The sequence below is a fragment of the Mustela putorius genome, unplaced genomic scaffold (assembly GCF_011764305.1).
Source record: "Mustela putorius furo isolate JIRA1106 unplaced genomic scaffold, ASM1176430v1.1 tig00003923_pilon_pilon_pilon, whole genome shotgun sequence".
In the NCBI taxonomy this organism is placed as follows: domain Eukaryota; kingdom Metazoa; phylum Chordata; class Mammalia; order Carnivora; family Mustelidae; genus Mustela; species Mustela putorius.
The window spans coordinates 12,717,388-12,789,476 of record NW_025422068.1 but is presented as its reverse complement, the minus strand read 5'-3'; the positions used below and the strand labels follow the sequence as shown (position 1 = coordinate 12,789,476).

The 72,089-nt window shown below is 37.3% G+C and overlaps 2 protein-coding genes across 2 annotated transcripts; one reads left to right on the top strand and one right to left on the bottom strand.

Moving 5' to 3' along the window:
• Window positions 1-17,119: 17,119 nt before the first annotated feature.
• LOC123388901 (olfactory receptor 2T4-like) lies at window positions 17,120-18,084 on the top strand. The gene is given in 3 exon segments (XM_045069327.1): window positions 17,120-17,311; window positions 17,313-17,612; window positions 17,614-18,084. Coding segments are annotated over 3 exon segments (963 nt in total).
• A 27,772-nt stretch (window positions 18,085-45,856) lies between these two features.
• LOC101693577 (olfactory receptor 2T1) lies at window positions 45,857-56,633 on the bottom strand (the record flags this gene model as incomplete). Its single annotated transcript, XM_013050519.2, has 2 exons — window positions 55,702-56,633; window positions 45,857-45,881 (listed from the first exon to the last, which is right to left on the bottom strand). Coding segments are annotated over exons 1-2 (957 nt in total), but the record flags the coding sequence as incomplete, so codon positions are not given.
• Between the last annotated feature and the right edge of the window lie 15,456 nt (window positions 56,634-72,089).

The window sequence follows — 72,089 nt, the reverse complement described above, 5'->3', positions numbered from 1 at the left end:
TATTCTTCCGATTCAAAAGCATGAAATGGTCATTCATCTTCTTGTGTCTTCTTCAATTTTTTTTATAAGTGTTCTGTAGTTCCTCGAGTACAGATCCTTTACCTCTTTGGTTAGGTTTATTCACAGGTATCCTATGGTTCTTGGTGCTAGTGTAAATGGAATCAATTCTATAATTTCCCTTTCTGTATTTTCATGGTTAGTGTATAAGAAAGCAACTGATTTCTGTATATTGATTTTGTATCCTGCCACATTACTGAATTGTTGTATAAATTCTACTAGTCTGGAGGTGGAGTCTTTTGGGTTTTCCAGATAAAGTATCATGTCATCTGTGAAAAGAGAGAATTTGACTTCTCCATTGCCAGTTTGAATGCCTATTATTTATTTTTTGTTGTTGTTGTCTGATTAGTGTTGCTAGGACTTCTAGTACTATGTGCTTTTTTTAATTTATTTTTTTTATTTTCAGCATAACAGTATTCATGAATTTTGCACTACACCCAGTGCTCCATGCAGTCCGTGCCCATTATAATACCAACCACCTGGTACCCCAACTTCCCACCCCCCACCCTGTCAAAACCCTCAGATTGTTTTTCAGAGTCCATAGTCTCCCAACTCCCCCTTTCCAATTTCCCCCAAATCCCTTCTCCTCTCTAACTCCCCATGTCCTCCATGCTATTTGTTATGCTCCACAAATAAGTGAAACCATATGATAATTGACTCTCGCCGCTTGACTTATTTCATTCAGCAAAATCTCTTTCAGTCCCGTCCATGGTGCTACAAACGTCGGGTATTCGTCCTTTCTGATGGAGGCATAATACTCCATAGTGTATATGGACACATATTCCTTATCCATTCGTCCGTTGAAGGGCATCTTGGTTCCTTTCCACAGTTTGGCGACCATAGCCATTGCTGCTATAAAATTGGGGTACAAATGGCCCTTCTATTCACTACATCTGTATCTGTGGGGTAAATGCCCAGTAGTGCAATGACAGGGTCATAGGGAAGTTCCATTTTTAATTTCGTGAGGAATCTCCACACTGTTCTCCAAAGAGGCTGCACCAACTTACATTCCCATCAACAGTGGAAGAGGGTTACGCTTTCTCCACATCCTCTCCAACACATGTTGCTTCCTGTTTTGCTGATTTTGGCCATTCTATCTGGTGTAAGGTGATATCTCAATGTGGTTTTAATTTGAACCTGCCTGAGGGCTAGTGATGATGAACATTTTTTCATGTGACTGATAGCTATTTGTATGTCTTCATTGGAGAAGTGTCTGTTCATACCTTCTGCACAATTTTTTATATGATTGTCTGTTTTGTGTGATTTGGGTTTGAGGAGTTCTTGATAGATCCTGGATATCAACCTTTTGTCTGTACTGTTATTTGCAAATATGTTCTATCATTCTGTGAGTGGCCTCTTTGTTTTTTTGACTGTTTCCTTTGCTGTGCAGAAGCTTTTGATTTTGAAGTCCCCAAAATTCATTTTTGCTTTTGTTTCCTTTGCCTTTGGAGACATATCTTGAAAGAAGTTGCTGTGGCTGATATTAAAGAGATTACTCCCTATGATCTCCTCTAGGATTCTGATGTATTACTGTCTCATGGTCTTTTATCCAGTTTGAGTTTATCTTTGTGTACGGTGTAAGAGAATGGTCCAGTTTCATTCTTGTACATATAGCTGCCCAATTTACTGAACACCGTTTATTGAAGAGACTCTTTTTTCCACTGTATATTTTTTCCTGTTTTGTCGAAGATTAACTGACCATAGAGTTGAGGGTCCATATCTGGTCTCTCTAATCTGTTCCACTGAACTATGTGTCTGGTTTTAAGACAGTACTATGCTGTCTTGGTGATAACAGCATTGTAATAAAGCTTGAAATCAGGCAACGTGATGCCCCCTGCTTTATTTTTGTTTTTCAACATTTCCTTAGCGATTCGGGGTCTCTTCTGATTCCCTACAAACTTTAGGATTATTTGCTCCAGCTCTTTGAAGAATACTGCTGGAATTTTGATTGGAATGGCATTAAAAGTATAGATTGCTCTAGGCAGTATAGACATTTTAACAATGGTTATTCTTCCGATCCAAGAGCATGGAATGATCTTCCATCTTTTTGTGTCTTCTTCAATTTCTTTCATGAGTGTTCTGTAGTTTTTGAATACAGATCCTTTACCTCTTTGGTTAGGTTTATTCCCAGGTATCTTATGGTTCTTGGTGCTATAGTAAATGGAATTGATTCTCTAATTTCCCTTTCTGTATTTTCATTGTTAGTGTGTAAGAAAGCCACTTATACATTTCTGTACATTGACTTTGTATCCTGCCACGTTGCTGAATTGCTGTATGAGTTTTACTAGTTTGGGGGTGGAGACTTTTGGATTTTCCATATAAGGAATCATGTCATCTGCGAAGAGAGAGAGTTTGACTTCTTCATTGCCGATTTGTATACCTTATATTTCTCTTTGTTGTCTGAATGCTGTTGCTAGGACTTCTAATACTGTGTTGAACAAGAGTGGTGAGAGTGGGCATCCTTGTCGTGTTCCTGATCTCAATGGGAAAGCTGCAAGCTTTTGCCCATTGAGGATGATATGTGCTGTGGGGCTGTCATAGATAGATTTCATGAAGTTCAGGAATGTTTCCTCTATACCTATATTTTGAATAATTTTAATCAGGAACTGATGCTGGATAGCTTTTTCTGCATCAATTGAGAGGACCATGTGGTTCTTCTCTATTCTCTTATTAATTTTTTCTATCACATTGATTGATTTTCGACTGTTGAACCACCCTTCCATCCCATGGATGAATCCCACCTGGTCATGGTGGATAATCTTTTTAATGTGCTGTTGGATCCTGTTTGCTAGGATCTTGTTGAGAATCTTAGCATCCATATTCATCAGGGATATTGGTCTGAAATTCTCCTCTTCCTAGGGCCTTTGCCTGGTATGAGGATCAGGGTAATGCTGGCTTCATAGAAACAGTCTGGAAGTTTTCCTTCTGTTTCAATTTTTTGAAACAGCTTCAGAAGAATAGTTATTATTTCTTCTTTGAAAGTTTGGAAGAATTCCCAGGGAATCCATCAGGTCTTTTCTCTTGTTTTTTTTTTTTTTTTTTTTTTTTTTTTTTTTGGAGGTTTTTGATCACTGCTTCAATCTCATTACTAGATGTCTTTCTATTCAGGTTGTCAATTTCTTCCTGGTTCAATTTTGGGAGTTTATAGTTTTCCAGGAATGCATCCATTTCATCTAGGTTGCTTAGCTCATTGGCATATACCTGTTGATAATAACTTCTGATGATTCTTTCTACTTCCTTGGTCTTAGTTGTGATCTCTCTGTTTTCATTCATAATTTTATGAATTTGGGCTGTCTCTCTTTTCTTTTGGATTAGTGTGGCCAATGGTTTATCGGTCTTATTGATTCTTTCAGAAAACCAGCTTCTAGTTTCATTGATAGTCTCTACTCTATCTCTGGTTTCTACCTCATTGATCTCTGCTCTAATCTTGATTATTTCTCTTCTTATGTGTGGAGTTGGTTTGATTTGTTGTTGACTCTCCAGTTCTTTAAGGTGTAGAGACAGTCTGTGTGTTCTGGATTTTTCACTTTTTTTTTTTAGGGAGGCTTGGATGGCTCTGCATTTCCCCCTTAGGACCACTTTTGCTGTATCCCATAGGTTTTGGACCGAAGTGTCTTCATTCTCACTGGTTTCCATGAATTGTTTCAGTTCTTCTTTGATCTCCTGGTTGATCCAAGCGTTCTTAAGCAAGGTGGTCTTTATCTTCCAGGTGTTTGAGTTCCTTCCGAACTTCTCCTTGTGACTGAGCTCCAGTTTCAAAGCATTGTGATCTGAGAAGATGCAGGGAATAATCTCATTCTTTTGGTATCGGTTGAGTCCTGATTTGTGACCCAGTATGTGGTCTATTCTTGAGATGGTTCCATGTGCACTTGAGAAGAATGAGTATTCTGTTGTTTTAGGGTGGAATGTTCTGTATATATCTATGAGGTCCATCTGGTCCAATGTGTCATTCCATGCTCCTGTTTCTTTATTGATTTTCTGCTTCGATGACCTGTCTATTTCTGAGAGAGTCGTGTTAAGATCTCCTACTATTAATGCATTCATATCAATTATGACTCTTTATCTTGATTAATAGTTTTCTTACATAATTGGCTGCTCCCATAATGGGGGCATAGATATTTACAATCGTTAGATCATCTTGGTAGATAGTCCCTTTAAGAATTATGTAGTGTCCTTCTGTATCTCTGACTACAGTCTTTAGTTTAAAATGTAATTTATCTTATATGAGAATTGCTACCCCGGCCTTCCTTTGAGGCCCATTGGCATGAAAGATGTTTCTCTGTCCCTTAACTTTCAGTCTGGGTTTATCTTTAGGTTCAAAGTGTGTCTTTTATGGACAACAGGTAGATGGGTCTGTCTTTATATCCAATCTGCCACCCTGTGTCATTTGATGGGCGCATTCAGGCCATTAATATTGAGGGTGATTATTGATAGATACATTTTTATTGACATCGTGTTACCTTTGAAGTCTTTCTTTCTGTAGATTGTCTCTATATTTCTGTTCAATGCTATTCTTAGGACTTTTCCTCTTTTATAGAAGCCCCATTAACATTTCCTGCAGTGTCAGCTTGGTGGTTGCATAGTCCTTTTAAGTCTTGCCGGTCTTGGAAACTCTTTATCTCTCCATCCATTTTGAATGACAGTCTTGCTGTATAAAGCATTCCTGGCTGCATGTTCTTCTAATTTAGTGCCCTGAATATATCTTGCCAGTCCTTTCTGCTTGCCAGTTCTCTGTGGACAGGTCTGACATTATTCTCATGGGCTTTCTGCTGTACGTAAGGAGCTTCTTTTTCCTGGAGGCTTTCAAGAGCTTGTATCTACAATTATGATTTCTCAATTTGACTATCAGGTGCCTTGATGTTTTTTTCGAGTGTATAATCTTGAGTGGAGACTGTTCGGCCTCTAGTACATGAACGCTGGTCCCATCGCGCGAGATTGGGAAAACTTTCATAAGAACTTGTTCCACTATATCTTCTAGAGTTCTTTCTTTCCCCCCTCCCCTCCAGGGATTCCAATAATTCTGACGTTGGAAACTTTTCATAGCATCATTTATTTCCCTCATTCTGTTTCCGTGGTTTCTAAGCTGTTGGTTCCAGGCTTCCTCCTGATGCTTTCTCTCTATCTGTTTGTCCCAGATCACGAATTCTATCTTCTGTCTCAGTTACCTTAGCTTTGAGAGAATTTAGATTAGATTGGAACTCATTGAGAGCATTGTGAACCTCATCCCTGGTGGCTTTCAGTTCTGCCCTAATATTGTGAACATCATTCCTGGTGGCTTTCAGTTCTGCCCTAATCAATTCCGTTTGTTATCCATGGCTTTCTCCAACCAAGCTATTGCCTGGATAATTGTTAGTCTGAATTCTCTTTCTGACATATTGTGTATGTTGATAGCCATTAGCTCTGTTGCAGAAGGCCCATCCTCTGTAGTTTTCTTCTGTTGGGCATTTCTCCTCCTAGTCATTTTGGTTAGAGAGGACTGAATGTATGTAGCTGGATGTATTGACCATGGTGCGGTAAAGGTTCACCCTGAAACACTTCTGAGCAATCAGGATTCCCCAGCCAAACGAGAGAAAAAAAGAAAAGAAAAAGAAAAAAAGAGAGAGATTGAAGGACAGGGAAAAAAAGGGAAGATAAAAGAGAAGGTTCAGCCCAAATCGTACCCCAAGTAAGATTTATGAGGTATAAAAACAAAAACAAACCAAAAGACTGATAAAAGTATATGACAAGAGAAATAGAGAAATTATATATATATATTTATAAAAGCAAAAAAAGGAGAACCTCATCGAGAAGAAACCTAAATATAATATTTATATACTGTCAGGACAAACACAAATAAACAGAAACACTGGCGGAAAAAAAAGTTGAGAGAGTGGTTATAAATTCTCAGTGTGGGTGAGGAAGTTTATTGTGATTCTTCTTGGATGTATCTTGATATCTTTGTTAAAGGACTCAACTTTCCTAAGATAAAGGATTATTAAAAATTGGTTTACCTATAGGGGTAGCATTGATTGGGGAAAGGGATTACCTCGAAGTTTAACTCTGTATGAATATTAGAATATAAAAATAAAAAAGGAATAAACTAGACTAAAGAAACCAAAAATTTAAAAAAATATATAAAAATAGAAAAGCAAAAGAAAAAACACAGGTGTATGTGTAAAGAAGTTTAGGTTAGAAGGTTATTATTGAATTTGATGTACTGGACATCTCACTGTGATAGTAAATAGATTAATAAATTACCTATGTATATAAAAAAAAAATGCACCAGAATAGTGGGAACGAGTTAAAAATAAAAGAAGTCCTATGAAGTAGTGGTGGTTGTTTTCTTGCTGTTTTTTTTTTTCCTGGTTGGTTTACTGGGGGAGGGGCCTGCCATGTGGGTTTTCAGTCAATGATGTTCCCTGATTTAAGTCCTCCCACTCACCTCAAGGGGGTGGGCTCTGAGGAAAACGTTTTTTTCAGACTTTTGTTCTCTGGAGGTTTTTATGTTTGTTCACTTCTTTTCTCTTGCCTTGACCGCTTTTGATGGTTTTTGGAGGTTTAGAGGAAATCAAACTGCACCCCGACCTCCCTCTCAGAGAAAAGCCTCAGCCAGGTCCCCTGTGGGTGCTGCAGGTCCATATCAATTCGCCTTGGCTGCTAGCAGAGCAGGTTCTGAGTCGCGGTCCCTGGGGACGCCGGATCTTCTGCTTGTACCCAAAACCACAGCAGCGGTGGCTGTCTGGGCAGCTCCAGACCATCAGAGAGATTCCACACAGTGATCTCACACTGAGATTTTCCCACTGGCCCGGGCTGGGAGTGTCTGTTCTTTCCGGGTGTAAGAGCGCTGGGCTTGCGTGCACCTCTCTCAGGGGAGCGTGTAGGGCATGCGGGTCTCAGGCTCTGTTAGCATGGCTTGGCCTTCTGCCATCTGGCGAGCCTCCCAGCCCCTCACAGGAGCTGGACCCCACGCGTTCTCGGGCACTCTGGCGGCTCAGGGACAAAGACCTGGTTTCTCTGCCGCACTCTCTCTGGCTCAGTGCCAGGGGAGGCTGTCCTGGGTCTGGGACAAAATCTCCTGTCCCTAGCTGACCCGATTCCCACAATTTCTCCCCATGATCCTTTGCTCTTTTTGAGTGCTTTCAACCAAGACTCCAAGTTAATGCTGGTCCCCAGACGCAGGGCACTCTCGTATTAGGGGTATTACTTTCCAGTCAGTCGCCTCTGGTGGCTCCCTCCCCCTTTTGTTTATCTTTCAATATCAGTCCGACATTCCCACTCTGCTTAACCTGCCAACTGGCATTTTCTGCCCCTATAGAGATCCAGACATGTATAATTCTGATCTCAGGCTGATTTCATGGGTGATCGGAGTTCTTTGGTAGGTAATCAACTCAGTTCAGGGTACAGGTTGAAACAGTGCCTCCTCCTACTTCCCTGCCATCTTGTCTCTCCCTTGGAGCTCATTTTTGAATTGTGACTGAATGCTACCCTCACATAAGTACTGTGTTCTGGGTTGAAGTGGTTTTCTCAGAGACAAGATGTCTCATTAAAGGCACAGAATATTATTGACCAAATGCAAGCAGTAAATATTCCAGTGGAACCTCCTTTTTTTCTTTAATCTAGATACTCATTTCTTGCCATTCCTTAACTCAGAATCATATACGAAGTAATGAAGTGAAGTGATTGGACTTGTATTTTATAAATTTTAAATCAGTGCTGACCAATTGAAAAAGTACAAGCCTGAATGAAGGCAAGAAGTCCAGGTAAATTAAGAATAGTGAACAAAATAGCATTAATCCCACTGAATTGAACCATGCTTTAACATCAGAAGGCACTACTGGAAAGATATTTGGGGTAAATATAACCCTCTTGGACTTGTACCATAAAACCACAGACATGGTGGTTGTATGTCACGGACTTTTCATTTGGCTGTGTCTAAACTCTTCAAATTGAGGAGTATTAGCTTATTTAAAACATATAGATTCCAATTGCTTTGAGAGACACTCAATTATTGTATGACCTTAAAATAAGGATCTTGTCGTATTTGAGATTTTAAATTAGAAAATGGATGTCCGGGGTGCCTGGGTGGCTCAGCAGGTTAAGCCTCTGCCTTCAGCTCAGGTCATGATCTCAGGGTCCTGGGATCGAGTCCCACATTGGGCTCTCTGCTCAGCAGGGAGCCTGCTTCCCCCCTCTCTCTGCCTACTGCGCTGCCTACTTGTGATTTCTCTCTCTGTCAAATAATAAATAAAATCTTAAAAAAAAAGAAAAAACGGATTTCCAATATTCTGCTTCAAACTGAATGAATAGAGTATATGAATTCTTTAACTTTCAAAAAGATTTGAGAAGGATAATGCATTACCTCTTCATAGCCTATATCATTAGCACATTTGATGTTTCTTTTTGAAACACCCTAGAAACAGAAGACAAAAAATATAATGAAAATAAACATGATGCGAAGTAGAACAAATTTCTGTGAAACATGGCTTTATTTTTTAAAGTCTTAATGCAGAAAGATTTTTTTAAATATTCTAAAACGATGAGTTAGCTTTTTTGTTTTATTATTTTATTTATTATTATTTTATTTTTCATTAAGTTCAGTTAGCCAACATTTTGGACATCGTAAGATTTTGCCATGGTGTTCAAACGATTCATTAGTTGCCTATAAGACCAAGTGCTCATCCCAACACTTGCCCTTTTCAATACACATCACCCACCATTGCATCCCTCCACCCCTCCCTTCTGTAACCCTCAGTTTGTTTCCTGGAGTCCAGTGTCTCTCATTGTTTGTCTCCCTTTCTGATTTCTTCCTATTCGGTATTTCCCCCCCTTCCTCTGTGGTCTCTTGCTCTATTCCTTATGTTCCACATATAAGTGACACCATATGGAAATTGTCTTCTCTGCTTGGCTTATTTCACTTAGCATAATCCCCTTCAGTTCCATCCATGTCAGTGCAAATGAGAGGTATTCATCCTTTCTGATGGCTGAGTGATATTCCATTGTATATATGAACCATGTCTTTATCCATTCATCTGTTGAAGGGCATCTTGTTCCTTCCACAGTTTGGCTATCGTGGATATTGCTGCTATGAATATTGGGTTGCGTGCGTCCCTTCTTCTTACTATATCTGTATCTTTGGGGTAAATACCTAGTAGTGCAATTCCTGGATAGATAGCTCTATTTTTAACGTTTTGAGGAACCCCCATACTGTTTTCCAAAGTGGATGTACCAGCTTCCATTCCCACCAACAGTGTATGGGATTCCCCCGGCTCCACAACCTTGCCAGCACTTGTTGTTTCCTGTATTGTTAATGTTTGCATTCTGACTGGTATAAGGTGGTATCTCCTTGTGGTTTTGATTTGAATTTCCCTGATGGCTAGTGATGTTCAACATTTTCTCATGTGTGTCTGTGAAAAAGGGTCTTTTCATGTCTTCTGCCCATTTCTTGACTATATTATTTGTTTCTTGGATGTTGAGTGTAATAAGTTCTTTATAAATTTTGGATATCAGCCATTTACCAAAATATCATTTGCAAATATGTTCTCCCATTTCATGGGTCGCCTGTTAGTTTTGCTGACTGTTTCCTTTTCTGTGCATGTTTTTATCTTGATGAAGTTCCAAAAGTTCATTTTTGTTTTTGTTTCCCTTGACCTTAGAGATGTGTCTTGAAAGAAGTTGTTGTGTCCAATGTCAAACAGTTTACTACCATTGTTACCCTCTAACATTTTGATGGATTCCTATCTCACACTTAGGTCTTTCATCAAATTTGAGTTTATCTTTGTGCATGGTGTAAGAGAATGACCCAGTTTCATTCTTCTCCATGTGGTTGTCCAATTTTCCAAGCATCATATATTGAAGAGACTGACTTTTTCCCATTGAATAGTCTTTCTTTGTTGTTGAAGATTAGTTGACAGTAGAGTTCAAAGTCCATCTCTGGTTCTATATTCTGCTTCATTGATCTATGTTTCTGTTTTTTTGCCAATTGTGCCAATAATATGCTGCCTTGATGATCAAAACTTTGTAATATAGCTTGAGGTAACCCATTGTGATGCCCCCAGCTTTGTTTGTGACCTTGTGATTCAGGGTCTTTTCTTGTTCCATGCAAATTTTAGGACTGTTTGTTCCATCTTTGTGAAAAATGTCACTGATATTTTGATAGGAATTTCTTTGAAAGTGTTCATTGCTCTAGGCAGCTTAGGCATTTTAACAATGTGTATTCTTCCAATCCATGAGCATGGAATATTTTTCCAATATTTTATGTCTTGGTCCATTTTTTTTTCATCAGTGTTCTTTAGATTCTAAGGTACAGATCCTTTACCTCTTTTGGTTAGGTTTATTCCTAATTATATTATGGTTCTTGTAAATAGAATAGATTCTTTATTTTCTGTTTCTCCATTTACACTGTTGTGTACAGAAATACAACTGATTTTTGTGCATCGATTTTGTATCCTGCCACGTGGAACACTATACCAAAAATTAATGATGCCCTTATTATGTAAAAAAAAAAAAAAAAAAAAAAAAGAACACAAAGGAAAGTCTCAAAAGAACTAAGTCTAGTTGATACAAAATATTACATCAGTTTCAGGTGTACAATTTAATGATTTGAAAAGTTTATACATTATACTGTGAAAACACAAGCCTCACATACATCACAGTATAATTGACTGTGTTCCTTATGCTTTGATTTTTATTCCTGTGACACATTCTACTTATAATTTTTGTTAAAAATTTAAAAAATTAGAAAAAATTGTAATAATAAATCAATGTAATATTAAAGTAATATAGATTCCATGTGAATAACAACAGAAAGTATACAATCAACAATTTAGGAACACCCAGCAGAGGAAAATTCAGACTGTGACCTCTGCCACAGAACTATGGGATATGTACATAAACTATATGTTGGAAAAGGAACTCATGGTAACAATTATCCAGGTAATGGCTAGGTTGGAGAAGACCATTAGTGGCAACATAGACTGACAAAGGGTGGAAGTGAGAGCCAACCTGGCAGAAGTTAGAAATGCTATCAATGAGATCCAATCTAGTCTACCTACTCTGACAGCTAGGGTAACCAAGGCAGAAGATAAAATTAGTGATCTAGAAGAAAACCTGATAGAAAAGAAGGATCAGGAAGAGTCCTGGAAAAAACAGCTTAGAAGTCATGAAAACAGAATTAGGGAAATAAATGATGGCATGACACGTTCCAATGTCAGAATTATTGGGATCCTTTAGGGGGCTGGGGAAAAAGAGAAGACTAGAACATATAGTTGAACACATAGTTGAACATATAATAAACACTGGATGAAAATTTTTCTAATCTGGGTAGTGGAAGAAGTGTTCATGTCCTAGAGGCAGAAAGGTCAGCCCCCAAGATCAACGAGTGTAGAAAGACCTCCAGGCAAATAACTGTGAATTTCACCAGTCATAAATTCAGAGAGAATGTCTTAAGAGCAGCTAGGGGAAGAGATTCTCTATGTACAGAGGCAGGACCATCAGAATAACGTCAGACCTGGCCACAGAAACTTGGGAAGCCAGAGAGGCCTGGCAAGACATATTCAGGGCACTAAATGAGATGAACACGCAGCCAAGAACACTTTATCCAGCAAGGCTGACATTCAGAATGGAAGGAGAGATAAAGAGATTCCAAGACTGGCAAGATTTAAAGGAGTATGTGACCCACCAAGCCAGCACTACAAGAAATATTAAGGGGTGGTTCTCTATAAAAGAAGAAATAACCCAAGAGTGTCATAGAACAGAAACTTGGAGAGGCAATCTATAGAAACAAGGACTTCACAGGCAACAGGATGTCAATAAAAACTAATCTTTCAATAATCACTCTCAACGTGAACAGCCTAAAATTCTCCCATAAAATAGCACAGGGTTGCAGACTGGATGAAAAGACAGGACCTGTCCATATGCTGTCTACAAGAGACACATTTGGAACCTAAAGATACATTCAGACTGAAAGTGAAGGGATGGAGAAGCATCTTTCCTGCCAATGGGCCTCAAAAGAAAGCTGGGGGTAGCAATTCTCATATCAGATAAATTAGATTTTAAGCTAAAGACTGTAGTCAAAGATACAGAATAACACTAATATATTGGGATCTAAATTTTAAAAATGTGAAGATGATCTCAATTTTAGTTTCAACCATAGTACTAATTAATGATATTATCTTTGAAAAATGTAGTGAACTATGAATTTCAGATTGTACATCAGTAAAAAGGAAAAAATAAATATATATATTTCAAATATTTACCTTAAACCTAAAATGAGAAAAAAAATATATTCACATATACATGAAATATATATTTTGTAAAATGAAAAGGCTACATAAAAACTAACTCATGTCTCAGTGGGTTAAAGCCTCTGCCTTCAGCTCCAGTCATGATCCCAGGGTTCTGGGATCAAGCCCCACATCGGGCTCTCTCTGCTCAGCAGGGAGCTTGCTTCCCTTCCTCTCTCTCTGCCTGCCTCTCTGTCTACTTGTGATCCCTGTCTTTCAAACAAATAATAGATTTTTTAAATCTTAAAAAAAAAAAAAACTAACTCATATATGTCATAGCCAAAAATTCATTAGTAATGCAATGTGTGAATATTGTTAATTCAGTTACGGTTTTGATACATATTGAGATGAACAATAAAATATTTTTTAAAAGACATCAGCAAAAAGCAGGACAGTGCAATAAGGATAGCTATTAGTTTCTTCAGCTCTTATAATTGCATTCTTCTCTATCGTCTCAGAGGGGATTTATTGACAGAAAACATTCATCCACTCACTTAATGGGCATAGTAAAGCCCTCCTACTTCTCTCTGTACACTTAACCTGGTCACACTCTATTTGCCCATCTGAATGAGACTGGATTCAACCAGAGAAGCAGACAGAACTGCAAGAAAAAAAAGGGTGATTATTTTCTAACTGTCTTGACTTCTGCTTCTGATATTCTCCATTATAGTTGTTGAAAATATGTCCTTAATTTTCTTTTTACCTATTTGTAAGTGGAAAAGACAAATTTACCTTTTCTCTTGAATCTTTTTGTATAGCACATTAAAAAAATGTATTTTTGCTTTCTAATTATTTGCATACAGAAGAATATTACACATTTCCTATATAATTGGATAATGTATTTGTTTTCCTGAAATTGAAATTTTGCAGATGAGCTATTGATTTTACTTTGAGTGGAGATAATTTTTGAGGGTTAGAAATAAATATCTCAATCGTATTTATATTTTCTAATGAAACTGACAGTGGGTGACCTAATACCCAAATTATCTACTATGTAGGGAAGACCAGGTCCCCCCAAATTCTGAGGCATAGTTACAGCCTGTGGGCTCAACTCAGTGTAGTTGTGCTCGGTTAAGCAGACCATAAGAATATGAATTCCTTACTGTGTAAATTGAGAAAATAAGATGTAGAGTCTTGGGAAAGATAAAATATGATAAAGCATTAGAACAATTCCTAGGATGCTGTCAGCTTCAAATAAAGTTTAACATTAATCCACCACCACTGTCAATGAATTTACATGTTAAATATGCGTTAAGTTGTTTATATGAAGCTCAAGGAATTATATTAGAAAGGAGTAACTATGAACAGAAGGGCCAGTCACCATGCATACAACAGACAGTGTTCACTTTTGTGTCTGGTATCCCAGGTGGACCGTTCAGTGTGTCTTAATGGCAGGACCCACATTTACAAAAGCACAGCAAAGATTTCTCAGTAAACCCCAAGTACCTTTGTGGTCTCCCTTCATTCACTCAGCAAGCGGTTTCAAGGCCTTCACATTTATTGCTCACTGTGCTGATTATTAATTTATTTTGACCACAAATACAGACTTTGTCAGCAGATGTGTTTTGTAATTTATCAGGCTATGTTTTTATTTTTCACAGGTCTCAAATTTCATCTTTCAGTGAGGGTGAGATGTGATAGAAAGGGCTATTGTTGTTGATGCAATTTGTCAAAATTTGTTGAATATCTATATTAAGAACTCAAAATCATTTGCAGTGTTCTCAACTGCTTTATCAACTGAGAATATTAATAATTTGATGTTTTAATTAGTCTTAGAATTATGAAAAAAGTATAAAATATATTTTTAAAAAGCATAAAACATAGAAATTGTAAATTCTTCTCGAAATATCTAGACATGATAACTGCCTCTAAGCCCTTCCCAGAAAGAGGACTCGATATTTGCTTCCTCTTAGTAAGGACTTCTGAATTTTGAGATTTGACATGTCAGAAATTAAAAGTTTGCAAAAGTTCAAACTTCAGAACAGAAAATGTCAAAGGAGGTATTATTCTCTGAAGAAAGGTCAGATGTATTTTGTGCTAATTGTTTTTATTTATTTTGTAGCTATCTTAGAATTCTGCTTTAAATTGCATTTCTATTTTTGTCTCTGAATAGACTGACTGTGACCTCATTAACTGTAATTAGATTTAAATATTTTTGATTCATCTTTAGCATCTGATAGAGAGGCTGGCTGTGAACAGCAAGATAAAGAAGTAAATGGTAAATTGGAGTCAGAAATATCATAGTGTTGTTCAACTTTGCTCTCTGAATCTCAGTTCCATGAACAATTAATTGCTATGTGCATTAAAGCAGATAACATTTGGGGAAACAACTAAAGCCTTCTCTGATAAATAGCAATGACTGTCTAAATACTACTTCCTGTCCTCTGAAATGTAAGTAGATAGTAGAAATTCTAAGATGAATTTCAACTTGGAAAAACATGTACTGGATACAAATTAGATAGATTTCTCATAAAGTTCTGCTTAATCAGGGTTAAAAATAAGATATGTAGGTATATCTTATTTTAGCGATAAAATAAGATATATATAACTTATTACATATATAGATATGTATATCTTATTATATGTCTTATTTATATTATATTGTAATTATTATATATTTATAATTTATATTTATATATAAATTTATATTTATCTTTATCTATATCTTCATTTATCTTTATATTTATCTTTATCTTTTTATATTATATTATATTATTTATATATATTCATAATATATATTATCAATATCTTATTTATCTTATTTATAAGGGTAATAATATATATTATTATATATATCTTATTTTATCGCTAAAATACGATATACAATATATATATAATATATCTTATTTTAGCAATAAAAAAAGATATATCCATAAAATAAGATATATATATCTTATTATGTATCTTATTTTAGGGGTAAAATAATATCTTATCTTATTATATATATAATTAAATATTATGTATTTAAAATATATAGTATAGATATCTTAAAGTTTATTTTTATAGAATAATTATACATGTATATAATAAGTATATATATATATATACATATATATGTATAATACATATATACACATATACACTCGTAAGTTATTTAGGACTACAGAAATGGTCCAATCAAATCTTTAAATGCATAAATAAATATTAAACTTGTGAACTGACATAATGGATCTCATATTTTCAAATGATAATAGTAGCAGCCATCTCTTACATAGATTCTGCATAATTATTACTGTACCTATTAACTATTTTATTCATAAGTCATCTGTAACCAGTAATGGTCAAGCACTTTCCTCATTTAATCCTAAACATATGCATGATATAGCATTATTCTTTTCCTCTTTTTTATGTATGTAGAATGAATGGAGGTAGAGAGTGCATAGAGGATAAGCTGGACACACAGCCAGTCTGGCTTCAGAGTTGCAGCTCCAAAATGGTGACCCTAGGCTATCTAAGGGTTTGGTCATTGGTTAGGATCATGATCTGTTTGGGGGGATTTGTGGGTTACCCCATACAATCACAGTGCCTCACTGTGGGGTTCAAGAATTTCATATAGATTTTCCCCAAATTTTGTTGAGGTTACTTTTTATTCTGCTTTATTATATATTTTTTTCTTTTTTTAAATTTAAATTCAATTAGTGAATCATTAGTTTTTGACATAATGTTTCCTGGTTCATTAGATTGTTCTTTTTGGGGTATTACTGACATAAAATTCTACTAGTTTCAGTTTTACAAGGTAATGATTTGATATTTCTGTGCACTGTGGAATTATTTTTTCTTATACAAAATTAATAATATTTTTTTTCTTATATAGAATGCACCTTAAAGAATTTTTAAGATTTCAGTTGAAGGGACACCTGGGTGACTCAGTCAGCTGGGCATCTCCTTTTGGCTTGGGTCATGATCTGTGTTCCTGGTATTGAGTTCCGTATTGGCTCCCTGCTCAGCAGGGAATCTGCTTCTCCCTTTCACACTGCCTGCTGCTCTCCCTGCTTTTGCTCACTCTCTGTCAAATAAATGAATTTATTTATTTATTTATTTATTTATTTATTTATTTATTTATTTTAAAGATTTTATTTATTTATTTGACAGAGAGAAATCACAAGCAGATGGAGAGACAGACAGAGAGAGAGAGAGGGAAGCAGGCTCTTTGCTGAGTAGAGAGCCCAATGCGGGACCCGATCCCAGGACCCTGAGATCATGACCTGAGCAGAAGGCAGCGGCTTAAACCACTGAGCCACCCAGGCACCCCCAAATAAATGAATTTAAAATATAAAATTCAGTTGGATTATTAGACCTGAGAGATAATGATATTTTGATTATCTACAATAGGAATTCCAGAAAGGGTGATTTTATATATATATATATATATATATATATATATATATAAAATATATATATATATTTTATATATAAAATATATATATTATATATCTGTATATAAATATATACAGATATATGTATACATATGTACATATACATATATATATTTTTTACATTTTGATTCATCTTTTGTGTTTGGTTAGGGCAATAGCTAACCTAAAATAATCTATATGCTTCTTCGTAAAGGATACTATAGCAAAAGGAAAACTCATGACACAATGAACAATGCAACCACCCAAATGGTAAATTTATATAATTACAGATAATTTGTATTCTCTAAATCTATAAAACCATGGAATTTTTTTTCTGATAATGTAATTGGGTTCTCTTTCTCTCTCAACACATTTATTTCAGTGGGTGGTGTTTCGTGATTGATTCATTAATCCCAAAGCTTCCCTTGGTTGCCCAGGTGAAATCACATGGAGAACACCAACTGGCTAGCTAACCACACTGGGAGATCAGATTTCACCCTGGTGGGAATATTCAGTGAATCCAAACACCCAGCTCTCCTTTCTTTGGTCATTTTCGTGCTTTTCCTAATGGCCTTGTCTGGAAACACCATCTTGATTCTATTGATACATTCTGATGCCCACCTCCACACACCCATGTATTTTTTTCATTAGCCAGCTATCTCTCATGGACATGATGTATATTTCTGTTACTGTGCCCAAGATGCTCATAGACCAAGTCATGGGTATGAACAAGATCTCAGACATAGAATGTGGGATACAAATGTTTCTCTATGTGACACTAGCAGGTTCAGAATTTTTTCTTCTAGCCTCCATGGCCTACGACCACTATGTGGCCATCTGCGATCCTCTTCATTACCCTGTCCTCATGAACCATCAGGTGTTACACCTTCTAGCATCTGGCTGCTGGCTCCTGGGTTCAGTGGATGGTTTCTTGTTTACTCCCCATCACCATGACCTTCCCCTTCTGCAGATCTCGAGAGATACATCATTTTTTCTGTGAAGTCCCTGCTGTATTGAAACTCTCTTGTTCAGACACTTCCGTCTATGAGATTTTCATGTACCTGTGCTGTGTCCTTATGCTTCTCATTCCTGTGATAGTCATTTCAGGATCTTACTACTTTATCCTCATCACCATCCATAGGATGAACTCAGTAGAAGGACAGAAGAAGGCCTTTGTCACTTGTTCTTCCCACATGACTGTGGTCATCCTCTTCTATGGGGCTGCCATTTATACTTACATGCTCCCCAGCTCCTACCATACACCAGAGAAGGACATGATGGTATCTGTCTTTTACACCATACTCACTCCCGTGCTCAACCCTTTGGTCTATAGTCTAAGAAATAAGGATGTTATGGGAGCTCTGAAGAAAATGTTGAATGTGGGACCTGTCTTTCAAGAAACTATAAAGTAAGGGCACCTGGATGGTTCAGTAGGTTAGCATCAGCCTTTGGCTCAGGTCATGATCCCAGAGTTCTGGGATCAAACTGTACACTGGGCTCCCTGCTCAGTGAGGAGTCCACTTCTCCTTCTACCCCTCCCTCCCACTCATTCTCTCTCTCTCAAATAAGAAAAATATTTTTTTAAAAGAAACTATATAGTAGGAACCTGTTATATTGCCTCCCTGTATTAAAAAAGAAACCTCTTTTTTATATTTTTATTTTTATTTTTTAAAAAACTTTTTAATTTTCTAATTCTTATTCTTTCAAAACATATCATACAATTATATTATAGTGATGTTATATTTAGTGAAATTGATAACTTCGCTCTGACTCTGTAGAACACCCATATTCTTAGTAAATACATAATAAAATATTTAGAGAGAGAAAGATCATGTGATTCTATGTAATTGATTGAAATGAGGGAGTGAGAGAAGGGTGATGAAGAGAAAGAGGTTTAAAAAAAAGCTAACTGTTGAGTCTGGGTAAAAGGTATGTGGCTGTGGTTTATACCATTCTTACTCATACTACTTTTCTCTAAGTGTAAAACTATTCCACACAGTTAAAATATCAGTTGTCCTACATTTTTAAACTTTGTATTCTGTTTGCTGACAGTGTAAGTGGCAATCTTATAAAATATGCTCATTTCAATGTGACTAATTATTATTGTGACAATCCTGTAATCTCCATACTTTGTATCATCCCTTAGTTTGCTAGACCACAATGATATGCACTATGTGGACATGGTCCAAAACTGAAAGCACCTAGTGGTTAAAATGTAGGTTTTTGTATCTATGCTTGCATAAGAAATTGCGGGACAAATATGAACTCAGGATGAAAGGAAGATTTAGGGGAGATTCCCTGCTTGAGGTGATGTCTGAATCGAGTTTTGAAGTATGTACTTTATTGAACAAAAAAAGAGAAGCATGATATCAAATATACAAACTTTGTCATTTATTCAATAAATACTTAAACTCTTATAATCCAAAATAACAGCTAAATGAGTTTAAAGTTTGAGCACTATATGGTTGCTGTTTTCAAGGAATTTGAACCTCTATAGTTTTATATGGAAAGAGGTACCATTCAATTATGATAAGCCTAATATATATATGATGCTAATGCAGAAAGTGTATGACTCATAAGTACACATCTGTTCTAGCTGTGATACATGGATTTGGTCAAAAAAGGGGACTGAGATCAGCCTCTGTAACTCAGTACAAATGTTGACTAGATGTTCCCTCAGATAAGTACAGGAGACTGTGGCAGAAGGGACGTTCTCAGGGACAATATGCCACAGAAAAGGCACAACATGTGCAAATGTCTGAAGGTTGGCAAAGCATAAGGGATAAATGTTTCAATCGCTCATTCTTTTCCTACTTTAGTTTATATAAATCTTTCTTGCCCTTCTGTGACCCAGAGTTTTACAAGCAGCAGCAAAATGATTAGATCTGCACTTTAGAAATGTTAAATTAGTGGTCATTTGGGGAAGTGCAGCGCTGCAAGTAGAGAGACGAAGTGAGCAAAGATGGTGAAGTAGATGGTGTTGATCTAAATTGAATGGACCATGCCTTGACACCAGAATGGACTGGATGGAGGAATGGTATATTTGGAATATGTGGGGCCTTTTGAACCTGGTCCATAAAACCACAGACATGGTTATATATCTACCATTTTATAATGGGGCTGTGTCCAACTTGTGAAAAATCAGACAGTTTCAAAAGTACGGATTAATTTTCCTCTTGACACACATGATTAGTTCATGATTGTAAAACAAAGATCTTGCAGTGTTTTGGAAAACGATAGCAGAAAACCAATTCTCAATATTTTTTGTTGCAATAAAACTGAATACAATATGGACACTCTAAAGTAATTAAGAAATGTATGTATCACCCCTCAGTTTTATGACTATAATGATACATTTCATGGTTCCATTTACAACACCCAGATGTGAAGAATAAAATGAGACAAAATAAAACAAAATGTGGTATTGAGCTACATTATTACAAAGATTTTATAATTTTAAAAATTTTATTTTTATTATTAACATATAATATATTATTTGTTTCAGGGGTACAAGTCTGTGTTTCATAAGTCTTACATAACACACAGAACTTACCACAACACATATGCTCCCCAATTTCCATCATTCAGTCTCTGCATTCATCCACTGCCCTCCCATCTAACAATCCTCAGTTTGTTTCCTGAGATTAAGAGTCTCTTATACTTTGTCTCCCTCTCTGATTTTGTCCTGAACCATTTATTTCCTCTCTTCATCTATGAACCTCTGCCTTATTTCTTAAGTTCCACATATCAGTGAGATCATATGAAAATTATCTTTTTTCTGATTGACTTATTTTATCTAGCATAATATCCTCTAGTTCCATCCACATTATTGTAAATGGCAAGATATCATTTTTTATGGCTGTGTAATATTCCATTGTGGTGTGTGTGTGTGTGTGTGTGTGTGTGTGTGTGTGTGAGTTTGTATAATCACATCTTATTTATCCATTCATCTGCTGATGGATCTGAGCTCTTCCCACAGTTTGGCTATTGAGGACATTGCTGTTATACACACACTGGGAAGAAGATGTCCCTTTGGATTCCTACATATTTCGGGTAAATACTCAGTAGGGCAATTGCTGGGTGATAGAGTAGCTCTATTTTCAATTTTTTGAGGAACCCCCATGTTGTGTCCCAAAGAGACTGCACCATCTTGCCTTCCATCCAACAGTGGAGGTGGATTCCCCTTTCTCCACATCCTGGACAACATTTGTCATTTCCTGACTTAATTTTACCATTATGACTGGACTGTATGAGGTCCTATCCCATTGTCTTGATTTGTGTTTCCTTGATGCCAAGCGATATTGAGCACTTTTTCATTTGTCTGTTGGTTTTTTGATGTCTTCTTTGCAGAAATGTCTGTTTATGTCTTCTGCCCATTTCTTGATTGGATTATTTGTTCCAAGGAACTTACTGAGTTTCATAAAATCTTTATATATTTGAGATATTAGCCCCTAATTTGTGAATATCTTCTCCCATTCTGTCAGTTGTCTTCTGGTTCTGTTGACTTTTTCCTTTGCTGTGCAAAAGGGTTTTTTTTTTTTTTTATCTTGATGAAGTATCAGTAGTTCATTTTTGCCTTTGTTTCCCTTGCATTTGGAGACATGTCTAGTAAGAAGTGGCTTTGGCTGAAGTCAAAGAGGTTGCTGCCTATGTTCTCCTCAAGGATTTTGATGGATTCCTGTCTCATATTTAGTTCTATCATCCAGTTTGACCCTATTTTTGTGTGTAGTGCAAAGAAATGATCCAGTTTCATTCTTCTGCATGTGGATGTACAATTTACCCAACCAAAAAACCTCAGCAATAACAACAAAAAAAATCACTTTAAATTTTTTTTTATAACAATTACTTTTCTTTTTAGGGAATGTGTCTAAAATACAATTTCCACAGTCTTTACTAATAAAAGTTTACAAGTTTATGTAGTTGGTAAAGTTATTTATCAAATTATAGACAACACCTAATACTTGGAATTTGTGTTTAAAATTTCCTGCATCTAGAGTTAAAAACTGAAATGGAAGAGCTACAAGCACTCAAATGCACTTGCTTACAAGTATCAAACAAGTAGCTGCTCAAAAATAGTTTAACATTTTCAATTTTTTAATTTATTCATGTGTTTGTGATAGTGATACCTCTAGCCAGAGGAACCATGTCTATCCCATGGTAACAAGGTTTCAGGTTTCTACATCCTTTAGAGCACATTAAAGACCATTATTGGAAATCTTCATCCAAATTCAGAATTAATATTATTGTTCATTGGATAGAAAAATCTTCCATTATTTTTTTCATAAAATTTTTGCTTTCTTAAATGTGTTCAAAAATAACATTTGAAGAAACATAATGAGCAAAACTATTTTCTAGAGATGGCTAAAGAATTACGCTTCTTAAACATAATCAGATACATTAAAGTTAACATTTAACATAGCTTTGATTGTTTTTCCCCTCTTAGGTTATTTTCTGTAAACATACAATTTAGTGTACCTGACACTGAGTTTCAAAAATGAAAAACCTCTAATGATATGGTTAAAAATCTGAGTTATGTAATTTAAACTTCTATTTTAGTGAGAAAATCAGGCTGCTGTATGTTTTTTTTTTTCTTTTTTCTTCTTCTTTTTTTTTTTTTTGGTTTGTTTGTTTTGTTTTGGTGAATTTCAGTGAGCTAATTTAAGATCTTACCATTTCAGTGCTTGGAGACTGGGTTATATTCAATAGGATGGATATGTCCCCAATTCCAAATAAATCACCTATTAATAAGCTTAGTGATGTCATTGTTGAATCTTGATAGCAATTATTTGAAAATAAAATAGTGTCTGTTACAAGTATCTTCACATAAATGATTATTTTGGTAGTACAAATAATCAATGATTTTTAAATTTTGTTACAAAGTCTTAATTTACAAACTATATAGTTATAGACTGATTTAGTGCCCACAAACTGAAGAAAGAGGACAAACATCTTCATTGTGCTGAAGAGTCTCTATCCCCCCAGCTCATGCATGTTTGTTCTGTGACCAGAAGGGGTTAATTGTTCCTCAGCCTTCTGCGTGGTTTGCCAGTGACAGCCCACAAGCAAATGATTAAAGGTTAGAAGACACAGATCTTTGTATTGATACCCTCAGCATTGTCTATCAGGCAGAGACTGTTAATGGTCAGATACTCCCCTCTGAGGCTCTGCCCTCACCTATGGTCATCCTTCCAGCAGTTTTAGCTGCTATGGAACCTGACAACCACTGCTACTCCCCTTATCCATTGGGAGCGAGGCTGGCAAAAGCTTCCTTTTTTTTTTTTTTTCCTTTTTGGTGACTTTTGGTCATTCTACAAACCTTGGTAAAATCCCAATGTAATCATCCACGAATATTGGCTACATTTTACAGATATTTGTCAATATAACCATTTTCATATAGATTACATATTTAGGGTTATAGTTTACTGATTAAGTTTATTTACCATCTTTCCATATGGTCATTACTCCAAGTATTTTTTAATTCAATTTTATTTTTTCAGTGCTCCAAGATTTATTGTTTATGCCTCACACCCAGTGTTCCATACAATACGTGCCTTCCTTAATACCATCACCAAGTTTATGCCCACTACCCTCCGCACTACCCTCCTTTCCAAAACCCTCAGTTTGTTTCTCAGAGTCTACAATCTCTCATGGTTCATCTCCCCCTTCGATTTTCCCCAGTCCACTTTTCTTTATATTAAAAACTGATGTCTTTTACTCTTTGCTACCCCAAAATATATTGTAAAATATACATCACTGTTAATCTCTGTATACATGTAAATACAATAAGCTAGATTGTTTTTGGTATGTAGTTACACAAATAGAATTAGTTATAGGTCATACACTTCTCAGTTTTATTAGATGCTGCTAAAATGTTTTATATTTTTACTTTTTCTATTACATATGTGTCCCAAAAATATTTATAAAGTATGAGAAGTGAGATGTACTGTTGCATATTTAAGAACTGAAGAATGCAAGTTGGTACAGCCTCTTTGGAAAAACAATATGAAGGTTCCTCAAAAATTTAAAAATAGCACTACCCTATGACCCAGCAATAGCACTATTGGGCATTTACCCCAAAGATACAGATGTAGTAAAAAGAAGGGGCACGTGGACCCCAATGTTCATAGCAGCAATGTCCACAATAAGCAAACTGTTGGAGCTGAGATGCCCTTCCACGGAAGAATGGATAAAGAAGATGTGGTCCATATGTACAATGGGATATAATGTAGCCATCAGAGAAGATGAATACCCACCATTTGCATTGACATGGATGGAACTGGAAGATATTATGCTGAGTGAAATTAGTCAAGCTGAGAAAGACAATCATCATACGGTTTCACTTATATGTGGAACATAAAGATAGCATGGAGCACATTAGAAGATGGAAGGAAAAAAATGAAGTGGGAGAATCAGAGGGAAAGACAAACCTTGAGAGACTATGGACCCTGGGAAACAAACTGAAATGTTCAGAGGAGAAAGGAATGGGGGGATGTGTTAGCTCACTGACAGGTATTAAGGAGATGTATTGCATGGAGCACTGAGTGTTATGTGCAAACAATGAATCATGGAACACTACATCAAAAACTAATGGTATACTGTATGATGACTAACATAGCATAAAAAAAGAACTAAAGAGCGAGAAAAACAAAACTGTTACACTCAAAAATTTTAGGACAATATCGTTGACAGAAAGAATATGGAATTTAAAGATGCCAACTCTCTTGTACAATAAAAAGTCCACATACAATTTTTCAATCCCCCCAAAATTAAGTGCTAATAGCCTATTGTTGATTGGAAGCCTTATTAGTAACAATTAACAACTATTTTGTATGTTATATATATAATATACAGAATTTTAAAAATAATTAGATTTTTTTCTTTTTTTAAATTGTATTTTATTTTTCACTGTTCCAAGATTCATTGTTTATGCCATCACACCCAGTGCATTATTTTTCTAAATTTTATTCATTTATTTGAGAGATAGAGACAGAAAGAGAGTGCACACCAGCAAGGGGAGGGGTAGAGAAAGAGAGAGGGACAAAAAGACTCCTGAGCATGAAGCCTGACACAGAGCTTGATCCCACACCCTGAGATCATGACCTGAGCTGAAGTCAGATCCTTAACTGATGAGCCACCCAGGCACCCCTAATATACTGTATGCTTACAATAAAGTAAGTTAGATATAAAATTATATTTCAAGTCTGTAGGGGGACAAGATGGCGGGGAAGTAGGAAGAGGTGCCTTTTAAACCTGTACCCTAAAGTGAGCTGATTACCTACCGAAGAACTCCAATCACCCATGAAATCAGCCTGAGATAAGAATTATACATGTCTGGATCTCTACAGGGGCAGAAGACACCAGTGGGGAGGTTAAGCAGAGTGGGAATGGCGAACTGATATTGGAAGATAAACAAAAGGGGGAAGGAGCCTCCAGAGGCGACCAGTTGGAAAGTAATACCCCTAATATGAGCCAGAGTGTCCTGCATCTGTGGACCAACATTAGCTTAAAGACTGGTTGAAAGCACTTCAAAGTAGCAAAGGATCACATGGGGGAAAATGTGGGAATCGGGGTGGCTAGGGAGAGGAGCTTAAGTCCCTGATCCCAGGACAGCCTCCCCTGGCTCTGAGCCAGAGAGAGTAAGGCGGAGAAACCAGGTTTTGGTCCCCAAGCCGCCAGCGTGCCCGAGAACGCATGGGGTCCAGCTCCTGTGAGAGGATGGGAGCCATGCCAGATGGCAGAATGCAGGAGCACTGCTATAGATCCTGAGATGCACGCACCCCTCATCCTCCCCTAAAAGAGGCCAAGCTGGTGCTCTTCGACCCATGCCATTGTTTAAGAGCCTATGAGGCGCTCCTCAAACTCTCCCCTGAAAGAGGTGCACACAAGCAGGGCGCTCTTAGACCCAGAAAGACCAGGCACTCCCAGCCTGGGCCAGCGGGAAAATCTCAGTGTGTGATCGCTGCTTGGAACCTCTCTGGTGGTCTGAAGCTGCCCAGACAGCCGCTGCTGCCATGGTTTGGGGTACAAGCAAAAGATCCTGCATCTCAGAGTCCGCGACTTGGAACCTGCTCTGCCAGAGGCCAAGGGGAAACTTATTTGGGCTCTGCAGACAAACTGAGGCTTCTCTCTGAGAGGGAGGTCACGGTGCTGTTTGTTTTCCTCTAAAACTAAAGCAACCATCAAAAGCAGTCAAGGTGAGAGAAAAAAAAAAGTGAACAAACATCAAAACCACCAGAGAACAAAAGCCTGAAAAAAATAAATAAATAAAACAGTTCCTCAGAGACCACTCCCTTGAGGGGGGCAGGGGAACTTAACTCAGGGAACATCATTGACTGAAAACCGACATGTCAGGTCCCTCCCCCAGAATCCAACCAGGAAAGTTAAAAAAAAAAAAAAAAGGATTACAAGAGAACAACCACCACGACTTCATAGGACAACTTTTATTTTAACTTGTTCCCACTATTCTGGTTCATTTTTTTTATATAGATATTTTTTTAACCTATTTACCATCACAGTGAGATATCCAGTACATCAAATACCATAATAACCCTCTAACCTGAAAGTTTTGATACATACACATGTGTTTTTCTTTTGGATTTATATTTTTTGATATTTTTTTAATTTTAGTATAGTTTAGTCTAGCTTTTTCCTTTTTATTTTTATTTTCTAATATTGATATAGAGTTAAACTTCAAAGTAATCCCCTTCCCCCAATCAATACTACCCAATTTTAATCCCCCTTTATCTTAGGAAAGTTGATTCATTTAACAAAGTTATTAAGATACAACCAGGAAGAATCAAAACAAACTTTTTCACCCACACTGAGACTTTTCAACCACTCTCACATCTTTTTCTTCCACCAGTATATCTGTATTTTTGTGTTTGTCCTGATGCTATATAAATCTTACACTCGGGGTTATTATCTATCAATAATCACTCTCAATGTGAATGGACTAAATGCGCCCATAAAAAGGCACAGTGTTTCAGCCTAGATAAAACGACAGGTCCCATCCATATGTTGTCTACAAGAGACAAATTTTGAACCTAACGCTATACACATACTGAAAGTGAAAGGATGGAGATGCATTTTTCATGCCAATAGGCCTCAAAGAAGGCAGGGGAAGTGATTCTCATATCAGACAAAATAGATTTTAAACTAAAGAATGTAGTCAGAGATACAGAAAGACACTACATAATTCTTAAAGAGACTATCCACCAAGATGATCTAACAATTGTAAGTATCTATGCCCCCAATATGGGAGCAGCCAATTACATAAGAAAACTGTTAATCAAGATAAAGAGTCATATTGATATGATTACACTAATCGTTAGAGATCTTAACACACCTCTTTCAGAAATAGACAGATCATCGAAGCAGAAAATCAATAAAGAAACAAGAGCATTGAATGACACATTGGACCAGATGGACCTCATAGATATATACAGAACATTCCACCCTAAAACAACAGAATACTCATTCTTATCAAGTGCACATGGAACCTTCTCCAAAATAAACCACATACTGGGTCACAAATCAGGATTCAACTGATACCAAAACACTGAGATTATTCCCTGGAAATTCTCAGATCACAATAGTTTGTAACTGGAGCTCAATCAAAAGGAAAAGTTCACAAGGAACTCAAACACCTGGAAGCTAAAGACCACCTTGCTTAAGAATGCTTGGATCAACCAGGAGATCAAGGAAGAACTAAAACAATTCATGGAAACCAATGAGAATGAAGACACTTCGATCAAAAACCTTTGGGATAGAGCAAAGGAGGTCGTAAGGGGGAAATACATAGCCATCCAAGCCTCTCCCAAAAAAATCGCAAAATTCAGAACACAGCAGCTGTCTCTACACGTTACAGAATTGGAGAATCAACAACAAATCAAACCAACTCCACACAGAAGGGAAAAAATCAATATTAGAGCTGAGATCAATGAGGTAGAAACCAGAGATACAGTAGAATGTATCAATGAAAATAGAATATGGTTTTTAGAAAGAATCAATAAGATCGATAAACCATTGGCGACACTAAACTGAAAGAAAAGAGAGAAAGCCCAAATACATGAAATAAAAGAAAAGCGAGAGATCACAACGAACACGAAGGATGTAGAAACAATAATCAGAAGTTATTATCAACAGTTATATTCTAATAAGCTAAGCAACCTAGATGAAATTGATGCATTCCTGGAAAAGTATAAACTCCCAAAATTGAACCAGGAAGAAACTGACAACCTGACTAGAAGTGGTGATCAAAAATCTCCCAAAAAAGAAGAGCCCAACACCTGATGGAGCCCTGGGGAATTCTACCAAACTTTCAAAGAAGAAATAACACCTATTCTCCTGAAGCTGTTTCAAAAAATTGAAGCAGAAGGAAAACTTCCAGACTCCTTCTATGAAGCCAAAATTACCCTGATCCCCAAACCAGGCAACGGCCCTACCAAAAAAGAAAATTTCAAACCAATATCAATGAGGAATATGGATGCTAAGATTCTCAACAAGATCCTAGCCAACAGGATGCAACAGCACATTAAAAAGATTATCCACCATGACCAGGCAGGATTCATCCCTGGGCTACAAGGATGGTTCAACATTCACAAATCAATCAATGTGATAGAAAAAATTAATAAGAGAAGAGAGGAACCACATGGTCCTCTCAATTGATGCAGAAAAAGCATTTGACAAAATCCAGCATCCATTCCTGATGAAAACGCTTCAAAGTATAGGGATAGAGGGAACATTCATGAACTTCATTATATCAATCTATGAAAGAACCACAGCAAATATCATCCTCAATGGGCAAAACCTTGTGTCCTTCCCGTTGAGATCAGGAACACGACAAGGATGCCCACTCTCACCACACTTGTTCAACATAGTATTAGAATTCCTAGCAACAGCCATCAGACAACAAAGAGAAATAAAAGGTACCCAAATTGGTAATGAAGAAGTCAGACTGTCCCAACTCATACAACAATTCAGCAACGTGGCAGGATACAAGTCAATGTACAGAAAGCAGTGGCTTTCTTTTACACTAATAATGAAAATACAGAAAGGCAAATTAGAGAATCAATTCCATTTACTATAGCAACAAGAACCATAAGATACCTGGGAATAAACCTAACCAAAGTGGTAAAGGATCTGTACTTGAGGAACTACAGAACACTCATGAAAGTAATTGGAGAAGACAAAAAATGATGGAAGACCATTCCATGCTCTTGGATCAGAAGAATAAACATTGTTAAAATGTCTATACTGCCTAGAGCAAACTATACTTTAAATGCTTTTCCAATCAAAATTCCACCTGTATTCTTTAGAGAGCTGGAGCAAATATCCCAAAAAATTGTATGGAATCAGAAGAGACCCTGAATCGCTAAGGAAGTGTTGAAAAACAAAAATAAAGCTGGGAGCATCACGTTACCTGATTTCAAGCTTTACTACAAAGCTGTGATCACCAGGACAGCATGGTACTGGCATAAAAACAGACACATAGACCAGTGGAACAGAGTAGAGAGCTCAGATAAAAACCCTCAACTCTATGGTCAAATAATCTTTGACAAAACAGGAAAAAATATACAGTGGAAAAAAGACAGTCTCTTCAATAATTGGTGCTGGGAAAACTGGGCAGCTATATGTATAAGAATGAAACTGGACCATTCTCTTACACTGTACACAACGATCAAATCAAAATGGATAAAAGACCTCAATGTGAGACAGGAATCCTTCAGAATCGTAGAGGAGAACATAGGCAGTAATCTCTTCGATATCAGGCACAGCAAATTCTTTCAAGATATGTCTCCAAAGGCAAAGGAAACAAAAGCAAAGATGAACTTTTGGGACTTCATCAAAATCAAAAGCTTCCGCACAGCGAAGGAAACAGTCAAGAAAACAAAGAGGCAACCCATGGAATGGGAGAAGATATTTGCAAATGACAGTACAGACAAAAGGTTGTTATCCAGGATCTATAATGAACTTCTTAAACTCAACACACGCAAAACAGATAATCATATCAAAAAGTGGGCAGAAGACATGGACAGAGACTTCTCCAATGAAGACATACAAATGGCTATCAGACACATGAAAAAATGTTCATCATCACTAGCCATCAGGAAGATTCAAATTAAAACTACACTGAGATATCACCTTATAATAGTTAGAATGGCCAAAATTAGCAATACAGGAAACAACATGCCTTGGAGAGGATGTGGAGAAAGGGGAACCCTCTTCCACTGTTGGTGGGAATGCAAGTTGGTGCAGCCTCTTTGGAGAACAGTGCGGAGATTCCTCAAGAAATTAAAAATAGAACTTCCCTATGACCCTGCCATTGCACTCCTGGGTATTTACCTCAAAGATACAGATGTAGTTAACAGAATGGCCATATGTACCCCAATGTTTATAGCAGCAATGTACCATGGTCACCAAACTGTGGAATGAACCAAGTGGCCTTCAATGGACAATGGATAAGGAAGATGTGGTCCATATACACTAAGGAGTATTATGTCTCCATCAGAAAGGATGAATACCCAACTTTTGGAGCAAAATGGACGGGACTGGAAGAGATGATGCTGAGTGAAATAAGTCAAGCAGAGAGAATCAATTATCATATGGTTTAACTTATTTGTTGAGCATAACAAATATCATGGAGGACAAGGGGTGTTAGAGAGGAGAAGGGGTTTGTGGTAAATTGGAAGGGGAGGTGAATCATGAGATACTATGTACTCTGAAAAACAATCAGAGGGGTTTGAAGTGGCGGAGGGGTGGGAGGTCGGGTTATCAGGTGGTGGGTATTATAGAGGGCATGGACAGCATGAAGCACTGGATGTGGTGATAAAATAATGATACTGTTATGCTGAAAATAAATAAATGGGAAAAAAAGAACATTTAAAAAAATGGAGGCTCTCACTGCTAGGATAAATGAGGCAGAAGAAAGAATTAGCAATATAGAAGACCAAATGCCAGAGAATAAAGAAGCTGAGCAAAAGAGGGACAAACAGCTACTGGACAATGAGGGGAGAATTGGAGAGGTAAATGACACCATAAGATGTAACATTATTAGAATAATTGGGATTCCAGAAGAAGAAGAAAGAGAGAGGGGAGCAGAAGGTATACTGGAGAGAACTATTGGAGAGAATTTCCACATTATGGCAAAGGGAACAGCATAAAAATCCAGGAGGTGCAGAGAATGCCCCTAAAATCAATAAGAATAATTCCACACACCATCATCTAATAGTAAAATTTACAATTCTTAGTGACAAAGAGAAATCCTGAAAGCAGCCCAGGAAAAGAAGTCTGTAACATACAATGGTAAAAATATTATATTGGCAGCAGACTTATCCACAGAGACCTGGCAGGCCAGAAAGAGCTGGCATGATATTTTCAGAGCACTAAATGATAAAAACATGCAGCCAAGTATACTACATCCAGCTAAGCTATCATTGAAAATAGAAGGAGAGATTAAAAGCTTCCAGGACAAACAAAAACTGAAAGAATTTGCAAACACCAAACTAGCTCTACAGGAAATCTTGAAAGGGGTCCTCTAAGCAAAGAGAGAGCCTACAAGTGGTAGATCAGAAAGGAACAGAGACAATACACATTAACAGTCACCTTACAGGCAATACAATGGCACTAAATTCATATCTCTCAGTACTTACCCTGAATGTTAATGGGCTAAATGCCCCAATCAAAAGACACAGGATATCAGAATGGATAAAAAAACAAAACCCATCTATATGTTGCCTCCAAGAAACTTATTTTAAACCCGAAGAGACCTCCAGATTTAAAGTGAGGGGGTGAAAAAGAATTTAACATACTAATAGACATTAGAAGAAAGCAGGAGTGGCAATCCTTATATCAGATCAATTAGATTTTAAGCCAAAGACTATAATAAGAGATGAGGAAGGACACTATATCATACTCAAAGGATCTGTCCAACAAGAAGATCTAACAATTTTAAATATCTATGCCCCCAACGTGGGAGCAGCCAGCTATATAAACCATTTAATAAAAAAAAAATCAAAGAAACACATCAACAATAATATAATAATAGTAGGGGATTTTAGCACTCCCCTCACTGAAATGGACAGATCATCCAAGCAAAAGACCAACAAGGAAATAAAGGCCTTAAAGGACACACTGGACCAGATGGACATCACAGATATATTCAGAACATTTCATCCCAAAGCAACAGAATACACATTCTTCTCTAGTGCACATGGACTTTCTCCAGAATAGATCACATCCTCAGTCCTAAATTGGGTCACAAAAGGTATGAAAAGATTGGGATCATTCCCTGCATATTTTCAGACCACAATGCTCTGAAGCTAGAACTCAACCACAAGAGGAAATTTGGAAAGAACCCAAATACATGGAGACTAAACAGCATCCTCCTAAAAAATGAATGGGTAAACCAGGAAATTAAAGAAGAATTGAAAAAATGCATAGAAACAAATGATAATGAAATCACAATGGTTCAAAATCTGTGGAACACAACAAAGACAGTCCTGAGAGGAGAATATATACCAGTACAAGCCTTTTCAATAAACAAGAAAGGTCTCAAGTATACAACCTAATTCTACACCTAAAGGAGCTGGAGAAAGAACAAGAAAGAAACCCTAAATCCAGCAGGAGAAGAGAAATCATAAATATCAGAGCAGAAATCAATTAAATAGAAACCAAAAAAAAAAATAGAACAAATAAACGAAACTTGGAGCTGGTTCTTTGAAAGAATTAATAAGATCGATAAACCCCTGGCTAGACTTATCAAAAAGAAAAGAAAAAGGACCCAAATGAATAAAATCATGAATGAAAGAAGAGAGATCACAACTAACACCAAGGAAATACAAACAATTATAAGAACATACTATGTGCAACTCTACGCCAACAAATTTGACAATCTGGAAGAAATGGATGCATTCCTAGAAACATGTAAATTAACACAACTGAACCAGGAAGAAATAGAAAGCCTGAACAGACCCATAATCAGTAGGAAGATTTAAACAGTCATCAAAAATCTCCAAACAAACAAAAGCCCAAGGCCATATGCCTTCCGGGGGGAATTCTACCAAACATTTAAAGAAGAACTAATTCCAATTCTCCTGAAACTATTCCAAAAAATAGAAATGGAAGTAAAACTTCCAAACTCATTTTATGGGGCCAGCATCACCTTGATCATAAAACCAGACAAGGATCCCATCTTTTTTTTTTTTTTTAAAGATTTTATTTATTTTATTTGACAGAGAGAGAGATCACAAGTAGGCAGAGAGGCAGGCAGAGACAGAGGAGGAAGCAAGCTCCTTGCTGAGCAGAGGGCCCAATGCAGGGCTCCATCCCAGGACACTGAGATCGTGACCTGAGCCGAAGGCAGCAGCTTAATCCACTGAACCACCGAGGCACCCCGGATCCCATCTTTTTTAAGAGCTCTAGACCAATATCCTTGATGAACACAAATAGAAAAATTCTCACCAAAATACTAGCCAATAAGATTCAACAGTACATTAAAAGGACTATTCACCATGTCCAAGTGAGATTTATTCCAGGGCTGCAAGGTTGGTTCAACATCCACAAATCAATCAATGTGATAAAACACATCAATAAAAGAAAGAACAAGAATCATATGATACTCTCAATAGATGCTGAAAAAGCATTTGACAAAGTACAGCATCCTTCCCTGATCAAAACTCTTCAAAGTGTAGGGATAGAGGGAACATACCTCAATATTATCAAAGCCATCTATGAAAAAGCCACTACAAATATCATTCTCGGGAAAAACTGAAAGCTTTTCCACTAAGGTCGGGAACACGGCAGGGATGTCCATTATCACCACTGCTATTCAACATAGTACTAGAAGTCCTAGCCTCAGCAATCAGACAACAAAAGGAAATTAAAGGCATCCAAATCAGGAAAGAAGAAGTCAAACTATCACTCTTCGCAGATGATATGATAATATATGTGGAAAACCCAAAAGACTCTACTCCAAAACTGCTAGAACTTGTACAGGAATTTAGTAAAGTGTCAGGATATAAAATCAATGCACAGAAATCAGTTGCATTTCTCTACGCCAACAATAAGACAGAAGAGAGATATTAAGGAGTCAATCCCATTTACAACTGCACCCCAAACCATAAGATACCTAGGAATAAACCTAACCAAAGAGGTAAAGAATCTATACACAGAAAACTATAAAGTACTCATGAAAGAAACAGAGGAAGACACAAAGAAATGGAAAAATGTTCCGTGATCCTGGATTGGAAGAACAAATATTGTGAAAATGTCTATGCTACCTAAAGCAATCTACACATTTAATGCAATCCCTATTAAAGTACCATCCATCTTTTTCAAATAAATGGAACAAATAATCCTAAAATTTATGTGGAACCAGATAAGACCTCGAATAGCCAAAGGAATATTGAAAAAGAAAGCCAAAGTTGGTGGCATCACAATTCCAGACTTCAAGCTCTATTAAAAATCTGTCATCATCAAGACAGCATGGTACTGACACAAAAACAGACACATAGATCAATGGAACAGAATAGAGAGCCCAACTCTATGGTCAACTAAACTTCGACAAAGCAGGAAAGAATATCCAATGGAAAAAAGACAGTATCTTCAATAAACGGTGTTGGGAAAATTGGACAGCGACATGCAGAAGAATGAAATTGGACCATTTCGTTACAACACACATGAAAATAGACTGAAAATGGATGAAGGACCTCAATGTGAGAAAGGAATCCATCAAAATCCTTGAGGAGAACACAGGCAGCAACCTCTTCGACCTCTGCCGCAGCAACATCTTCCTAGGAACATCGCCAAAGGCAAGGAAAGCAAGGGCAAAAATGAACTATTGGGATTTCATCAAGATCAAAAGCTTTTGCACAGCAAAGGAAATAGTTAACAAAACCAAAATACAACTGAAAGAATGGGAGAAGATATTTGCAAACGACATATCAAATAAAGGACTAGTGTCCTAAATCTATAAAGAGCTTAGCAAACTCAACACCCAAAGAACAAATAATCCAATCAAGAAATGGGCAGAGGACATGAACAGACATTTCTGCAAAGAAGACATCCATATGGCCAATAGACACATGAAAAAGTGCTCCATATCACTTGGCATCAGGGCAATACAAATCAAAACCACAATGAGATACCACCTCACACCAGTCAGAATGGCTAAAATCAACAAGTCAGGAAATGACAGATGCTGGTGAGGATGTGGAGAAAGGGGAACACTCCTACACTGTTAGTGGGAATGCAAGCTGGTGCAATCACTCTGGAAAACAGCATGAAGATTCCTCAAAATGTTGAAAATAGAACTACCTTATGACCCAGCAATTGCACTACTGGGTATTTATCCTAAAGATACAAACAGTGATCCGAAGTGGCACGTGCACCTGAATGTTTATAGCAGCAATGTCCATAAGAGCCTAACTATGGAAAGAACCTAGATGTCCATCAACAGATGAATGGATCAAGAAGATGTGGTATATATACACAATGGAATACTATGCAATCATCAAAAGAAATGAAATCTCACCATTTGCAACAACATGGATGTAACTAGAGGGTACCATGCTTAGCAAAATAAGTCAAGCAGAGAAAGACAACTGTCATATGATCTCCCTGATATGAGGAAGTGGTGATGCAACATGGGGGCTTAAGTGGGTACGAGAAGAATAAATTAAACAAGATGGGATTGGGAGGGAGAAAACCATAAGTGACTCTTAATCTCACAAAATGAACTGAGGGTTGCTGGGGGAAGGGGGGTGGGGAGAAGGGAGTGGGGCTATGGACATTGGGGAGGGTATGTGCTATGGTGAGTGCTGTGAAGTGTGTAAACTTGGCGATTCACAGACCTGTGCCCCTGTGGATAAAAATATATTATATGTTAAAATAAATTAAAAATAAAAACAAAACAAAACAAAAACAATGAATACTGTTACACTGAAAATAATTTAAAATAATTTGAAAAAATCTGTATGTTCTCTACCAATTTTTAAATCAGATTATTTGTGTGTTTGACGTTGCCTTGTATAAGTTCTCTATATATTTTAGATATGTTTTCTTCTTGGAATTTGTTTCAGATATTTTACTTAGGTCTTTAATCCAGTTTAAGTTTATTTTTATGTGTGGCTTATGTAAGTAGTCTAGTTTCATTTTTTGCATGTAGTTATACAATTTTCCCATCATTATTTGCTGAAGAGATTGTCTTTTCTTCTAATTTAAACTTTTGGCTCTTTTGTCATAGATTAATTGACCGTAAATGTGTGGATTTAATTCTGGACCATGAATTCTGTTCCATTGATCTATTTGTTTCTTTTTGTCCTTGTACCATACCATTTTATTAAACTTTTTAGTCTATCTTGAAATCTGAGTTTGTAACACCTTCAGCTTTGTTCTTCTTTTTCACGATCACCTTGGCTCTTCAGGGTATTTTGTAGTCCACAAAAATTTTAATATTATTTGTTCTAGTTATATGGAAAAAATTGGTATTTTGACAGGGATTGCATTAAATATGTAGATTGCTTGGATAGTAAAGGCATTTTAACAATGTTAGTTCTTCCCATCTATAAGCATAAAATGTCTTTCCATTTGTTTATGTCATCTTCAATTTATTTCTCCAATGTTTTATAGTTTTTGGAGTGCAGATCTTTTACCTTTTTTGGTTAAGTTTATTCTTAGGTAATTTATTATTATTTTTTTTTGGTACATATATAAAAGTGATTTCCTTAACTCTTTTTTGCTACTTTATTATTAGTATATAGAAGTGCAATAGATTTCTACATATTAATTTATATCATGTAACTTTATCACATTCACTTATCAAGCTTGGTAATGTTTGATGGAGGATTTGGGGTTTTCTAATGTTAATATCATGTGTAAAACAAGTGACTGTTTTACTTCTTGATTATGAGTTTGGATGCCCTTTATATCTTTTTCTTCTTTCATTGGTTTGGCCAGGACTTCCAGAACTATGCTGAATAAAATTGGTGAGTGGACATTCTCGTTAGCATTTTTCTTCCATTTCCATTTTTTGGAACACTTTGAGAAGAGTAGCTATTAAGTCTTCTTTAAATTTTTGGTAGAATTCCCCTGGGAAGCCATCTGACCCAGAAAATTTGTTTGCTGGGAGATTGATTACTGACACAATTTCTTTACTCTGTATGGGTCTGTTCAAATTTTTTATTTCTTCCTGTTTTGGTTTTGGTACTTTGTAGGTTTCTAGAAATTTTTCCATTTCTTTTACACTGCCCTGTTGGTTGGCATATAATTTTTCATAGTATTGTTATAATTATTTTTATTTCTGTAGTATTGGTTGTGATTTTTCCTCTTTAATTCATTAGTTGTTTTTTGTTTAATTTTTTTTAATTTTTTATTTTTATAAACATATATTTTTATCCCCAGGGGAACAGGTCTGTGAATCACCAGGTTTACACACTTCACAGCACTCACCAAAGCACATACCCTCCCCAATGTCCATAATCCCACCTCCTTCTCCCAAACACCCTCCCCCCAGCAACCCTCAGTTTGTTTTGTGAGATTAAGAGTCAATTATGGTGTGTCTCCCTCCCAATCCCATCTTGTTTCATTTATTCTTCTCCTACCCAATTAAGCCCACATGTTGCATCACCACTTCCTCATATAAGGGAGATCATATGATAGTTGTCTTTCTCCGCTTGACTTATTTCGCTAAGCATGATACGCTCTCGTTCCATCCATGTTGTCGCAAATGGCAAGATTTCATTTCTTTTGATGGCTGCATAGTATTCCATTGTGTATATATACCACATCTTCTTGATCCATTCATCTGTTGATGGACATCTAGGTTCTTTCCATAGTTTGGCTATTGTGGACATTGCTGCTATAAACATTCGGGTGCACGTGCCCCTTTGGATCACTACGTCTGTATCTTTAGGATAAATACCCAATAGCGCAATTGCTTGGTCATAGGGCAGTTCTATTTTCAACATTTTGAGGAATCCCCATGCTGTTTTCCAGAGTGGCTGCACCAGCTTGCATTCCCACCAACAGTGTAGGAGTGTTCCCATTTCTCCACATCCTCGCCAGCATCTGTCATTTCCTGACTTGTTGATTTTAGCCATTCTGACTGGTGTGAGGTGATATCTCATTGTGGTTTTGATTTGTATTTCGCTGATGCCGAGTGATATGGAGCACTTTTTCATGTGTATGATGGCCATCTGGATCGCTTCTTTGCAGAAATGTCTGTCAATGTCCTCTGCCCATTTCTTGATTGGATTATTTGTTCTTTGGGTGTTGAGTTTGCTAAGTTCTTTATAGATTCTGGACACTAGTCCTTTATCTGATATGTCGTTTGCAAATATCTTCTCCCATTCTGTCAGTTGTCTTTTGATTTTGTTAACTGTTTCCTTTGCTGTGCAAAAGCTTTTGATCTTGATGAAATCCCAGTAGTTCATTTTTGCCCTTGCTTCCCTTGCCTTTGGCGTTGTTCCTAGGAAGATGTTGCTGCGGCAGAGGTCGAAGAGGTTGCTGCCTGTGTTCTCCTCAAGGATTTTGATGGATTCCTTTCTCACATTGAGGTCCTTCATCCATTTTGAGTCTATTTTCGTGTGTGGTATAAGGAAATGGTCCAGGTTCATTTTTTTGCATGTGGCTGTCCAATTTTCCCAGCACCATTTATTGAAGAGGCTGTCTTTTTTGCATTGGACATTCTTTCCTGCTTTATCAAAATTAGTTGACTGTAGAGTTGAGGGTCTATTTCTGGGCTCTCTATTCTGTTCCATTGATCTATGTGTCTGTTTTTGTGTCAGTACCATGCTGTCTTGATGATGACAGCTTTGTAATAGAGCTTGAAGTCCGGAATTGTGATGCCACCAACGTTGGCTTTCTTTTTCAATATCCCTTTGGCTATTCAAGGTCTTTTCTTGTTCCATATAAATTTTAGAATTATTTGTTCCATTTCTTTGAAAAAGATGGATGGGACTTTGATAGAAATTGCATTAAATGTATATATTGCTTTAGGTAGCATAGACATTTTCACAATATTTATTCTTCCAATCCAGGAGCATGGAACATTTTTCCATTTCTTTGTGTCTTCCTCAATTTCTTTCATGAGTACTTTATAGTTTTCTGAGTATAGATTCTGTGCCTCTTTGGTTAGGTTTATTCCTAGGTATCTTATAGTTTTAGGTGCAATTGTAAATGGGATTGACTCCTTAATTTCTCTTTCTTCTGTCTTGCTGTTGGTGTAGAGAAATGCAACTGATTTCTGTGCATTGATTTTATATCCTGACACTTTACTGAATTCCTGTACAAGTTCTAGCAGTTTTGGAGTGGAGTCTTTTGGGTTTTCCACATATAGTATCATATAATCTGCGAAGAGTGATAATTTGACTTCTTCTCTGCCGATTTGGATGCCTTTAATTTCCTTTTGTTGTCTGATTGCTGAGGCTAGGACCTCTAGTACGATGTTGAATAGCAGTGGTGATAATGGACATCCCTGCCGTGTTCCTGACCTTAGCGGAAAAGCTTTCAGTTTTTCTCCATTGAGAATGATATTTGCGGTGGGTTTTTCATAGATGGCTTTGATGATATTGAGGTATGTGCCCTCTATCCCTACACTTTGAAGAGTTTTGATCAGGAAGGGATGCTGTACTTGTCAAATGCTTTTTCAGCATCTATTGAGAGTATCAGATGGTTCTTGTTCTTTCTTTTATTGATGTGTTGTATCACATTGACTGATTTGTGGATATTTTACCAACCTTGCAGCCCTGGAATAAATCCCACTTGGTCGTGGTGAATGATCCTTTTAATGTACTGTTGAATCCTATTGGCTAGTATTTTGTTGAGTATTTTAGCATCTGTGTTCATCAAGGACATTGGTCTATAGCTCTCTTTTTTGATGGGATCCTTGTCTGGTTTTGGTATCAAGGTGATGCTGGCCTCATAAAATGAGTTTGGAAGTTTTCCTTCCATTTCTATTTTTTGGAACAATTTCAGGAGAATAGGACTTAGTTCTTCTTTAAATGTTTGGTAGAATTCCCCCAGGAAGCCGTCTGGCCCTGGGCTTTTGTTTATTTGGAGATTTTTAATGACTGTTTCAATCTCCTTACTGGTTATGGGTCTGTTCAGGCTTTCAACTTCTTCCTGGTTCAGTTGTGGTAGTTTATATGTTTCTAGGAATGCATCCATTTCTTCCAGATTGTCAAATTTATTGGTGTAGAGTTGCTCAATGTATGTTCTTATAACAGTTTGTATTTCTTTGGTGTTAGTTGTGATCTCTCCTCTTTCATTCATGATTTTATTTATTTGGGTCCTTTCTCTTTTCTTTTTGATAAGTCAGGCCAGTGGTTTATCAATTTTATTAATTCTTTCAAAGAACCAGCTCCTAGTTTCATTTATTTGTTCTATTATTTTTTTGGTTTCTATTTAATTGATTTCTGCTCTGATCTTTATGATTTCTCTTATCCTGCTGGGCTTAGGGTTTCTTTCTTGTTCTTTCTCCAGCTCCTTTAGGTGGAGGTTGTGTACCCGAGACCTTTCTTGTTTTTGAGAAAGGCTTGTACCACTATATATTTTCCTCTCAGTACTGCCTTTGTTGTGTCCCACAGATTTTGAACCATTGTATTTTCATTATCATTTGTTTCTATGAATTTTTTTCAATTCTTCTTTAATTTCCTGGTTTACCCATTCATTCTTTAGAAGGATGCTGTTTAGTCTCCATGTATTTGGGTTCTTTCCAAATTTCCTCTTGTGGTTGAGTTCTAGCTTCAGAGCATTATGGTCTGAAAATATGCAGGGAATGATCCCAATCTTTTCATACCTTTTGAGACCCAATTTAGGACTGAGTATGTGATCTATTCTGGAGAAAGTCCATGTGCACTAGAGAAGAATGTATATTCTGTTGCTTTGGGATGAAATGTTCTGAATATATCTGTGATGTCCATCTGGTCCAGAGTGTCCTTTAAGGCCTTTATTTCCTTGCTGATCTTTTGCTTGGATGATCTGTCCATTTCAGTGAGGGGAGTGTTAAAGTCCCCTACTATTATTGAATTATTGTTGTTGTTTTTTTTATATTTTGTTATCAATTGGTATATAGTTGGCTGCTCCCACGTTGGGGGCATAAATATTTAAAATTGTTAAATCTTCTTGTTGGACAGACCCTTTGAGTATGATATAGTGTCCTTCCTCATCTCTTATTATAGTCTTTGGCTTAAAAACTAATTGATCTGATATAAGGATTGCCACTCCTGCTTTCTTCTGATGTCCATTAGCATGGTAAATTCTTTTCCACCCCCTCACTTTAAATCTGGAGGTGTCTTCGGGCTTAAAATGGGTTTCTTGGAGGCAACATATAGATGGTTTTTGTTTTTTTATCCATTCTGATACCCTGTGTCTTTTGACAGGGGCATTTAGCCCATTAACATTCAGGGTAAGTACTGAGAGATATGAATTTAGTGCCATTGTATTGCCTGTAAGGTGACTGTTACTGTATATTGTCTCTGATCCTTTCTGATCTACCACTTGTAGGCTCTCTCTTTGCTTAGAGGACCACTTTCAAGATTTCCTGTAGAGCTGGTTTGGTGTTTGCAAATTCTTTCAGTTTTTGTTTGTCCTGGAAGCTTTTAATCTCTCCTTCTATTTTCAATGATAGCCTAGCTGGGTATAGTATTCTTGGCTGTATGTTTTTCTCGTTGAGTGCTCTGAAAATATCATGCCAGAAAGAGTTTCTGGCCTGCCAGATCTCTGTGGATAAGTCAGCTGCCATCTATTATTTTTACCATTGTGTGTTACAGCCTTCTTGTCCCGGGCTGCTTTCAGGATTTTCTCTTTGTCACTGAGACTTGTAAATTTTACTGTTAGGTGACGGGGTGTGGGCCTATTCTTATTGATTTTGAGGGACGTTCTCTGAACCTCCTGAATTTTGATGCTTGTTCCCTTTGCCATATTGGGGAAATTCTACCCAATAATTCTCTCCAGTATACCTTCTGCTCCCCTCTCTCTTTCTTCTTCTTCTGGAATCCCTATTATTCTAATGTTGTTTTGTCTTATGGTGTCACTTATCTCTCGAATTCTCCCCTTGTCGTCCAGTAGCTGTTTGTCCCTCTTTTGCTCAGCTTCTTTATTCTCTGTCATTTGGTCTTCTATATCACTAATTCTTTCTTCTGCCTCATTTATCCTAGCAATGAGAGCCTCCATTTTTGATTGCACCTCCTTAATAGCTTTTTTGATTTCAACTTGGTTAGATTTTAGTTCTTTTATTTCTCCAGAAAGGGCTTTTATATCTCTCGAGAGGGTTTCTCTAATATCTTCCATGCCTTTTTTGAGCCCGGCTAGAACCTTGAGAATTGCCATTCTGAACTCTAGATCTGACATATTACCAGTGTCTGTATTGATTATGTCCCTAGCCTTCGGTAGTGCCTCTTGTTCTTTTTTTTGTGTTGTATTTTTCCGTCTTGTCATTTTGTCCAGATAAGAATATATGAAGGAGCAAGTAAAATACTAAAATGGTGGCAACAACCCCAGGAAAATATGCTTTAACCAAATTAGAAGAGATCCCAAATCGTGAGGGGGGAGAAAGGGGATAAAAAGAGGTTCAAAAAGGAAGAAAGAAAAAAGAAAGAAAAAAAAAGAAAAAAGAAAAACGAAAGATAAGAAAAAAATTTAAAAAAGGAAAACAAATAAGAAAAATATAAAAAAGAAAAAATATATATATCAAAACTAGTTTAAAAACGTTAAAAAAGAAAAAGGTAAAAGTTAAAAAAAATTTAACCAGAAGGCAAGAATAAAAACAAAAAATGAAATAGAAAAAAATTAAATTAACTGCATGACTAAAGAAATTCACAGGGAAAAAGCCATGAGTTCCATGCTTTGCTTTCTCCTCCTCTGGAATTCTGCTGCTCTACTTGGTATTGAAACTGCACTCCTTGGTAGGTGAACTTGGTCTCGGCTGGATTTCTTGTTGATCTTCTGGGGGAGGGGCCTGTTGTAGTGATTCTCAAGTGTCTTTGCCCCAAGTGGAATTGCACCGCCCTTACCTGGGGCAGTGGTGAGTAATCCGCTCGGGTTTGCTTTCAGGAGCTTTTGTTCCCTGAGCGCTTTCCGTAGAATTGTGGAGGATGGGGAATACAAATGGCGGCCTCCTGGTCTCCGGCCCGCAGTAGCGGAGAGCCCAGGGCCCCACTCCTCAGTGCGCTCTCAGAGAACAGCGCCCAGTTACTCCCGTCTGCCTGACCTCCGGCCACGCTCCTAGCTCACTGAGCCTGCGACCGGTTCAAGGTAACACCAAGCTGTGAGCTTACTGTCAGCTCTGTCTCTGTAGCTGTCTTTCCCGTTCAAATACCCGCAAGCTCTGCGACACTCAGACACCCCCGATCCTTCTGTGACCCTGTGGGCGGGACCTGAGGCCACGCTGACCCCGCGTGGGCTTCGCCCGGTTTAGCCTCTGGAGTGATGTCCCTCAGCGGAACAGACTTCTAAAAGTCCTGATTTTGTGCGCCATTGCTCCAACGCTTGCCGGGACCTGCCCCTCCCCCCGGGGTCTATCTTCCCGTCGCTTTGGATTCACTTCTCCGCTGGTCCTACCTTTCAGAAAGTGGTTGTTTTTCTGTTTCCAGAATTGCTGTTCTTCTCTTCGATCTGCCAATGGATTTTCAGGTGTTTGCAAGCTTTAGATAAGCTGTCTAGCTGATATCCGGTTAGCTGAAGTAGTCTCAGCCTGCTACTTCTCTGCCATCTTGACTCCTCCCCCCATTAGTTGTTTTTTTTTTTTATTGTTTTGTTTTGTTTTGTTTTTGTTTTTCCTATCCATGTCCTTTCTCCTTTATTTTTGAAACATCTGGATAGGGGTTATCAATTTTATTAATTCAATGGAAGAATCAGCTCTTAATTTTATTAATTTGTTCTATTGTTTCACTTCTATATCATTTATTTCTGTTCTAAATTTATTATTTCCATTCCCCTATGACTTTAGACTTTATTTGATGTTCCTTTTCTAGACCTTTTAGGTGTAAGTTTAGTTTATATATTTGATACTTCCCATGCCTATTGAAATAAACCTTTATCTTATGTTATTTTATTTATTTTATTTTTCCAGTATTCCAAGATTTATTGTTTATGTACCACACTCATTGCTCCATCCAATACATGCCATCTTTAATACCTGACACCAGGTTCACTAAAACCCCATCCCCTCCCCTCCAAAACCCTTAGTTTGTTTCTCAGAGTCCACAGTCTCTCATGGTTCTTCTCCCCCTCTGATTTCTTGCAATTCACTTTTTATTTCCTTCTCCTAATGTCCTCCATGTTATTTCTCATGCTCCACAAGTAAGTGAAACCATATGATAACTGGCATTCTCTGCTTGACTTCTTTCACTCAGCATAATCTCCACCAGTCCCGCCCATTTTGATGCAAAAGTTGGATATTCATCTTTTCTGATGGAGACATAATATTCCATTGTATATATGGACCATATCTTCTTTATCCATTCATCTGTTGAAGAGTATCTTGGCTCTCTCCATCGTACCCCAACGTTCATAGCAGCAATGGTCACAGTTGGCAAACTTTGGAAAGAGATAAGCCTTATTGCAATATACTTCCTTCTTAGGATTGGCTTAGATACATCCAGAGAGTTTTGGAATGTCGCATTTTTGTTTTCATTTGTTTCCATGTATCCTTTCTTAATTTATTTTATATTTTTATTTTTTTTATTTCTTTTCAACATAACAGTATTCATTGTTTTTGCACCACACCCAGTGCTCCATGCAATACGTGCCCTCTCCAATACCCACCACCTTGTTCCCCCATCCTCCACCCCCCACCCCTTCCAAATCCTCAAGTTGTTTTTCAGTGTCCATAGTCTCTCATGGTTCATCTCCCCTTCCAATTTCACTCAGCTCCCTTCTCTCCATCTCCCCATGTCCTTCATTTTATTTGTTATGCTCCACAAATAAGTGAAACCATGTGATACATAACTGTCTCTGCTTGACTTATTTCGCTCAGCATAATTTCTTCCAGTCATGTCCATGTTGCTACAAAAGTTGGATATTCATCCTTTCTGATGGAGGCATAATACTCCATAGTGTATATGGACCACATCTTCCTTATCCATTCGTCCGTTGAAGGGCATCTTGGTTCTTTCCACAGTTTGGCGACTGTGGCCATTGCTGCTATAAACATTGGGGTACAGATGGCCCTTCTTTTCACGACATCTGTATCTTTGGGGCAGATACCTAGTAGTGCAATTGAAGGGTCATAGGGAAGTTCTATTTTTAATTTCTTGAGGAATCTCCACACTGTTTTCCAAAGTGGCTGCACCAACTTGCATTCCCACCAACAATGTAAGAGGGTTCCTCTTTATGTGGATATCAACCTTTTATCTGTACTGTCATTTACAAATATCTTCTCCCGTTCTGTGGGTTGCCTCTTTGTTTTGTTGACTGTTTCCTTTGCTGTGCAGAAGCTTTTGATCTTGGTGAAGTCGGAAACGTTCATTTTCACTTTTGTTTCCTTGGCCTTTGGAGACATATCTTGAAAGAAGTTGCTGTGGCTGATATCAAAGTGATTACTGCCTATGTTGTCCTCTAGGATTCTGATGGATTCGTGTCTCACATGGAGGTTTTTTTATCCATTTTGAGTTTATCTTTGTGTATGATGTAAGAGAATGGTTGAGCTTCATTCTCCTACATATAGCTGTCCAATTTTCCCAGCACCATTTATTGAAGAGACTGTCTTTTTCCCACTGTGTATTTTTTCATGCTTTGTAGAATATTATTTGACCATAGAGTTGAGGGTCCATATCTGGGCTCTCTACTCTGTTCCATGGGTCTATGTGTCTGTTTTTATGCCAGTACTATGCTGTCATGGTTTTGTAGTAGCAGCAATGGTCACAATTGCCAAACTGTGGAAAGAGCCATAATGCCCTTCAATAGACAAATGGATAAAGAACATATGGTCCATATATGCAATGGAATATTATGTCTCCATCAGAAAGGTTGAGTACCCAACTTTTGTATCAACATTAACAGGGCTGGAGGAGATTATGCTGAGTGAAATAAGTCAAGCAGAGAGAATCAATTACCATACGGTTTCACTTTCTTGTAGTAAAGCTTGAAATCAGGTAACGTGATGCTACTAGTTTTATTTTTGTTTTTCAACATTTCCTTAGCTATTCAGGGTCTCTTCTGATTCCATACAGATTTTAGGATTATTTGCTCCAGCTCTTTGAAAAATACCCTATGGCCCTGCAATTGCACTACTCGATATTTACCCCAAAGATACAGATGTAGTGAGAAGGAGGGCCATCTGTACCCCAATTTTTATAGAAGCAATGGCCACAGTTGCCAAACTGTGGAAAGAACCAAGATGCCCTTCAACAGAAGAATGGATAAGAAAGATGTGGTCCATACACACTATGGAATCTTATGCCTCCATCAGAAAGGATGAATACCCAACTTTTGTAGCAACATGGATAGGACTGGAAGAGATTATGCTGAGTGAAATAAGTCAAGCAGAGACAGTCACATATCTTATGGTTTCATTTATTTGTGGAGCATAACAAATAACATGGAGGACATAGTAACATGGAGAGGAGATGGGACTTAGGGAAATTTGAAGGGGAGGTGAACCATGAGAGACTATGGACTCTGAAAAACAATCTGAGGGTTGTGAAGCAGCAAGGTTTGGGAGGTTGGGGAAGCCAGGTGGTGGGTATTAAGGAGGGCATGTATTGCACTGAGTGTCTTGCAAAAACAATGAATTCTGTTATGCTGAAAAGAAATTAAAAAAAAAAAAGAACCCCAAGTATAAGATTTATATACTATCAGGACAAACCGAAATACACAGAAGCACTGGTGGAAGAAAAAAAATAGAGACTGGTTATAAATTCTCAGTGTGGGCGAGGAAGGTTATTTTGATTCTTTCTGGATGTATCTTGCTATCTTTGTTAAAGGGCTCAACTTTCCTAAGACAAAGGGGGATTAAAAATTGGTTTAACTATAGGGGTAGCATTGATTGGGGAAAGGAGATTACCTTGATGTTTAACTCTATATGAATATTAAAAAATAAAAATAAAAAAAGAATAAACTAAGCTAAACTAAAATAAAATTTAAAAAAAAATAGAAAAGCAAAAGAAAAACATGGGTATATGTATCAAAAAGTTCAGTTTTTAAGGTTATTATGGAATTTGATGTACTGGACATCTCACTGTAATGGTAAATAGCTTAAAAAATTATCTATATGTAATACGAAAATGAACCAGAATAGTGGGAAGAAATTAAAAATAAAGTCGTATCTATGAAGTAGTGGTGGTTGTTCTTTTGTCATCTTTTTTTTCCCCCCCCAGTTTGTTTTTTGGGGAAGGGCCTGTCATGTGGGTTTTCATGCAGTGTTTCCTGAGTTATGTTTCCCCATCCCCCTCAAGCAGGTGGGTTCTGAGGAAACCGGTTTTTCAGGCTTTTATTCTCTAGAAGTTTTTATGTTTGTTTGTTCATTTTTTGTTTTGTTTTGTTTTGTTTTTTTCTCTCTCGCCTTGACAGCTTTTGATGGGTTTTTGAGGTTTAGAGGAATGCAAACTGCAGCCTGACCTCCCTCTCAGAGAGAAGTCTCAGTCTGTTCCCCTCTGGGTGCTCCAGAGCACAGAAGTTTACCCTTGGCCACTGACAGAGCATGTTCTGAGTAAAGGAACTCCTGCTTGTACCCCAAACCACGACATTGGCAGCTCTCTGGGCAGCTCTGGACTGCCAGAGAGGTTCCAGGCAGTGATTGCATACTGAGATTTTCCAGCTGGCCTGGACAGGAGGGCCTGGTCGTTCTGGGTCTGAGAGCACTGGGCTGGCACCTGCAGCACCTCTCTCAGGGGAAGGTGTGGGGTATGTGTCAGGCTCTGGTCGCAAGGCTTGGAACTCACGTGGAGAGTGCAAAAAGGTTGTGCTTCTGCCAGCTGGTGAGGCTCCCAGCTCTTCATGGGACCCCAGGCACTCTCAGATGTGCTGGTGGCTCAGGGACCAATATTTGGTTTCTCTGCCACACTCTCTCTGGCTCAGCACCTGGCTCAGCACCAGGTGTGGCTGTCCTGGGTCTGGGGACTTAAGCCCCTGTCCCTAACCACCCTGATTCCCACAATTTCCCCCTGCAGTCCTTTATTCTTTCTGAGTGCTTTCAACCAGACTCCAAGTTAATGCTCATCCCCAGATGCAGGGCACTCTGGTATTGGGGTATTACTTTCCAAAAGGTCGCCTCTGGTGGCTCCCTCCCCCTTTTGTTATCTTCTGATATCAGTCCGACATTCCCACTCTGCTTTATCTGTCCACTGGTGTCTTCTGCCCCCATAGAGATCCAGACGTGTATAATTCTGATCTCAGTCTGATTTTGTGGGTGATCGGAGTTCTTTAGTAGGTAATCAGCTCACTTTAGGGTACAGGCTGAAGCGACGCCTCCTCCTACTTCCCCGCCATCTTCCCCATTTTATATTTGTGGTCCTTCCAAATTTTTTCTTGTGGTTGACTTCAAGTTTTTAATGTTGTGGTCTGGGAATATGCATGGTATGATCTAGTTATTTTAGTACTTGTTGAGGCATGATTTGTCACCCAGTATGTTATCTATTCTAGAGACTGTTCCATATGCACTCATAAAGAATATTTTTTTTTTCTGCTTTAGGTTGGAATGTTCTGAATATATCTCTTCAGAATATATCTCAGTCCATCTGGTCCAGTGCCATTATTTCTTTATTGATTTTCCGCTTAGATGATCTGTCCATTGATTTATGTGGGTAATAAAATCCCCTACTATTTTGGTATTGTTATCACTGAGTTACATTATGTTTGTTATTGATTTATATATCTGAATTCTCCTAAGATGGGGGCATAAATATTTACAATTGTTAAATCTTCTTGATGAATAGGCCCCTAATTCTGATGCAATGCCCTTCTTCATCTCTTGTTACAGTGCTTGATTTAAAATCTAGTTTGTCTGATATACATATGTATATCTACCCCAATTTTATTTTAATATCAATGAGCATGACAGATCATTCTCCATCCCCTCACTTTCAATCTGCAAGTGAATTTAGGTCTAAAGTGTTGTATGCAGCCTATGGATAGCTCTTTTTTTCCCATTCTAATACCCTGTGTTTTTTTTTAATTGGGGCATTTTATCATACATTTATATTCATTTTTTCTATTTATATACTCATTTATATTCAGAGTGATTATTGAAAGATATGAATTTAGTACCATTTCATTACCTGTAGAGTTGGTGTTTCTGCTGATGCTCTCTGGTCCTTTCTAATCTTTGTTGCTGTGGGTCATTTTTTCTCCAAGAAGTCCCCCTTAAAATTTATCTCAGGGCTGGCTTGAACTCTTTTAGTTTGCTTTAGTAGTCATGAACTCTTTTAGTTTATGTTTATCTGGGAAATTCTTTATCTTACCTTCTATTCTAAATGACATCCTTACTCAATAGAGTGTTCTTGGCTTTGGCTGTGGATTTTTCCCTCTCATCATTCTGAAGAAAAAATTTTTTTAAGATTTTATTTATTTATTTGACAGAGAGAGATCACAAGTAGGCATAGAGGTTGGCAGAGAGAGAAAGAGGAGGAAGCAGGCTCCCTGCTGAGCAGAGAGCCCGATGTGGGACTCGATCCCAGGACCCTGAGATCACGACCCGAGCCGAAGGCAGTGGCTTAACCCACTGAGCCTCCCAGGTGCCCCCCACTCATCATTCTGAAAGTATCATGTCACCCCTTCTGACTTACCAATATTCTGTTGAGATATCTCTAGTCTTATGTTTTTTATTTCCCCATGTACTTTAAGATACCCTTTATTTTAGTATTTTTAAGATTTTTTTTCTTTATCAGTATATTTTTCACATTTAATTACAAAATGTCTTGGTGCTACTTGCTTTTTTGATTTTGATTGAAGTTCTCTGTGACTCATGGATCTGGATTTTTTTTTTTCATTTTCCAAATGAGAGTCATTTTTAGATATTAATTATTTTTAAAATTATGCAGCTTTTCTCTTATTTTTCTGGGACATCTATGTTGTGTTTTTAAGTTTGGTGGAAATTTTTAATTTCCCAAGTCTATTTTCCTGTTTCATGGTTCTTTCTCTTTTGTTCAGCTTCTTTGCTTCTATAACTTTGTCTTCCAGGTCATTCATTCTTCTGCTTCTTCCAGCAGAAGAATTACATCACATGTGTTTCTTCCCCTGTTTCCTCTGCTGTTTATCTTTGAATCTTTTTAAAACATTTTTATCTTTGTGGTAATGGTAAGAATGATGGCTTCCATTCTTTCCATTCTTTTCTCAAGCCCAGTAAAAACCCTTATCATTGTTGCTCTAAATTTTTCACCAGGCATGTTAACCAAATCTGTTTTTGCTTAGATCTCTGGCAGTGGTCTTATCTTTTATCTGGGATAAATATTTTCTTCTCATTTTGTCTATTCTCTGCCTTATTCTTGTGCCTTATAGAAAAGTCACTTATGTTTCTTGCTCATGAAATTAATCACTTTATGAAGAAGACGTCATGTCATGCCCAGGGCCCAGAGCTTAAGAGAGTGCTTCCATTGTGTTGTATGTGCTCTGTTGTTGTGTTCTGCTTGCACTATTTTCAAGTCAGTCATCCTCAAAGCTTCCCCTTACATGAAGTGGTCAGTGTTTTATCTCTGGCTTGAATGTGGCAAGTTTTGCCCAAGTTGTTCTTTTGTATGCTTGTGAAATGTGACTTGTCACCACCTCCACGACTACTGAGGCCATGGAAAAATTAGGAGATACTTTGTGGGCAGAAGTTTTTGCTGGTATTTTGGATGAGTGTTCTGCTTCACAGGGACTGTGGCAAGATTGAGTGAGAAGGTGTGAGGTTTAGTGTAAGCAAGTTAAGCATCCAGGGTATCCACTTCACTGCTTACCACAGGTAGCTCTGTGTTTATGCTGAGGGTGTTGAGGGTTGGGAGTGGAAAATTGTGCTAACCAGCTTCCCTTTCCCCAGAAAGACACCCCTGCTTATCAGAAAAGTATTTCAAGAAGAGTAAATAATCTCCCTCCTGTATGTCCCAGGTTTGTTTGTTTGTTTGCTTGTTCAGATTTCTTTTTCTGCAATGTCAGCCTCCAGGTTGTTTGCCTATCTTCTTACCAGGAGCAACACAGAGCCCTCTGGGCTTTATCCTAACCAAGCCTACTAAGTTTTAAAAATCCAGGTTTAGGATCATGGTGTGGGCAGGGGCCTGCTCTATTTTTTTGTGAAGGGGGACCACTGTGCAGGGAATGAGATGTCAGAAATGTCATAAATCAATGTTTTGGGACATGGTATCATTGGGTTAGGCAGCCAGTGTTGGAGCTGAGCTGATTTCTGCAGGTTACTCTGTGTATATGATGAGAGATGAGGGGGTGGGAATGGTGTCTGCTGGTTCTTATTTTGTCCCCTTAGATGTTTCTCCCTGAATCTTGCCTCTCAGTGACACGTTGTAAGAAGAGCAAATAAACTCTCCCCTGTATGCCTTAAATACTCTTCATATCACTGTTTCTACACTGTTTTCACAGGATTGTTTGCCGGCATTCCCTACCAGAGTGAGGCAACACCCTCAGGGCTCTATCCGAGAAAAGCCAGGGAACCCTTAAAACTCCAGTCTTTAAGACCCACTAGTTGCTAGAAATAAAAATCAGTCCCTATTTCCCAGTGGCTGGGAAATAATAAGAAATATTCTTTTAAGATTTAAAAAAAATTTATTTGACAGAGATCACAAGTAGGCAGAGAGGCAGGCACAGAGTGGGGGAGGGCAGCAGGCTCCCTGCTGAGCAGAGAGCCCAGGACCCTGAAACAATGATCTGAGTCAAAGGCAGAGGCTTAACCCACTGAGCCACCCAGGTGCCCCAGGGAAATATTCTTGCATGTTTTCCTGTATGCTCTTCTCTCTTGCCTTCTTCTGCAACTATGGCTCCCTCCCCTCCACAGCAACTGTGACCTGCTTCTCCCCCAAACCCTGTCTCTGTACTCCTTACATTTTTCAATGTTTTTTTCTTTTCTTTTCTTCTCTACCTTAAGTTGTGGAGTTTGTTGTGTCATATTCAGGTTGATTTCTAGGGTATTAAGGATAACTTGATAATTATCTAGTTATGTTCAGGGAATGACACAAACCTAAGTCCTCCTACTTAGCCACCATCTTAGTTCATTGAAACCTCTCTGTCAAGGACATAAAGAGATAATTAGTTTCCTTACTTAGGTGATCAAATTTTTGTTTCAAACTTACTCAAGTTATATCTAATATTTCTCATTGTAGACACATCCTTTCTTTAGAAAGACATCTATGTTTCTGTCATACCATGCTGCCTGGGTATTTGCCATCATTTTAATCTCTTTATTGTCAACTACTTCTTTCATGGCTTGGCATTATACATTAAAATATTGTGACCTATTCTTCAGTTTTCTCTTCTTTATGTATGCAGTCCCTCAACTAGGGTAGATCTAATGTAATCTCTTTGTTGTTACACACAATATGCTTATCAAAGACTCCTAAAATCTATCTTCACACTGAACAATTCAAATGACATACAAAATGAAATATCTAGCTTCTTATCTGTGAACTTTAGGGGCAGCAGGGTGGCTCAGTGGGTTAAGCCTCTGTCTTCGGCAGAGATGATCACCAGGCTCTCTGCTTGCAGAAAACCTGCTTCCCACTCTCACTCTGCCTGCCTACTTGTGATCTCTCTCTTTCTCTATCTTTCAAATAAATAAATAAAATCTTACACAATACACATAAATAAACTCAAAATGGATAAAAGACCTCAACGTGAGACAGGAATCCATCAGAATCTAAGAGGAGAACATAGGCATTAATCCCTTTGATAACAGCCACAGCAACTTCTTTCAAGATATGTCTCCAAAGGCAAAGGAAACAAAAGCAAAAATAAACTTTTGGGACCTCATCAAAAATCAAAAGCTTCTGCACAGCAAAGGAAACAGTCAAGAAAACAAAGAGGCCACACATGTAATGGGAGAAGATATTTGCAAATGACAGTACAGACAAAAGGTTGATATCCAGGATCTATCAAGAACTTCTCAAACTCAACACACACAAAACAGACAATCATATCATAAAAAAAAAATGGCCAGAATATATGAACAGACACTTCTCCAATGAAGACATACAAATGGCCATCAGACACATGAAAAAATGTTCATCATCACTAGTCATCAGGGAGATTCAAATTAAAAGCACATTGAGATACCACCTTACACCAGTTAGAGTGGCCAAAATAAGCAAGACAGGAAACAACATGTGTTGGAGAGGATGTGGAGAAAGGGGAACCCTCTCCCACTGTTGGTGGGAATGCAAGTTGGTGCAGCCTCTTTGGAGAACAGTGTGGAGATTCCACAAGAAATTAAAAATAGAACTTTCCTATGAGCCTTCCAATGCACTCCTGGGTATTTACCCCAAAGATACAGATGTAGTGAAAAGAAAACATTGTACCCCAATGTTTATAGCATCAATGGCCATGGTTGCCAAACTGTGGAAGGAACTAAGATGCCCTTCAATGGACAAATGGATAAGGAAGATGTGTTCCATATACACTATGGAGTATTATGCCTCTATCAGAAAGAATGAATACCCAACTTTTGTAGCAACATGGACTGGACTGGAAGAGATTATGTTGAGTGAAATAAGTCAAGCAGAGAGAGTCAGTTATCATATGGTTTCACTTATTTGTGGAGCATAACAAATAGCAGGAAGGACATGGGGAGTTTGAGAGGAGAAGGGAGTTGGTGTAAATTGGAAGGGGAGGTGAATCATGAGAGACTATGGACTCTGAAAAACAATCTGAGGGGTTTGAAGTGGTGGGTGGGTGGGAGGTTGGGGTACCAGGTGGTAGGTATTATAGAGGGCATGGATTGCATGGAACACTGGGTGTGGTGAAAAAATAATGAATACTGTTATGCTGAAAATAAAAAAAAAAAGATTAAGAAATTTTTAAAAAATCTTAGAAAACAAATTTGAACTTGGTAAATTTTCTTAAACTGAACACTATGTGTGTAATCAGCATCTACACAAAGAAACTGGAAACCACTAACACCACAGAACCTACCCATAAGCCCTTTCAGCCACTAATCTTCCAAGCAAAGGTAGTTTTGATGAATCTGTAGTTTAAATGTAATATTTTGTAACTTTCTTCTTCAGTTCAACATGTTTCTGAGATCTATCTATAGCATTGTAAGTAATGTTAGTAGAATGTCTATTCTTTTTTTTAAGATTTTATTATTTATTTGACAGAGAGAGATCACGAGTAGGCATAGAGGCAGGCAGTGAGAGAGAGAGAGAGAGAGAGGAGGAAGCAGATTCCCTGCTGAGCAGAGAGCTCGATGCGGGACTCGATACCAGGACCCTGGGATCATGACTTGAGCCGAAGGCAGCGGCTTAACCCACTGAGCCACCCAGGCACCCTAGAATGTCTATTCTTATTGTTTGACAATGTCACAATTGATTTATCATGTCACCACCAGTAAGCTTTTGGGTCGCTGCTCTCTCTCTCTCTCTCTCTCTCTCTCTCTATCTTGTCTGCTACTACATATCTTTTGGTGAAGATTATGCATATATATTTGTTAGATATTCACCTGAGTTTGTTTCTTCTGGAGCAAAGAGAACATATATGTTTAGCTTTAGTCACTGTTGCTACATACAGTGTTGTGGGGACATAAATTTTTTTCTTGACTGCTACTTTTTTTCCTTTCATTTCCTTTCCCCCATTAGAATGTAAACTTTTAAACTGTAGGTGTTTTTCTTATCTTGCTCAAAGCTATGAATAATAAATGAATACATGGATGAATGATTGAGGAAGCTGTATCTGAAAAATACAGTGTTCAATCAATCACATTCCTTGAAATTTTGCAGCTTAATACAGTAATTTAAAATATTACCCTACAGAAGTTCCTTACTTCCTTGATACCCATTGTTTTCATTTGTAATTAAAGCTGCTAATATGTGGCTTATTTGTTATGAAATTGTTAGAGGGTGAAGGACCTTACAGAGTATGTGAATTATTAAGTTTTAGACAGGTTGGCTAATATGATTGATTATGATTATTAATAATTTAATAAAGTGACCCTTATGATACCTGAGTAAACACCTTATAGAATCAAATGGAACACTGAACATGATTTGCCACATTCTATTGTCCTCAAATTCTGGATCAGTTGGGAGTATGAATATGGAATATGAGCAAACTTCTATTATCTGACTGGTTTATGATTAATCTTGATGACCCTGTGACATATTTGAAAAATCATTTTAGTATCCTCTCGGCCCATATCCCTGTGTGTTTTTCTGACATTTGGTATACCTTTGAGTATATGATACCCTCACGTTGTCTTTTCTGGAAAATATTCTTTGTTCTCATCCATTAATTTTAACTTACCTGAAAAATAACTTTCAATTATGTGTTACAAACAGAAGGTAAATACTACATTGCTACTTAAAGTAAAACACAATTATTGCAGGGATCACAATGACTATATAAGAAAACTAATCTGACTCTCCTGACAAACTGACAAATTGGAACATACAGGTAGCTACACAACTGTCTTCCTAAAGGGCTGGGTCCAGTATCAGTCCTCAAAATTGAGAAGATATTTTTTTAATTATTTTTAGATGGTACATATACTTATACAGCAGTATCATATATACCAAAAGTGTCACCTTCCCTCTTGCACTCCTCAACATAGGTTATGCCATTTAAATTGCATGCAATTTATGTTGTTTCCAAAATGTGAAACTGAAGAGCAAGAAATTTTATTTTCAATTCCTGAAAAACACTGGACATTTATTTTGAATTCATGTGAACAGGATTAAAATAAAGGGAGGATAGAAGAAAGAAGATGGGATGAAAAAAATGAAGACCAAAGCATTCATTTTTATATTGATTCTTTCCCCTTTTTTTCCTGCACAATTGAGCCTACTTTCCAGTTTAATCCTTCATTGAGAACATGGTCACAGTGTCCACAAAGGCTCCCATTTACTATTGACATGAGAAGAAGCCACTATCAAAACATTTCTCCTGACACTCTTTGTGTACACTTGAATCTGCCTAGTGCCCTCTTCAGAGCTCCAGTCACATCCTTGTTCCTCAGACTGTAGATGAGTGGATTTAACATTGGTGTAAGGATTGTGTAGAACACAGAAAAGACTTTGTCCTGGGCTGGCCTGTGGTAAGAGTGTGGAAGCATGTAGGTGTACATGGCAGCCCCATAGAACAAGGTCACCACTGTCATATGAGACGAGCAGGTGGTGAATGCCTTCTTCCTCCCCTCCACTGAACTCATGTGGTGGACTGTGGTTAAGATTCGGGCATAAGAAGCAATCACCACAGAGAAAGGAATCAGCAGCATCAGAACACAGCACACATACATTACTGTCTCATAGAGGGCAGTGTCTGCACATGCCAAATGCAGGACTGCAGGTGCCTCACAAAAGAAATGGTTAATTTCACGGGAGTTGCAGAAAGGAAAGCTCATGGTGATGGGAGTTAGAAGGAAGCCATCCAAAGAGCCCCCAAACCAGGAACTTGCTATGATCATCCAACAGACACGGTAACTCATAAGTACAGGATAGCGAAGGGGTTTGCAGATGGCCACATAGCGGTCATAGGCCATGAGGCCCAACAGGAAAAACTCAGCTCCCACAAGGGTGAGGTAGAGGAAATGTTGAGCTGTGCACCCCATAAAGGAGATGGTTCTTTGACCAAGCAGGTAATCAACCAACATCTTTGGGACAGTGGTGGAGATATACATCAGGTCAATGAAGGACAGGTGACTAAGCAGGAAATACATGGGAGTGTGAAGTCGTGAATCAGTGTGGATTAAGAATATCATGACCCCATTTGCTATCAGTGCAGTGAAAAAGATGATAGAGATAATAGCAAAAAGAAGGCCCGAGATGTCCTTCCTGTTGAACAGTCCCATGAAGATGAAGTCTGCAGAGGAGGTGTTATACACTTCCACTGATCCCATGACAGTGATGCTGTGACCTAGAATCTTTTGAATAAAATGACATTATTTTGAGAGAATTAACATAACAGCATATGAGCTGACTCTTAGACAACAAAATTCTGAAAGTTGGAGGACAACATTTAAAAATATTTTCTTACAACTTTGGCACAGATATCTAGCAACTAATATATTCTAGATGTTATTTTTACATAAAATTGATAGCCTTGAATTAATATTTCTTTAAATACATTGGACAAGATGATGTCAACAGATGTTATTTTACTATAGTGACACATATAACAACACAGAAGGGTGTAAACCATGTTATTCAGTTCAACATACCCTGATGTGTGTGTGTGTGTGTGTGTACATATTGCCTTATATCTGTTTAAATTGGTACCCTTATTAAATGAATTTTTATTATAATCAACATTATCACCAATTAAAAATATCTCATTACTGACTACGAGTAGTTTTTCTCTGCCATTAGGTACAAATAAGTGATCTGCTGTATGGGTTGTAAGAATTAAGAGTATCCTCTTGGTTTCAGTTCATCTGTGTTGCAGATGAAATTGTATGGGAGAAAATAAAGTATAAAATGGAAACCATTCTTGCAAACTCAGAAAAAAGAGGCAAGTTACTCTTGCAGAATTACTTTAGTTTATTTTTAAGACAGAAATTTAATTTTAGGATGATGAAGAATTGGCATCAGGATAAGCAGCATCATTAGTCAGGTATTAGCATTTAGCATTAGCAATTAGAGTAAATAGCACAGAAATATATATGGTAAGATATAAACCACCTATTATTTTTGGAAATTGAATTTTTATAGTGATTAATAATTAAGAAAAACTGATAGTTTTATGTAATTTCATGTGATGGTAAATCTACAGTTGTGAAATATCTACAACAAAGTTTTTTAAAGTTAAGGATGATTTTTCATGTCCTTTAACATTAAATATGTCAAGGCAAGATATATTTTACCAATATGTTTTTGAGGTTAAGTGACTAAACTAAACTATGTTCCTATAAATATTCTAAAAATATAAACATTTTAGGGAACAGCTCAGAAAACAAAAAGCTATTAAGAATAATTGTGAAGGGGGAGAGACAAGATGGTGGGGAAGTAGGAGGAGGCATGCTTTCAACCTGTACCCTAAAGTGAGCTCATTACCTTCCAAAGAACTCCGATCACCCACAAATCAGCCTGAGATCAGAATTATACACGTCTGGATCTCTACTGGAGCAGAAGATGCCAGTGGGCAGGTAAAGTGGAGTGGGAAAGCTGGACTGATATCGGAATATACACAAAAGGGGGAGGGAGCCACAGAGGTGACCCATTGGAAAGTAATATCCCAACGCGAGAGTGCCCTGTGCCTGGGGACCAGCATTAACTCAGGAGTCTGGTAGAAAGCACTCAAAAAGAGCAAAGGATCACAGGGGAAATTGTGGGAATCGGGGTGTTAGGGTCTGGGCTTAAGTCCCCAGACCCAGGACAGCCACCCCTGGTGCAGAGCCAGAGAGAGTGCAGCAGAGAAACCAGGTCTTGGTCCCTGAACCACCAGCGCGCCTGAGAGTGCATGGCTCCCGGGCTCCCATGAGTGGCTGGGAGCCTCGCCAGCCAACAAGCACAGCCTTTTTGCAGTCCCCACGTGAGTGCCCTGCCATGCCATCAGAGTCCAAATCTTGCCCTCGCCCTCCCCTGAAAGAGGTGCACACAAACGCCAGCCAGGTGCTCTCGACCTGAAAGACCAGGCACTCCCAGCCCTGGCCAGAGGGAAAATCTCAGTGTGTGATCACTGTTTTGAACTTCCCTGGCAGTCTGGAGCTGCCCAGACAGCCGCTGCTGTTGTGGTTTTGGGTACAAGCAAAAAATCCTGAGTCCCTAGGGACCGAGACTGGGAACCTGCTCTGCCAGCCCCAATGGGGGAATTTATTAGGGCTCTGCAGCCCAATTGAGGCTTCTCTCTAAGAGGGAGGTCAAGGTGCAGTTTGCTTTCCTCTAAACCTACAAAAACCATCAAAAGCGGTCAAGGCAAGACAGAAAAACAAAAGTGAACAAATATAAAAAAAACTCCAGAGAACAAAAGCCTGAAAAAAAACAGTTTCCTCAGAGCCCACCCCCTTGAGGGGGGCGGGAGGACTTAACTGAGAGAACATCATTGACAGAAAACCCACATGGCAGGCCCCTCACCCAGAAAACCAACCAGGAAAGAGGAAATAAAAAAAGACATAAGAGAACAACCACCACTACTTCACAGGATAATTTTTAAAATTAATTCAATCCCATTATTTTGGCTCATTTTTTATAGCTAATGTTTTATTATTATATAGATAATTTTTTAACCTATTTACCATCACAGTGAGATGTCCAGTACATCAAATTCCATAATAACCTTCTAATCTGAACTTTTGATACATACACCTGTGTTTTCCTTTTGCATTACTATTTTTTAAATTTCTTTTTTTTAATTTTAGTTTACTTTAGTCTAGTTTATTCCTTTTTTAATTTTTATTTTCTAATATTCATATAGAAGTTAAACATCAAGGTAATCCCCTTTCCCCAATCAATGCCACCCCTATAGGTAAACCGATTCCTAATCCCCCCTTATCAAAGGAAAGTTGAGCCCTTTTTCAAGATACATCCGGGAAGAATCAAAACAACCTTCCTCACACACACTGAGAATTTACAACCATTCTCTCAACTTTTTCTTCCACCAGTATTTCTGTGTTTTTGTACTTGTCCTGATAGTATATAAATCTTACACTAGGGGTTCTTTTTGAAGAGTTTCTTCCTTTATTTGCATATATATATATATATGTAAATATATATACATATGAATTTTTTCTCTTGTCATATACTTTTATCAGTCTTTTTGTTTGTCTGTTTCTGTTTGTATACTTCATAAATCTTACCTTGGGGCCCATTTGGGCTGAACCTTCTCTTTTATCTCACCTTTCTTTCCTATCTCTCCCTCTCTCTTTTTTTTTCTTTTCCTTTTCTTTTTCTTCTCATTTGGGTGGGGAACCCTGATTGCTCAGAAGGATTCCAGGGTGCACCTGGACTGCACCACAGTCGATACACCCAGCTACACCCGTTCAGCCATCTCTCACCAAAATGACTAGGAGGAGGAAAGCCAACAGAAAAAAAAATACAGAGGATGGACCCACTGCAACAGAGCTAATGGCTATCAACATAGACAATATGTCGGAAAGAAAATTCAGGCTAAAATTATCCAAGCAATATCTAGGTTGGAGAAAGCCATGGGTGACCAAACAGAATTGATTAGGGCCAAACTGAAAAGGACCAGAGATGATGTTTTCAATATTAGGGAAGAGCTAAAAGCTACCAGGGATGAGCTTCACAATGCTGTCAATGAGTTCCCATCTAATCTAAACTCACTCAAAGCTAGGGTAACTGAGAGAGAAGATAGAATTAGTGATCTGGAGGACAAACAGATAGAAAGGATCAGGAGGAAGCCTGGAACAGCTTAGAAACCACGAAAACAGAATCAGGGAAATAAATGATGCCAGGAAACGTTCCAACATCAGAATTATTGTAATCCCTGAAGGGGAGGAGGAAGAAAGAATTCTTCATGAAACAAGTTCTTCATGAAAATTTTCCGAATCTCATGAATGGAACCATCATTCATTTACTAGAGGCCTGAAAGTCTTCCCTTCCCAGATTACAGATTCTCGAAAGGCCTCAAGACACCTAGTCATAAGAATGAAAAATTATAATTGTAGGCAGAAACTCTTGAAACCAGCTAGGACAAAGAAGATCCTTACATACAGAGGAAAGCCCATCAGAATAACATCAGACCTGTCAACAGAGACCTGGCAAGCCAGAAGGGGCTGGCAAGACATATTCAGGGCACTGAATGAGAAAAACATGCAGTCAAGAATACATTATCCAGCAAGACTGACATTCAAAATATATGGAGACATAAAGAGTTTCCAGGACGGCAAGGCTAAAGGACTATGCAACCACCAAGCCGATACTGCAGGAAATTATAAGGGGGCGCCGTTAAAGGAGGAAAAAGCTCAAGAATATCATTGAACAGAAATATAGAGACAATCTACAGAAAGAAAAACTTCAAAGGTAACACGATGTCAATAAAAACATATCTATCAATAATCACCCTCAATGTGAATGGCCTAAATGCACCCATAAAATGTCACAGGGTTGCAGACTGGTTAAAACTATAGGACCCATCCATATGTTGTCTACAAGAGACCCATTTTGAACCTAAAGATACACCCAGACTGAAAGTAAAGGGATGGAGAAGCATCTTTCATGCCAATGGGCCTCAAAAGAAGGACAGGGTATCGATTCTCATATCAGAAAAATTAGATTTTAAACTAAAGACTGTAGTCAGAGATACAGAAGGACACTACATCATTCTTAAAGGGACTATCCACCATGATGATCTAATAATTGTAAATATCTATGCCCCCAATATGGGAGCAGCCAATTACATAAGAAAACTGTTAATCAAGACAGAGTCATATTGATATGAATACAATAATCAATGGAGATCTTAACATACCTCTCTCAGAAATAGACAGATCATCAAAGCAGAAAATCAATAAAGAAACAAGAGCATTGAATGACACATTGGACCACATGGACCTCATAGATATATACGGAACATTCTACCCTAAAAATACAGAATAGTCATTCTTCTCAAGGGCACATGGAACCTTCTCAAGAAAGACCACATACTGGGTCACAAATCAGGACTCAAATGATACCAAAAGACTGAGATTATTCTCAGAACATTCTCAGATCACAGTGCTTTGAAACTAGAGCTTAATCACAAGGAAAAGTTCAGAAGGAACTCAGACACTTGGAAGGTAAAGACTACCTTGCTTAAGAATGCTTGGACCAGCCAGGAGATCAAGGAAGAACTGAAACAATTCATGGAAACCAATGAGAATGAAGACACATCTGTCCAAAACCTATGGGATACAGCAAAGGCGGTTCTAAGGGGAAATACATAGCCATCCAAGCCTCCCTCATAAAAAGTAAAAAATCCAGAACACACCAGCTGTCTCTACACCTTAAAGAACTGGAGAATCAACAACAAAAAAAAACCAACTACACATATAAGAAGGGAAATCATCAAGATTAGAGCAGAGATGGATGAGGTAGAAACCAGAGATACAGTAGAACGTATCTATTAAAGTAGAAGCTGGTTTTTTGAAAGAATCAATAAGATCAATAAACCATTAGCGACACTAATCCAAAAGAAAGAGAGAAAGCTCAAATATATAAAATTATGACTGAAAACTGAGAGATCACAATGAACACCAAGGAAGTAGAAACAATCATCAGAAGTTATTATCAACAGTTATATGCCAATAAGCTAAGCAACCTAGATAAAATGGATGCTTTCCTGGAAAATTATAAACTCCCAAAATTGAACCAGAAAGATATTGACAACCTGAATAGACCAATATCTCGTAACAAGATTGAACTGGTGATCAAAAACCTCCCAAAAAACAAGAGCCCAGGACCTGATGGATTCCATGGGGAATTCTACCATACGTTCAAAGAATAAATAACACCTATTTTCCTGAAGCTGTGTCAAAAAATTGAAGCAGAAGGAAAACTTCCTGACTCTTTCTATGAAGCCAGCATTACCTTGATGCCCAAAACAGGCAAAGACCCTATGAAAAAGGAGAATTTCAGACCAATATCCCTGATGAATATGGATGATAAGATTCCCAACAAGATCCCAGCAAACAGGATCCAACATCACATTAAAAACATTATCCACCATGAGCAGGTGGGATTCATCCCTGGGCTACAAGGATGGTTCAACACTCGCAAAACAATCAGTGTGATAGAACAAATTAATAAGAGAAGAGAGAAGAACCACATGGTCCTCTCAAGTGATGCAGAAAAAGCATTTGACAAAATCCAGCATCCGTTCCTGATTAAACGCTTCAAAGTATAGGGATAGAGGGAACATTCCTGAACCTCATCAAATCTATCTATGAAAGACCCACAGCATATATCATCCTCAATGGGCAAAAGCTTGCAGCCTTCCCGTTGAGATCAGGAACAAGACAAGGATGCCCACTTTCACCACTTTTGTTCAACATAGTATTAGAAGTCCTAGCAACAGCAATCAGACAACAAAGAGAAATAAAAGGTATCCAAATTGATAATGAAGAAGTCAAGCTCTCTCTCTTTGCAGATGACATGATTCTTTATATGGAAAACCCAGAAAACTTTACCCCCAAACTACTAAAACTCATACAACAATTCAGCAGCGTGGCAGGATACAAAGTCAATGTACAGAAATCAGTGGGTTTCTTATACACTAACAGTGAAAATACAGAAAGGGAAATTAGAGAATCGATTCCATTTACTATAGCAACAAGAACCATAAGATACCTGGGAATAAACCTAACCAAAGAGGTAAAGGATCTCTACTCGAGGAACTACAGAACACTCATGAAAGAAATTGAAGAAGACACAAAAAGATAGAAGACCATTCCATGTTCTTGGATTGGAAGAATAAACATTGTTAAAATGTCGACACTGCCTAGAGCAATCTATACTTTTAATGCTATTTCGATAAAAATTCCACCAGTATTCTTCAAAGAGCTGGAGCAAATAATCCAAAAATTTGTATGGAATCACAAGAGTCCCCGAATCGCTAAAAAAATGTTGAAAAACAAAAATAAAACTGGGACCATCATGTTACCTGACTTCAAGCTTTACTACAAAGCTGTGACCACCAAGACAGCATGGTCCCATCATAAAAACAGACACATAGACCAGTGGAACAGAGTAGAGAGCCCAGATATGGACCCTCAACTCTATGGTCAAATAATCTTTGACAGAAGAGGAAAAAATATACAGTGGAGAAAAAGACAGTCTCTTCAATAAATGGTGCTGGGAAAACTGGACAGCTATATTTAGAAGAATGAAACTCGACCATTCTCTTACACTATACACAAAGATAAACTCAAAATGGATAAAAGATCTCAACGTGAGACTAGAATCCATCAGAATCCTAGAAGAGAACACAGGCAGTAACCTGTCCGATATCAACCACAGCAACTTCTTTTAAGATATGTCTCCAAAGACAAAGGAAACTAAAGCGAAGATGAACTTTTGGGACTTCATCAAAATCAAAAACTTCTGCACAGCAAAGGAAACAGTCAAAAAAACAGAGGCAACCCACGGAATGGGGGAAGATACTTGCAAATGACAGTACTGACAAAAGGTTGATCTCCAGGATCTATAATGAACTCCTCAAACTCAACACACACAAAACAGACAATCATATCAAAAAATGGGCAGAAAATATGGACCGACACTTCTCCAATGAAGACATACAAATGGCTATCAGACACATGAAAAAATGTTCATCATCACTAGCCGTCAGGGAGATTCAAATGAAAACTACATTGAGATATCACCTTACACCAGTTAGAATGGCCAAATTTAGCAAGACAGGAAACAACATGTGTTGGAGAGGATGTGGAGAAAGGGGAACCCTCTTACACTGTTGGTGGGAATGCAAGTTGGTGCAGCCCCTTTGGAAAACAGTGTGGATATTCCTCAAGAAATTAAAAATAGAGCTTCCCTATGACCATGCCATTGCACTACTGGATATTTACCCCAAAGATACAGATGTAGTGAAAAGAAGGACCATCTGTACCCCAATGTTTATAGCAGTGATGGCCATGGTTGCCAAACTAGAAAGAACCAAGATGCCCTTCCATGGACGAATGGATAAGGAAGACGTGGTCCATATACACTATGGAGTATTATGACTCCATCAGAAAGGACGAATACCCAACTTTTGTAGCAACATGGGTGGGACTGGAAGAGATTATGCTGAGTGAAATAACTCAAGCAGATAGAGTCAGTTATCATATGATTTCACTTATTTGTGGAGCATAACAAATAGCATGGAGGACATGGGAAGTTAAAGAAGAGAAGGGAGTTCAGGAAAATTGGAAGGGAAGGTAAACCATGAGAGACTATGGACTCTGAAAAACCACCTAAGGGTTTTGAAGGGGTGGGGGGTGTGATGTCGGGGTACCAGGTGTTGGGTATTATAGAGGCACGGATTGCATGGAGCACTGGGTGAGGTGCAAAAATAATGAATACTGTTATTCTGGGAAAAAAAAGAAGAATTGTGAATGGACATCTCAGTGGCATAGTTGGTTAAGCATATGCCTTCAGGTCATGATTCCAGGGTCCTGGGATTGAATCCTTATCTTCTCCTCTGCCATTCCTTTTTTCTGCTTGTTCTCTCTCTCTCCCTCTCTCTTTCTTTGGTAATAAATAAAACCTAAAAATAATGATAATTTTGAAGAGTTTACTTTGTGCCAAGTGCTTCATATCTATTGATTTACTGAGCTTCACAATAAACCTTTCTCACTGATGGCAGAATTATGAGTGATGCTCTAATGGTCACATATGCTGTTAATGGCAGAGATTTTTGGACCAAGCAATGTTTGAATCACTGTGTACTCACCTACATTCTAAAAAACCTAGGCATTTAAATTACTTGTCAAATGAAATGCACCGACAATGTGAATCTATTAAATTTTAACTATATGTATTCATTAATGTGGTTAATAAAAATGTCATAACTCAAAATACATCACATAAATTATTATAATCATAACTGCTTATTTTTAATAGGATAAACTCTTATTTTTTTCTTGTTTATCTTCTTCTTTTGGTGCTAATTTTAAGAGCTTTGAGCTAAATTTCATAAATTTCCCTGACACTATGTATCATTTCATTATTTTCAATCTGCCTCATTTTTCTTCTACCTTTCTAATTTCATTAAAGGAACACATTAACATATGTATCTCTTGGAAAATGTCAAGTTTATAGAATAGCCTATATATATTCTAATAAGTAGAATTCTGTTTCCACACCTCCCACATTTTGGGTCTAACTTTTATCATGTTGTAAGATCCCAGTAACAGAGAGATGAGGTATTGCTTTCCATGGTCTAGTAGATTTATTTGTTCACCATTTACATGCATTCTAAAATCTTTTAAAAATATTCTGTCCCTCAAGTTTTTTCTTTTTTCCTATCTCATCTATCTTCCTACCAGTAACAAAGGCAAACATTAAGTCTTCTCTAGTTTTCATCTGATTGGCCTTCTTCTTTTTTTTGTATATAAAAATGTCTAATTAATTATTGTGGACATCCCTGCTATAAACATTGGGGAGCATGTATCTCTTCAAGTCACTATGTTTGCATCCGTCAGGTAAATACCTAGCAGTGCCAAAATCTGGAAAAAGCCCACATGTCCATCAATAATTCAGTGGATAAATAATTTGTATTATATCTATCTATCTATATCTATCTATCTATATATTTGAATATATATACATATATATGAAATGATGAAATTTTATGGGAGAAAATTAATATGTGGAATTTAAGAAACAAAACATATAAACATTAAGGGAAGGGAAGAGAAAATAAAAATAAGATGAAAATTGAGAGGGAGACAAACCATAAGAGACTCTTAATTCTAGGAAACAAACTGAAGTTGCTGGAAAGGAGTAAGGACATAGGGGATAATTGTGTGATGACATTAAGGAGGGCATGTAATGTATTGAGCACCAGGTGTTATTTTCAACTGATGAATCACTAAAGTCTACCTCTGAAGCTAAAACAACAAAACAACAATAGCAACAGCAACAACAACAAAGGTCTACTTGGTCAAAGGCAAGTCCCATTTGGTTAAATTTATCATCTACTCTCTTACTATGAGGAAGGATAATGAGAAGGAACTGTATTTGTTGAATATATATATATATATATATATATATATATATATTATTTTATATATATTGTATTACATGCAATATAATTATACAATAATTGTACAATTGTGTATATATGTGTTATATACATATATAATATATATTCATATATATATAGTAAAGTTATGTTGAACAGAGATTGTATTGCTTTGTTATGTTTAGCACAAATAAAAATGATCAGAAAATATCAGAAATAAATATTATGTAACTTTATATAGGTATTTCCTTCTGAAATGATGTAGTAGACATAGAGTAAAGCAAAATTTAAAATCAGATGAAGTGAGTTCTTTCCCTGACATTAATGTATTCTGTTGCTTTGGCTTCTCTTCCCAAACTCAGCCTCAGTTTCCATTTATATTAAATTTAAATAATATAATATGCAGGGTTGCTCTATGGATCAAATGAGAAACTCTTAGGTGAATATATTTTATAAAATGCAAAGCAAAATGCCAATGTTTTATCCATATATGTTAGTTCAAAACTATTGGTAAGTATGTAAGAATCTCCAATTTATTATTCAAGCAATCTGTATATTGAACTAAAATGCACGAATTTGATTTGTAAAATACTCCTGAGCTTCAATTCAATGGGCTCTGGTAACCCTGGCAAAACTACTTCAGCTGTTAAATTCTATATTTTTTCTCTAACTTTCTCTTCAATTATAGGAAATGGCCTTTAGCATAAATTTTCAGAAATATATGCATCACTTTTAAGCCTGAAGAGAATCAAAATATCTATGAGAAGAATACATATGCTCAGCCTAGAAATTATAAGAACACAAACTTATTGGATAAAATTTGCATGACTTTATTGGATGAAATTATCTTCAAAATTTACTTAAATTACTAATTTTTACACTATATCACAAATTGAAAGAAAAGCAATGTGTTTATGCTATCATGACATTTATAAATAAGTATTCTTTCTTATTTTGTAAGGGGTACATATTTAGTTTAGTACAGATATTTGAAGTTACTTCTCCCGCCTAACTGAAGTTAGGATATGATTCATGCTCCAGCCTGGGATGATCATTGGGAGCATCTTTTGAATCAAGTTACAATAGAATCTCTAAGTTTTAAGGTGCAGCATTTTCCTAATTCTACATGGCCACTTGTGAACTTCCTGCCCAATGAAAGAGCAGACTCTATGTTTTTTTTTTTTTTTTTTCCAGTGGAATGGCACCATTGCTAGGAAGCTCTGTGCTAACTTGGATTAAAAATTGCCCCGTGGAACCTCCTTCTTGCCCTCTAGATCTGCTCAGAAGCAGCTTTTTCCTTTTTTAACTTTAAGCCTTTCATAATATGAATGTGATTAGACTTTCTTCATGCTTCTCTGTGCCAAGTTATGCTTTCTTGTTCTTGTATACATTCATGAAGACCTTGCCAAAATGCTCAGGTTCCAGGTAATAACTTGAGATGATCTTTGGCAATGTTCATGTCAAAATGCAATATCTAAATTTCAACAATTACTTCAGGTGAAGTTTATTCAGTGCAGAATACTCTAGAAATATTATTTTTCTGTTCTTATATTGATACATCACACTTTGGGCACATTCTGTACACATTTAAAGTCGTCTGGTTGAATCCTTACATAATAATCTCTCAAGCCAGGGCAATTCATAGTTGTGCAGTTTTGAAGCTAAATACAAAACTTTACATTTATCCCTAAATCTTCTGTGTACTCCTAAATTTGGCATAGTATCTCAAAATGTTGTAATCATTAATAATAAAATCATATTAAAGTAAGATTCATAGACAATTAAATGTCAATGTAATTAGACAATTTCAGCAATTATTTATTTTTTTTTAGAACATCACTTGAAGGAGTGACTTAGAAGCACATTTTTTTGTCAAACATATACCCGCCCCGTGCCTGAGCCCCTGAAGAGATCACATACCTGGATAACCACATCTACAGAGACCCATGGTTTCTGATTGAAGTTCATTTTATGGTATGATTGGCATAAAAACAAACAAACAAAAAACAACAAGAAAACTTGAGAACCTCTTCCAGACTGGAATTGAAGAATATAGGCACCAGTACAACCTTTAAAGGTATTTATGGAAAAATGATATGTAAAAACATTTTCATCCAAGAGCTCTTGGCTTGAAGTCAGAGAGCCTATGGGAATCTGTCTATGTGTTGTTAAGGCAAGCACCTCCACTTCCCAAACTTCAGTGTCCTTTTCTGTAACAAAAGGTCAAGTATACAAAAGCAATCATGCCAGTGGTGGTGGTAGTGGAGAACCCCAGCAGGAAAATAGGAAGCTTTTTTTTATTGGTGCCCAAAAACCAAGACTAAATGCAAGTTTTTCATTTAGCCTCTCTGTGTATTCCAAGTAATATTGTCTGTATCCTTTCTAATTCACAAGGCCAATTTTCCCCTAAATCTTTAGAAAAAGAAAAAAAAGAGAGCAGGAAATATTTTGCAAAGATCATATACACACAGACATAAAAAGGTATTTTATAGAAAAGAAGATTCTCTGAACTATTCTATTCAATAGCACCATGACAATTGGTTATTTGCAATGCACACTCTGGGTAATTTCCCAGAATAAACAGACAGTCCACTTCTCATTGTAGTTGGGTGGGGGACATTGAGCAGTCATTACCTCACTAACCTTGCACATGAGATTTGAAGCCCATGAGTTTTAGACAACCCTTCCTCTGTTTCCTTATGTTTAACTTGCTTAAGTTTTATTTACATCATATAAAGAGAGTTGATTCACTCAGAACCCTAGGAAATACTGAGGAAGTCCAGTAATTTCCTTATTCTTCAAATACTTAAAGTCTCCTTTGAAGAACTAGGCTAAGCGCTCATCAGGATTTGATTTGTCATCTGTGAGTTTCTTGAAAATTTCAACAGACCTGGGTTTTCATTAAGGTAATAAGAAATGAGGAATAAACAGAGTTGTTCTAGATAATCTAAAAGCTTAGATGATTCACTGAATTGCTTAAATTTGAACAATAATTTCGCATTGTTTAGAAAAACTTCAAACTATTAAAGCCAATAATTTGATTTACAGAAACTTTCAGAATGATTTATTCATTTGCCCAATATCATGTTTGGCCTCATCACCCCCATTCTTCAATACTTTTCTCAGCCATGCAATCTGAATGCTATGTATTAAAAACAGCTTGCTAGACACATTTTTTGGTATGCATAAATTAGGAAGGTAAGGCACATCATCAATATAAAGAAAATCACCCTATGTCTAATTTTATTTTTTTAAGATTTTATTTATTTGCTTGAAAGAGATCACAAGTAAGCAGAGAAGCAGGCAGAGAGAGGGAGAAACAGGCTCCCTGCTGAGCAGAAAGCCTGATGTGGGCTTGATCACAAGACCCTGGGATCCTGACCTGAGCTGGAAGTAGAGGATTAACCCTCTGAGCTACCAAGGCGCCCCATCCTATGCCTAATTCTATACTAAACTTAGGTCCAACTAAAGAAAGATAATCTTGTCACTTACTCAGAGTGGAATCCTCTCCAGATAGCCATTCAGAGTAGGATGCATTGTTAAAAGGTAGAGATGGTCATATGAAATTTAGTAAATAACAACAACAGCAATAACAGCAATAACAACTAAGAAAAGAATGAGGAATGAACAAAAACTTTCTAGGCAATGGAGGTGATATGTTACTGGAAGATAAATAAATGATAAAGATGAGTAGATTTAAATTATCCTCTAGTTTATGTTGACAAAAAAAAAAAACACAAGGTTATTTTTAGTAAAGGATATCTACAATGGGAAAACTTTCAAGATCTTGCCAATCTGTACATCTAGGTGTCCTCTGTATGAAAGCCTAGCACACAGGGGTATTGAATTTGGATTTATGAACTTGAATTTCCTGAACTATAGACTATAATTATTCTTAGCAAATGATATTGGAATTAGCACAAAGAGAGATGTGCAATTTATTAAGAGCTCTTTTGCAATATAACTCTACAGAAGGAAGTATTAAAAGAATGTCATCCTAAAATCCCTGAAATGTTTTGCATTGCCAGGACAAATCATACAAATTTCCAGCTTTCTACAAAAGTATGTTAATTCTTGCTTCCTATCTTTACAAGAAAATACCCAGAAACCAAAGAAAAACAATTGTGAAAGAGTGAGAAGGCAGGAAGAAAGCTGCAGACCATTAAAGAATGCTGAATCTTCTCTGGGTGTTCTGTGTTTGGGTTCCTGGGTGCCAAGGGGAAAGCCTAGGGTGAGAAGAAGCAGGAGCTTAAATAATTTTGTGAGAAAGCAATGAAATGAAGTGCACTTGGAAAGAGCAGGTCTCTTCCCTATGGATTGCAGCAGATATTAATGAGACAGATATGTCACAGTTAATTAGAAGTGTTTCATGGGGTAGAAGAGAGTGAGCCCTAGTGTCATAAGGGCTTTGAGAAAAGTGTTTCAATCACTGGACTCACAAATGCAAGTCCCTGATTTTCTTAGAATTTCATCAGAAATTTCCTCTAGCAGGTTTTCCTCCTACAGAAATGTGGGGGACTATTGTGAAAAGACATTAAAAAAAGATGAAAAATAGCCCAATTCATGTTATTTATTTTAGCATTTTATTGGCAGTCTAATAATAATTATTATATTTGTGTATAAAGGCAATGCATACACTGGGAAAAATAAGAAAATGTTTAAAAATTTAAAAGATTCCCCCCGAAATTTACAAGCTTTCTTAATATCCAGAAATAGGTGCCAAAAACATATATAGAAGGTCATCCTTACAAAATTGCATTTCAAACATGTGTATGCATACATAGATAAATATAATACATACATATAACATTTACATATAAACACATATATATGCAAGGGTATGTGTATGTATCTCATATAATTTGACAATTTATATTATTCATAAAGTATTTTATATGAAGTGTCTTTGATGTGAAATATTCTTCCTAAGGTAGAATTCAGTGTTCCCAGGGTGTTCTACACTATGGCTGTGCTCCCTTATATTTAACCTATGCTTCGGTTTTTTGTTTTTTTGTTTTTTTTTTTTTTTTTTTTTTTTTTTTTTTTAAATTTTTTTTTTTGGGGGGGTCTGAATTATTTTATTTTTTAAATTTTTTATAAACATATATTTTTATCCCCAGGGGTACAGATCTGTGAATCACCAGGTTTACACACTTCACAGCACTCACCAAAGCACATACCCTCCCCAATGTCCATAATCCCACCCCCTTCTCCCAAACCCCCTCCCCCCAGCAACCCTCAGTTTGTTTTGTGAGATTAAGAGTCACTTATGGTTTGTCTCCCTCCCAATCCCATCTTGTTTCATTGATTCTTCTCGTACCCACTTAAGCCCCCATGTTGCATCACCACTTCCTCATATCAGGGAGATCATATGATAGTTGTCTTTCTCCGCTTGACTTATTTCGCTAAGCATGATACGCTCTAGTTCCATCCATGTTGTCGCAAATGGCAAGATTTCATTTCTTTTGATGGCTGCCTAGTATTCCATTGTGTATATATACCACATCTTCTTGATCCATTCATCTGTTGATGGACATCTAGGTTCTTGCCATAGTTTGGCTATTGTGGACATTGCTGCTATAAACATTCAGGTGCACGTGCCCCTTTGGATCACTACGTTTGTATCTTTAGGGTAAATACCCAATAGTGCAATTGCTGGGTCATAGGGCAGTTCTAT